The sequence below is a fragment of the Squalius cephalus genome (assembly GCF_949319135.1).
Source record: "Squalius cephalus genome assembly, chromosome: 16".
Classification (NCBI taxonomy): domain Eukaryota; kingdom Metazoa; phylum Chordata; class Actinopteri; order Cypriniformes; family Leuciscidae; genus Squalius; species Squalius cephalus.
In genome coordinates this window covers 16,806,974-16,870,012 of record NC_137137.1, presented here as the reverse complement: position 1 = coordinate 16,870,012, position 63,039 = coordinate 16,806,974, and the positions used below count along the sequence as shown (strand labels likewise).

The following is a 63,039-nucleotide window of genomic DNA, read 5'->3' as shown; positions in this document are numbered from 1 at the left end:
GATATGGATGTTTTATTCTTGTTATGCTGTCCAAAGCACACAGAACGATGTTTAATTCAGCCAAGTCAAAGTCTTTCTGGGTTATAACAAGTCTGATTGATATGATAGGGCCTAATTGAGTCTTTCAATTAATAACAAATAAGGTTGAATATAAAGTAGAAAACCTAAAACTCTTTAAAACATTACATTTTATTTTTCAACAAATAGCCACTGAAAAGAGGGTTAAAAAGTTTGGGGTCAGTAGGATTTTTACAATAAATGGTAGTAACACTTTAGAATATAAGGTTCATTAGTTAACAACCTAAGTTAACTACCTTAGTTAAAGGGGTCATAGACTGAGAATTCAAATGTTCCTTGATCCTTTGACAGTTAAGAGTTCGTTATAAAAATACCCTGTAAATTTTAAAACTTAAAAAACTGTTTTTATTGAAACCAAGGCCAGCAAATGACAGGATCTAAAAAGTGGAGACTTGTGACGTCACATGGCAGCTTTGGCCCGCCCACTGGAGCGATAGTGAACAGTGACACGAGTATGGCAAGCCGTTTTATCTTAAATTGTACCCAGTGTTACTCGTCGTAATTGCATTTTTACTAGTAATAATTCAATTTGAGAGCTCTACAATTCAATTCCTACTAGTAGTAATTACAATTAGAGAGCTCTCTAATTAAATTATTACTAGTAAAAATTACAATTAGAGAGCTCTCTAATTCAATTATTACTAGTAAGAATTACATTTACAGAGCTCTCTAATTCAATTATTACTAGTAAGAATTACATTTACAGAGCTCTCTAATTCAACTCTTACTAGTAACAATTCCAATTAGAGAGCTCTACAAATGATTTTTTACCAGTCATATGTCTCCATTGACTTCCATTCATTTTTAATTACGGAGCTCTACAATTGAATTGTTACTAGTAAGAATTCCAATTAGAGAGCTCTCTAATTCAATTATTATTAGAAACAATTCCAATTTGAGAGCTCTACAATTCAATTATTACTAACAATTACAATTAGAGAGCTCTACAGTTAAATTCTTACTATAAGAATGCAATTACAGAGCTCTCTAATTGAATTTTTACTAGTAAAAAAACTAATTAAAGATATTTATAATTGCAGAGCTCTGTAATTGAATTGAAGAGCTCTGCAATTGCATTCTTACTAGTAACAACTGAATTAGAGAGCTCTCTAATTGGAATTGTTACTAGTAATAATTGGATTAGAGAGCTCTGTAAATGTACATCAAGATGTTAGGTCTGGCAACTCACCATAGACACGTCTCAATCCGAGGGGCGGGATAAACGGTGGTCTTTCAAATTCCCTCTGCACGCAATAGGACAGCGCTTCAACCAACCAGAGCGTTTTCCCAACAGCGGAGCTAACGTTAGATGATAGATTCAACTTTTGAATCTGGCCGGCAAAACTACGAACACATCTTCCTTTTTTAAGAATGACTTAAGTGCCGTTCTTTGCTCTTTTCTCAAAGAAAAACTTAACTCCAAGTCCTCCAGAGTCGCGGCCAAAGCCGATTCGAAAGACTGTTCTCCAGCAGCAGCCGCCATTCTTTGTTTTCAAGTAACGTTAGCAGCAGGGACCGTCGCAACTCTGTCGTCATTATGTTAAGCCCGCCCCGCCTACTCTATACACGATGTGATTGGCCTGACCCAATTTAGGTTTTTGTAGCTCGAAAGTCAATGGAGAGTTGCTAGACTGCCCTGGCTGCAAAATAATTTTTGCTGCCGCTAGGGTGCGTCTAGATTTCCAGGCTACTGTAAATGTAATTCTTACTAGTAATAATTGGATTAGAGAGCTCTCTAATTGTAATTTTTACTAGTAATAATTAAATTAGCTCTTTAATTGTAATTGCTACTAGTAATAATTGAATTGTAGAGCTCTCAAATTTAATTCTTACTAGTAAAAATGCAAATACGACGAGTAACGCTGGGTACAATTTAAGCTGAAACGGCTTGCCATACTAGAGTGCATTAATTGTTTGTATTCGGTGTATTTCATTGTGGATTATTTGGTCAATTTTGGCGCAGGCTTTGCAAACAGACTTGATATGGATTTGCCAGCAACACCACAAACATGTAAGTAGTCATGTTTATTCTAATGCCTGATCTGTGATTTCTGATGTAATTATTCAAGTTCAGACAGATGAAAATCTCAAAATATCGTTCAATACTGTTTATGCATCAGTAAATCAAGCCAGTGATTAAACAATCAACTTCACGTCGTTTCTCTTAGTAGGATGAAAATAATCTTATTTAAACTGTGATTAAATTATATAAAGAAAGCGATCAAAGAACGCTCCCTTTCCAATTGCCTAAGCTGTCAATCAAACAGCGCAAGTTTATCTGGACACTTGCCAAAACTTGTTGAAATCAATCATCACAAAATCATGACGCTGTTAATTACAATGTACAGTACAACGAAGCTCTTACTGTATTTACATTGTGTTTGCATTGTTATTTGGTGAAAGCCAGAAGTGTAAAGTCCAGGTTCAGAAAGTAAAAGTACTCCTCAGTAGCTATTGTTCCCGATTGTTCCAATCACCTGGATTTGCTATTAGCACAGTTTTTCAGCCAGGAGATGGAACTTATTAGTGAAATCAGCTGGCTGAGTTCATGGGTGGAATAAATATATGGCAGGATTTTTACTTTCTGACCTCTGGACTTTACACCTCTGGTGATAGCATTCGTAAGAGTTCCGAAATTGCATTGCAATGACAAGATCTTTTCATACGCGATCAACAGACTGTCTGTCATCTGCTCAATGCTCATCACTGCAACCTTTCATGTGATGGGAATAGATCATTATGATCAATACTTTTCACGATTCCTTAATCTCGATAGCTGTGATAGTAAAAACGTAGTAAACGTTTTAGAGAGAGTTCCACATGTAATACTAGCTATTTCATATGCAAACATTTCAGCCAATCACAGCAGTGGGCGTTTACAGTGAAGTCTCACAGCAGACACGCCCCTTAAAACAGAGCGTTCAAATCAGAGGCTAAAATCAGACTTGGAAAAATGCCTTTTATTTATCAATTATGACAATTTTTGATGTTAAAATCATAATAGCATTATAAGGGCACCCCAGGAAACATTATAAAATAATAAAATAATCCAGTCCATGACCCCTTTAACATGAACTAAGAATGAACAATGCTTATTCAGCATTTATTAATCTTAGTTAATATTAATTTAAACATTTTCTAATACGTTATTAAAATCAAAAGTTGTATTTGTTAACATTAGTTAATGAACTAACATGAACAAAAAAAATGAACAGTTGTATTTTTATTAACTAACATTAACAAAGATTAATAAATACTGTAACAAATGTATTGTTCATGGTTAGTTCATGTTAGTTAATACATTAACTAATGAACCTTATTGTGAAGTGTTACCCAATAAATTAATTATTAAAATAAACTTATTTAAATAAATTCATACTTTTATTCAGCAAGGGTGCATTAAAAGTGACAGTAAAGACATTTATAATTTCTATTTCAAATAAATGCTGTTCTTTTGACTTTTCAATTCATCAAAGAATCCTGAAAAGTTATGTTTTTTTTTAACAAAAATATTAAGCAGCACAACTGTTTTCAATATTTACAATAATAATTAATGTTTTATGAGCCCCAAATCAGCATATCAGAATAATTTCTGATCATGTGACACTGAAGACCGTGTTTACAACTATCTATTATTCTAGGTAAATTTTACGTCAGTTCATTGTTTATAAAACATCAACAAAAACATGGGATTTGCAATTATCTTTTCAACCAACATCATGTTTATTATTCATCTACTTTGTACAGAATCACATTATGACCACACTTAAACAGATCTGCCGTACAAGTGTAGCATTGTGCAGTTTGAGTATTGTCCAGTATAAACAATAAACGAAGACTATCGTTTCACAATAGAGCTTCAGAAGAGGAAGGAATGCTGAACGCAAACCGCGGTGTCCTAACGTCTTCTGGGGAGTAATGCTATCTCTTTTTGAGGAACGTTTAATGTACTTGGCCATCGGTCAGATAAACACACAGAACAGTCAACGGCTCCGAGGAAACAAGAGGATGAAGGAGTTTATTGTGATTCATCTCCTTAATCCACACTGTGCAATACTTATCCATATACAGAACATTTCCTCATCATGGAGACTGGGTTGTAAAATGGCAGCCAGGAATATCTTCATCAGTACAGTGTGTAATGGACCAAATAAAGGAGAAAAAGCGAGGAATGGCTATAGTTGTAATTCCAGTAGGACTTTGATAAAGGAAGTGCGGATTCTGGAACATACAATGGAATAAGAACAGAGAAAGGCAATGATCTTCAACACAATTACAGGAATGTCTCGGTTTTCCTTACTCTAAAGGAAATACGCAAGCGTAAAGACTCTTTGTCGTACAATAACTAAAGGTAATCTCTAAAGGAACATAAGTCATAAACAAATCAACATGCCTGCATGTTACATGACATCCTAACAATACACAACCTCTCCTTTGTACTGAACAACATATTACAGATATATGCACATTAGCCATTAAAAACTAAACAATTTACATACACACTTAACAGGGCAAGGTATTGGCACTGTTCAGGATCGCAAAGTGCTTGCAAGTTTTGTGAACAGCAAAAAAAAAAAAAAGAGAGAAAAAAAGATCCCAAACCATTAAACAAGAAAGATTTACAGTGTTTGAATTAAGTTAATTTTTGCTCAATAATAGGAGTGTAGTAGCAGTGATATTATTCTGATGGAGAACTCCTATATTCATTTTAATATACAGTATTAAGTCCATCAGTTACGGTTAAGGATGTATGCATAACATGCAATGCCTTATATGATATAAAGATCTAAAACTAGTTTTACTGTTTGTTTTCTAAGTTATGTGAGGTTTCCATTTAGAAAAGCACTGATAGATTCAGTGTTCTAGTCCTATAATGTCTTGTGATATTACCCATGTGTACTGTATTGTTTTAATATAGGCTCAGTAATCCAATATTAAGTGGATTTATGTAGCATAAAACAGGGAAATGTTTTCATAAATCGAACAATTTTTTTTCTTGGGAATCTTGGGAGTGGTAGAAACTATAATTGTGCCACTGTATAGTTTCTTTTTGGTCATGAACCATTAAGACCGCTACTATGTTGACCATAGTAAAACACTGGTTAAAGAATCTCACATCTGAATTCTCTGCGCTGTGTTTTATCCATCAGAAAAGGGCCATATAAATGTGTTCCTCGTGATTTGAGTGTTCAGATGTTCCGTAGCCCTCGCCACGGGAAGACATAAATCATAGGTGAGCAAAATGTCAGATCAAATAAAACGGTCATGGAAAACTGGAATTTGTAATTCTTTATAAACCCACAGTGCTGAAAGGAACAAGACAAAACGCAAGAATAACATTCACCATCCAATGACCTACGAGAAAGCTTGGCACTCACCATTCAGTCAGAAAAGTTACAATGGATGACAGTGAAAATAAACAACATCACCTGAATGTTGAATGTAACTTTAAGTGCTTGTAACAGTGAGTCCATGAGAAGATTTCAGACTGGCTTGTCATTCTTCACTGTGAATTTCTCCAGAAATATCAACAGAATGCTACTGATGCAGTTGGGAATTCACTCCGCTTGGTAGATTTCAGTAGGTTTTTGATGCCCTCTATTGGTCACATGCTGAATCACTTCATTCCCAGGGCATTTCACACGATAATGCACCTGGAGCTTCTCTTCAAACCTCTGTGGAGAAGAGCATACTCTGACGTTTACTATCTGGAGTAGGGATCGTCTCCAGCTGCAGGAAGTATAGTAATACCTGGACCTATAGAGATGAAGAGGAACAATCTGACCAACAGATCCAACCAATACATCAACAAGAACCATTATTTTGTTCATGACTCATTTCGGACAGTTAAAAACCAGAACTCTAGTATTCTAGAACTTACCTGAGACATGACCTCAAAAGACCAGCTGTCACTCATAGAGATGGGCTGTGTGGGATTGGCTGGAATTTTACTGTCCTTCTCAGAGGGGCGAAGGAGGGTTGGGCCGAACACTGTGGCGAGATTGTGGAAGGACATCTTGTTGAAGCTCTCATTCTCAGCCACCCTGAGGGAAACAATGAAGAGCGTTTCAGTCGTAGTGTAGGTCTAAAACAAATCTGACTCTTGGAAATTATTCAAAGAACACAAGTAATAATAGATCTGAAGAAAATGTGAATGGTGCTTGCTTGCACAAAAAAAAACAAAAAAAACTATGAATCCTAAAAGATTCCTCTGATCCTAGGCCAAAACCTAAAGTCCTTGACTGCTAGTTTGACATGTTCACCGACAGCTTATTAACGAAAATTGCGTTAAATTTTTCTTCAAATTCTGGCATTGTCAGAATTTTTTAGGCGCAATTCTGCAGTGTGGCTTCTCCTACGTCAACCGTCAAATCAAAAACCAATAGGAGCGCAGAAAACGATGACGCAATTAGTGAGGCAACAACAAAAAAATGACCACTTCCTCCACAGACAAATCTTCGTTTTTTTTTTTTTTTTTTTAAGTAAAGTCATGATAAAATTAACGCTAAAGATTGTTTTTGTTTGCTAGTCACCATTTCTACCCCACATGTAAATGCAGCTCACAGTCACCAAATGTGATTGATGATGTAAAACCCCGGACGAGTCTTCTTGTGCGCGTCCGTTTTTAACACCCCTTACTTGACTGACATTAATGACAACTGAGATCCTACAGTGTGACTTGGCTTACAGTGGGGATCATGTTCATACAGTCTGACAAGCAAGAGTCATAAAGGACTATTAGAAATCGTATAGTTTGCACCCGGCATGAAGACAAAAATACACATATTTAATTTATTCACTCAGTTTAATATGTCTTTCTGCTTATTAAAGACTGGTAACATTTATGAGATCAATTGTGATTATTCAATTCTGTTGACAGCCCTAATTTACATTACATAAAAAAAACAGTGCACTGCTATGCAGTAGATAGGGTGTTTTAGGTGGTTACTATGATATTATGGTTCCTAGATTGGGATCGGTATTTTACAAGCATTCACTTAGGAATCACATTATTGAAATTGACTGATGAGACAATCTTCACCTCTTCAGATGGTCCAGCAGAAACAGGAAGGTCAGCAGGTTTGGTTCGGGTAGTGAGAGCAACAAGTTCAGCATACAGCTTTCCTTTGCAACACTGTCCGACAACGCTGAAGGAAATGGGGGGGGGGGGGGGGGGGACAATATATTATTAATGTGAACTGTTTAATATAAACAATTATTTATCATAACTTGAAAAACTCTCAACTAACCAATGCCTTCAGAGAAATTTGCATAGAGTTCATCGGTGAAGAGGGGCTCAGGAAGCTCTCTGAAGTAAAGCTTCAGTGTTCCAGCAATGGCATTCACGTCCATCTCACTCATCATGACTGAAACGTCTTTATTGTCTGTTGAGTCACAAACATTCTCATTTTTAGCCATATCAAAAATGATATTAGATATATAATATATTTTAATCATTTTATTTAGGTCATCCCTGCAAGAAGTGCTACAGTACTCACTGGCATCGAAGGCAGCTTTCAGGGCCTGGATGTCTGTGGCCACACCAGAGACGCGATAGATGCCCACTTCTTCCATCCCTCTGCGCTCAATCTCCTCCACACACTGTCTCACAATGAGAGGCACTTTGGAGTGCTCCCGTCTGAGAGGAACAAACACGCACAAGTCAACAACGAGCATCTGGAAAATATATTTCAGTTGATATGCGCTGTTTTTGGTTGTCGGCAGTATTTAAAGCTGTAAATTCTATGACCACAGAAAATTATGGGAAATCTTTTGGCCCATTTCTGGGATGTAAAATAACCCCTAGCATATTCAAAGAGCTTGTTTATTTGATCACTATGAAAGGAAAAATGACTTTGTGGTATCCACGTTCTCACAGCCTATATTTAAACCTACATCTGCATTATCCTGACAGAGCATTCCAATATCAACATCATAATGAGGCCACCAGGGAAAATGAACATTTTGTCCAGCATAAATCCCTCCCAAAACTGTCATGTTTTTTTTTAAAACAACTATTAGTACAGAGCAATACTTCACCCTTATGCATTGCTGTTAAAGTATGAAAAATGCATATCTGAGAGTCTAATTCCTAAATCCACAGTCCTGTTTTTATTGCAGTCCTCTGAGGGAAGCCCTTGGCAAGCCCTTGCCTTTAATAATAATTTCTTCCTGTTTCTCAGGAAGTCCATAATGGGGTTGCTTTCTGTTTTCCTTTCTGCTTTTAAAAACCCTTCTGACGAAGACCACCTTTCCTCAGCTTTATTAAAAGGAAGTGTTCCCCCTCCTTATTCTTATGAAACCTCATTTGAGTCAGGTGGGTCTGTGAAAACACTCTAAGAAGGGTCCCTGTGTCTTCTAAATTATGGGAAACATGGCTGATATCTGTCTGTTGTTGCTCTTGGAGTGAGAGATGTGTGAGTGGAATGTGACTCCTTTTATGATTGAATCATGATTGACTTTTACAATACAATATAACTTTATTAATTTATAAATAATAGCACATTCGCTAGCCTTTTTGGCTTAAACTGACATCTAGTGGTGTGAATGCAGTATTACTCAAAAATAAAAGTTTCCAGTTATAAATAAGGGGGATACAAAGTAAAAATAAGCAGTGTTTGGCTGGTCATGTGATCACAACATGGAAGCCCCCATGAGGAGACCAGCTCCATGTAAAGAAAAACAGCTTTTATTAGGCTACTGATATGACTGGAATAGTCTAATGTGATTGGACAATTCAAACACTATTAATTTAATAACTTTTTGTAAATTGGTAAAAAACAATATTATATCCATTATATTAATACTGTGCTTTATGTAATGTATTTATATCAGTCATACACTGGATAGATTGATCTGTAGGTTGACTCACTTAATGACGGCCCCGATTTTGACCCCAAACACGCCGGACTGTTTCCTGGAGGGCATCCTCTTCAGACTGAACTCTCTGCTGGTAAACCGCATAGACAGCTTGACCTCAATCTGGAGAGAGTGATGAATGTGCACAACTTTTTTATAAAAACATCTCACTGATGAGAACAAAAGAGCTCTGTGCTCAATCTCACCTATCATATAATCAAGAATTAAATCACTGTAAGCTGTGGCCATCAGCTTAAAATCAAGCCACATGACCAAGATAATCCATCATTGCTTCATACTGCTAAAACTTTATAGAAGACAAATGATTGTTAACTATTGATTGGAGGATGTAAGTAGATATAACAAGTAGTGTGTGTGTGTGTCTATGTATATATAGTTGTGGTCATAATTATTGGCACCCCTGGTAAATATGATGGAGAAAAGCATTTATTTCATAATGTGATTTACCTCCCACTTTAAAAAAAGGTCAAATGTATGTGAATTTTTTGAATGAAAGATCATAAGGATAAACAATGCACATTTATTTTTACAGCCATCTTTGATCATATTTACCAGGGGTGCCAAAAATTCTGCCCACAACTGTCTACACACACACATACACACACACACACACACACACACACACACGTTCAAAATCTTAAGAAATGAATACTTTTATTCAGCAAGGATGTATTAAATTGATCAAAAGTGACTGAGATTTCTATGTCAAATAGATGCTGTGCATTTGTATTTATCAAAGAAACTTGAAAAAATGTATCACTGTTTACACAAAAATATTGAAAAGCACAACTGTTTTCAAAATTAATTATAATAAGAAATGTTTCTTGAGCATCAAATCAGCATATTAGTATGATTTCTGAAGGATCATGTGACACTGAAGACTGGAGTAATGATGCTGAAAATTCAGCTTTGCTGTCACAAAATAATTCTGAAACATATTCAAATTTATCTTTTAAATTGTAATAATATTTCACAATACTTTTTTGTCTTCAGTATTTTTTATAAAATAAATGCAGCCTTAAACATGCAAGATTACTTTCAAAAACATTTTTAAAAACTTGCTGACCAAACTATTGAACAGTAGTGTATTTATATATAGAGTTGAAACTGTAATTTTAGCAATTTTAGTTATTATTCTGACAAATGAAATCTACCTGAAATGTATCTGTTATCCAACATTAGGGAATAATAAATACAAAAACAATTTCTACACAATCTAGTTTAAATGTCTTACAAAATCTGTAAAATATACAAGTAATCAGCACCTACATATGGTTATATCATCATATATTTCACAGTTCTCTGCTATGACACAGCAAAATCAATTATATTTACTTCCCAGATACACAGATGATCTCAATCAAAGTGTGCTGGCCTATTTAAATGTAAATGGACTTTTGAACATTTAATAAAGTGATTGCTCCTATTATTAGTAAGTTGTTATTATTGTGCAGGATGAGCCACACTGACCCCATTCATGCTGATTACTGTCCTCTGCCAGTCTTTACCCTGCAGCGATTGAGGATCCAGCTGTGAAAATAGGGACAAATGTCAATCAAGAGGATAATCCTTATCTGAGTGCGACCCAAACACACAGTCACCTGCTAAAAATGGCAACTCCATGAACACGCTGCTGGAAAGTATCTATATTTCGCAAAATAAATAAACAAATGAGCTGAGCCAGGACAAGTGACGATGGCTGTCCAAACACAAAGTATGCATATCGTACAGATCAATGCACAATACTCTTTTAATTTACACTTACAGGCACAATCACTTAAAATAACAGAAATGCACAACCAAAAGAATATTATGATCCAAACCGTATCCCTTCTTTATGATATGTCCATCTTCCTTAGTCTTATGCCCAGTATTACATAACGTCCACATAATCAGTTGTCAGTATCAATCCAGTGTCTCTAATACCAGATGTCAGTTTGCATTTATTGTGATCTGCTATGGTTGATGTGACAACATAATTTACCAGCTTGCTGCCAAAGGAAAGACTTGTATTGATTGGTTGGTTTTACTCATGCCAACAAATCTGATTTATCTAATTTGAGAGGCAACTGGTGCACTAGAACATGGTGAAATGACAGAAACAATCAATGTCATATTCTGTACACAGATGTCCAGACAGCATTTTTCATCATCATACAAGAGTACATACTGATATCAATATTGATAATAATAAGAAATGATTCTTGAGCAACAAATCAGCATATTAGAATGATTTCTGAAGGAAATGTGACACTGATGCTGAAAATTCAGCTTTGCCATCATAGTATCACCATCACATATATTCAAACAGAAAACAGTTATTTTCAATTGTAATAATATTTCACAATATAACTGTTTTTTCCTGGTCTAGCATAAGAGGACGATACCCTCATGTCACGATTCAATACATATAACGATACTGAATTCACAATACAATATTATTGCGATACTCCGATATGGTAAACGTTAACAAAAATGTACTGTTGATTAAAATGTTCAATTTTATATTACATTGGAGGTGAAAATGAACACTGTAAGCTTGGACTTGGTGCTGTAAACCCAATGCACAGGACAATGGTGACACCAGAATAAGAATATTCATGATTCTGAAGCTGAAAATACAGGATTATTTTAGATGAATATGCTTGCACTTTGTCAGTGACTAGATATATTTAAAATAATGTAGGCCACTTATTTTACTTAACTGGTAACATAAGACATTTTGCATTATCAGGACCCACAAATAATATTAATAACTGAGTATTTCTGAGTCTTGAACTGTGAACTCTCAAGTTTTGGCTTTCTAAATATATGTTGGTTACTGTATGTGTCTATTCAGAATGACTTATGAGCAGCAACATTTTTATTTTGAGTATGTCATGTATGCCCCACTTGCCAAAATGGGGGGTCTGGTAAGAGGTTAATGTAGTGCTGACACTAAAACTCTGTAAAACTGATTTTTTTCTCACAGAAATTTTCATTTAGGGTGAACTATACACAATTCAGATTTACGATCCAGTATCCACGATACATATTGTTGCATTTTTGTATTGTGATTGTGATATATTGTTACACCCCTTGATGTTGATCTTGAGCTGTGTTTATTCATAATAAAGCACGGTTATGTTTTTGATGATTTCTGAAGGATCATGTGACACTGAAGACTAAAAATGTTACTGAAAATTCAGCTTTGCATCACAGGAATAAATTACATTTTAAAATATATTACAACAGACACCAGTTAATTTATATTGTAATAATACTTCACTATATTATTTTTTTTAATTGATCAAATAAATGCAGCCTTGGTGAGATTAAGAGATTTCGTTCAAAAACATAAAAAGATCCTTAATGTTTCCAAACTTTTGACCGATCCAAATGTATCTTGACCTCAGTAGCCCCTTGCTGCCCCCTGGAGGTATGAAAGCCCTGCTGTACACCAGGGTGTCTTATGTACTCATTCTCAAGCCTTAATAGTTTTCAAATCAAAATTTATTTTTACCAAAACAATGCACACCCTACTGTTTTACCGATGCCACAAAATACAGATCAAAGAAACATTTTCTTGCAATGACTGATGGTAAAATCCACATCAAACACTTTCCTATCTCAATTCCTAACCAGCCTGCTTAATAATGTATCTCAAAGCAAATTTCTCATTTCCAGAATTCCTCACACGAGGAGGTGAGGCTCCCGTTACCTTCTGCCTAAGGAGCGTGCTGCGAACTCTCCCCCAGAGACGAGCCCCGGTGCTGGGACCTCTCCTGAGGCCAATATCCACCTCCTCTTCCTCCTCCTGTTTCTCCTCTTCCTCCACTTCACAGCTGCTAATGAGTTCTTCCTTCATCAGTTTACTGCTCACAGCCTTCATTCTACCATAATGCTCTTCACCATTCTGGATCTGGTCTTTATTGCCCATCTTACTCAGGTTCCTCAGAGGAAGCTACTGTTATTGACAAGAAGCAGCAGGATACAGGAACAAGAATCCCTCCACGTTCACAGAAGCACAGTCAAATTCAGATCTCCTATCAGAATTGCAGGCTTGCGTTCCATGTGATCCTGAAGCAGTGCGTGTTTTGGTATAACCGTTCTCATGCTGGTCTGGATGAACCTGTTGTTGTGAATCTTGTCTGCTATAGTCTTGAGTACACACACACACACACAGATCCCCCCTGACAGAGCTGTTCCACAGATGGAGCCCTGGGATTAACTACTGAATCTCCACCCACCCTGATGATTACGGCCCAGTGTGGCAGCTGAGCTTCCAACAAATGTATTCAAGATAATTTCAAGTGTTTTGCTTGGTGTTTTTCTGCTAATAGCACTGAAATGTGGCACTTCCAAAGTTTAGGGACAATATTATGTTCTTCCAATCGCTATTTATCCTGTTGTAACAATCGTACGAGAAGAAACTGAAGCTTTTAACCCTATACAAACAGGTATAAAGGATCTCGCTTGGAGTGTTTGAAGTAAACAACTACACAGTTTGTTGCCACAAAGGAAATGCTTATGGTTGCCATGGCAACAAATGGTCACGTGATTAAGACAAAAGCTTTCATTTGCTGATACAGACCCTCACTCCTCCCATCCGTAATGTCACACCTTCCCCTTTGGGACTCTGTCAGCGTGTCATGTCCCACTTTCTCTCTGGAGTGCTTCCAACTCTGACGACAATCCATAGTACATTCCCTCTAATCCTTCTCCAGCACAACACCTAAGCAATTCCCCAAGGCCTTCCCTCTGCTGTTTTCTCTGGTGACATGACCACACCACTGCATATGGCAGGATTATCTACCTGAACAACTTACCGGCTTTGTTTGGTTCATTGCATTAGGCATTAAAAATGTAAATGCTTAGTCACTAGCAGATTATATGTACACCGCCTTGTTTTATCCTGGGATGCATGACTAATCTATCAAATCAGTAATAAAAATAATCAACAATTTCATTGCAGATTGCTTGGATTTGTGCACAGAGAAACAGTTACATCAGTTACATCACTTTAAAGAAGTTAAAACGCAGTTCTATGGAGGAAAAAAACCCTTATGAGGCCACAAAGCTTTCATGTTGGCAGGACCTTAATTTTTTGTCATTTAATTTAACGGAGTGTCTATTTACACTAAGTGCAAATAGCCGTCTTGTTGGCAGAGGCTATTTACACTAACTCCAACCACTGAGGTCTGGTTGGGTCAGACAAAATTATGGATGATGCTGCATGGACATCAGGAGCAATAGTGTAGGGGTAAGGTGAGTGGCAGAAAGTTTTGACGCAAATCGATCCGTGTTTGAATCCGCCTTTTGCCGAACTCACTCTACTCATCACATATCAGATCGGAAAGGCATCTATTTTCAATAAAAATGAAGAAAATATTTGAAAAGTGGAAATAAAGTGTCTAACGTGTGTTTAATATTAAAGGGTTAGGGGTAGGTAGGGAGGGCTTTATTGTCCCAATAACGCGGCATCCATTTAATAATTTTAATAAATATAATAATTTACACTATGTTATTATTGCATAGCGTTTAATGTACAATAATGTTAAAACAAATAGTATCTACCACTATTTATAAGTATATAGCATCTAACTACTATTTACACTTATTGCAAAGAAAATACTGCTATTTTTACATAGTGTAAATAGAATCTTTTGCTATTTAAACAGTGCAAATAGCATTTATCACTATTTGCACTTAGTGTAAATAGCCGGTGCCTTAATTTAATTACTTAATTTAATTTAATACATAATTAAACTTAATATTTAATATTTTGTTTACTTTGTTCTTAAAAGGTCCTTGTGCTTTAAACTTGGACATTAAATACACTTTTATCTGATTAAATAAATAATCAAAGATATAATCAACAGATTAATCAATTAATAAACATTTTTTAGTTGCAGACCTACTAAAATGTACTACTATTACAAAAAAGTACTGTGAAAGAAAACCTGAGAAATTCCAAAAATCTCATCAACGACTTACAATAAAACTGCAGTGTTCAAAACAATAAGCTGTTAACTGTCTGGTGTTTGTTGGTGAGATCAACCCTGGGCTCTGTGATCACTGCGAGGAACCACTGCTGAAATGATATGTGCAGTTCACCATCTCAAAGCTCCGTAAAATATTCAAGCATCATATAAAGCATGTGATGAGTGGACATAATATGCAAACATACTTGAATCTGTCCCTTAGCCATGATGCGATCCATGTTCTCCCCATCATCCATGAACTGTTTGACCTTACTGTAACACAGCAGTCTGAGGGTCTGAGAGCCCTCCAGCTCAATCTCAAACTCCTGTGAAAAGAGAGTCAGCTTGCATTATAATGTCTTTTTCATATTTAAAGCTGCAAGGTGTAATTTCTTCTCAAATAAAAGTAACTGTAACATAATTACTAATATAATTATTATATCTGTCTTTCTAACACTATATAGATTTCATGTTTTTGCAGGTAAGTGTGTGCTGCAGTTCTGACCTCATTCCAGTTTGGCTCTGTGGTGTCTCTGTACACACGAGTCTTTGCTTTGTTCACAAAGTAGCCGAAAGAGTCCACCTCTAGTGTACAGTACAGATCTGAGGTGAGGGAGAGAACAGACAACAAGCTGGTTACATATAAAACCATTTTCACACACACACACATACATATACATATACAAAGTACAAAATCACAATATTTATAGCTTAGATATCAAGTATATTCCATGATAGTTATTTTCTAAGTTGTTTTTTCTTATGTTATTTTTATTATAATTTACTAAATAAAAGGCTTTATAAATAAAATGAGAAAAAAGACAAGATTTTTTTCAAAAATAAGATCAGATTATGTATTTATTTAAACTACTGGAATCGGTATGATTTTTATGTGACCTCTGGAAGTCTCTTATGCTCACCAACACTGCATTTGTTTGATAAAAAATACAGTAAAAACAGTAATAGTGAAATAAAATAAAAACATTTTAATGTAATGTCATTCCTGTGACAGCAAAGCTGAATTTTCTTACATGCTGATTTGGTGCTCAAGAAAATTGTCGTATTATCACAGTTGTGCTGCTTAATATTTTTGTGAAAACCATGATATATATTTTCAGGATTCATTGAGGAATAGAAACCTCAAAAGAATAGTGTTTATTTGAAACATAAATCTTTAATAGAAATTTGCTTTGTCGGTCTTGTATTTTGTTTTGTCACTTTTGATCAATCTACTTTTCATTATAATTATTAATACACTAGATTATTTAATAAACACTGGCTTCAAATCGTGCCTAAGAACAGCCTTAACAGTTGACCACTGTATGTGAAGAGCTTTTGGTTCATACATTCATCCCGTTCAACCCTACTCTACATTAAGGAAGATTCTATAGGGGACAAAGGCTATAAGAAACCAGTAACAATAAATGAGCGAGTTTCTTAAGCCAGGCAGCTTCACAAAGAGAGACGGAAATTAACGATGGAAAGTCCGATTTAAGAAGGAACGCAGTGTTCCCTGTTAATCCCCCCGTTCCACAGCTGCTCATAGAGAACTCTGCCCAACAACAGCAGGGAGCATGTCAGGTGTTTTCATGCATGTGCGCACATATTAGGGAGGCATTCAATAATTTAATGATTACTGCGAGCCGGATTTCACTCCATCTAATTGCAACCACCAAAAAAACACACCGCTCCAGTCTCATAAACTAGGTGAGACATTGCGTGCCAGACAACTTACTCGAGCTCTGTTTCAGCCCTGTCGCAGAATGGACAATCACATTCAGAAAGCCATACAGCCCTGTGGATTCATCATCTATTAGGGGAAAAAGCAATGAAAGTCAAGTTTCAGATACACTAGAAAGAAAGAAATGCAAATAGTTCTTAATGAACCAAATAAAAAGGCACTCACCTTCTTTATTGATTGTCAGAGGAACACTGTGAACCGTCTGTAGCTTCACGCAGGAGTTGGTGAGCATCTGCAACTCCAGCGAAGTCAATGAAAAACTCTTGAAACCTGGGAGAAGACATTCAGAAATCAAGAGAGGCTTGGTCAGTGAAGCCACCAACATCTGAATTGAACTAAGTCACTCTCTCTGAAGGAAAAGAGCAGTTTACGGATTTATTGGAAGGTAGGAAGGTTTCTGTGAGGAATAGCAGCGCTTACACTTTTTCTGCTGCTCCCGAATGATCTCCCTCCATTCTTCTCGCTCGTAATCAGACGAGATAAGGAATGTATAGCCCTGAAATAAAGAAATAAAACACAAGAAATAAGAACTTTTGCGGATGGCTTGTTTGAATTGTCAGTTTTAAACTTGGTGTGTTTGTGTTTTCTTTTTAGATACATATATTATAGAATTCCAATCTTTGTTATTTTTTGGCTATCTTCCATAACATGCAAATAGAAACAATATTAGTGCGAGCAATTGATGTCAGAATTTACAAATTTTGGGTAAACTATCTTTTAAGTTTTCAAAAGTCTTTAAGAACTTTAAAGCAAATGCAAACACAGACTGCAGATTTTTGGTATTGATTCACCTTGCCATTCCTGTTACTGACTCTGAAGGCCATGCATGGAGACATGAGCAGCAGCAGCGATTCCTGTTCGCACAGTTTCTTCCTAAGGCGATCAAGGGCTTTACCTCCTTTACACACTCTCTGAACACGAGATGGGACACAATTAACACAAAGCTGACAGTTTGCTGAAGAAAAGCATTTCTAATGAATGCCTTCATCTACCTTTTCTCTCTGGATCTCGTTCTTGATCTGGGAGATCTTGACCTTTATGGAATCTATCTCTTCCTCTGGTATCTGGGGGACCGGGGAGGACTCGGATTCATCAATGGTCTGAAAGGTGACATCAGCTAGTGGGATATACCACTTACAGTCGTACTGCTGCCCCTTCCTAAACATTGGGAGACATAGAAACCAGGGTGTCACATATGTAACAATGAAAATGAGGAGAAGAAAATCAAGTTTAAAAAAGATTGACTTGCCCTCCGGTTTGTTTCTTCAATTTGGTGCAAAGCAGCAGGTCGGTAAAGAGGAAGACATGCCGAAGTTTTCGTGCCCCTTCTACTAACTCCACCATAAACTGGTCTCTGAGAAGCTGTCGATTCTTTAAAGACATTAGGATGACTTTAATATGCATGACAATACTTTTAAAACAATAACTGTTATATTTCTATAAAATTGCAGATATCATCAAATAATAACAACAACACAAGTACTAGACCCTTTTCGTAGACTGTGATGACGTGCTTCCATATCGTAAAGCTACTTTTTACAGTTTTGAGAGTGACGACAGATTTGACATTTTTTTCCTCTTCTGAACAATGTTATCAATCTCTCTATTTTTCCCCTCTTTTGTAAAGTCTCAGAAATGCTATTGTGGAATTCTTCTATTTGTTGAAGTTTCTGTTCACCACTATAAAAGTTTACCCAATGACGACTTCTGCTTCTGAACTCTGGAAATGTGAAAAGGGTCTTCAAAATTTTTTGCAAACCAAAAATAACATTGACACACTTAGTTTCAACTGTTCAACAATAGGAGGCGCTCATGTATTGTTTACTGCCCCAATGAAATCAGTGGCAGTCATTATTTTTTCCTGAGGCAGAAGGTCATTTAAAGTAGGTGAGGAGGAAAAGCAGCCAATGAGAGGCTCAGACTCATTCACTCAAATGGAGGCATGACACACTTAAGAAATTGAGCTATTGTGGGTGAGTCACGGGAGCTATTTTCATGATAATGATGGCAGCCTGAGGGGGTTTCAACCTCGGACAAGCATGGCTTGATGTGATTTAAAAAAGTGTGCTTGATGAGATGATTCACAAAAGGCAGATATGATGGTAATTACCTACTGTAAATCACATTAGAGAAAAAAGCATCCAAATTTAACTTTCAACGAAATCTAAACAACAACAACAAAAAACACAAGTAGCTCATTTTGTCCTTAAAATTTAAAAAGTTCTTTACGAAATAGTCCCAGAAATGTCCATCTCAGGTCAGTCTTTATAACTGGGTGTGTATTTGCATTCTTGAGTGACTGAACTTTCCGTAATTGAAGGGTGTGTGACATATGTGAAAGACATCTGCTCTTTTCATGGCCTTAAACGTCTGTGTGTGCGTAGATGCATTCAAAACATTGGCTCTGACCTGTGACCCTGGCTTCAGTGAGTGTGTGTTTATCCCTTATGTTTAAACTTGCATTTTTTTTACATCAAGATTTGGTCCAAATGATATACGGGTACAGAATTGACTTTAGTCGCATTCAGAGACATCTGCTGAAACAGCCTAAGAGGAGATGCAAAACATGGCCATGAACTGGAAATCCATCATCTCACAGACAATAATTACACAGGACATGGACCAAGATGTCCTGTCACAAAGAAACGATAATGCTGGAAAATACAATATTTTCTTTCTGAACAGGCATTATCAGAGCACTGAATGAAAATGTACACATGCAATTACATTTATCATATGTTTTTGGTAATGTTTTACCACTAAATCAATTCAATTGGACTTAGAATATAGTGCACAAAAGATATAAGCTACGTTTATGGCACTTTTGTGCATTTGAGTCAGTGTTGAAGCTTGAAAGCTTCAGTTATAATACACTGGTTTTGTAAAATGGATCTTTAAAGTTTCTCCTTTTGTGTTTTACGAAAGAAAAAAAATTATATTCCTTTAATACAAAATTGTTAGTTGGATCCCAATGGAGAAACAAATAGATATTTTGGGTCTCTGGCAATGAGTCACAGTAATGATTAATGTTGAAAAATAATATTTTATGATGAATACTTTCTCGTAAGATTGAATAATGAAGTTTTTATTATAGATTTCTTGCAAAGTGATACAAATTTCTTCATTTTAGTACAAATCTTTACTGGAAGAATGATTAATTGAGCTGTTTTGTTCTCCAGTTCGGACAGTCAGACATTCTTTTAATCATTTAAATAATAAATAATCTCTATCTTTGAATTGAATCTCTGTATTTTCTGTAATAAAATGCCTGGCATGTCCACAAGCCTACAATCAGAGAGTCACTTCCCACACAGTTTTCCAGTAATCTGTAAGGAAGTCTAGTACAAAGTCAGCTGATTCACAGTACAGAGGGGTCGGGGCATTATGCAAGAGTGTGTTTGTGTTCATTCTGAAGCTGGGAAGGGTGTTGAGACACTTCTCGTTTCCTAAAATGACCTTTGATAAATGAGGAAGGGGAACAGGAAGGCGGGAGATGATTATACTGTTGACGGGACCCTTGTAGCGCTATGCAACCGGAGAGTACTAATGCATTTTTGTACACTGATGGTAATCCTAAGAATTACAGAAAAAGAGAATTACAGTAAGGATTTTCCTTCTGACCTGGTCACCTTGAAAACATGAGAGTATACAGATCTTTTAACTTACTTTTCAAGGTAAAAAGGTAAAAAAACTTTCTTTTTTTTTACAAATATCATATTACTGATGATATTATCATTTAATAAGTTTTTGAGGAGTTGCATCACATAACTTTTCAAACCTCGCCTTGTCCAAAAAAGGCCTTACATGCCTGATTTTATCTGTTTATCTTATATTTATCTGATTTTTATCAGACTTAATGACCTTGACACAGTCATTAGGGTCAATATGTATTTTATAATATAAATAAATCAGTTTTCGATAAAATATTATTTAATTAATTTATTAAATAGCTAAGCTATTAAAAAGTGTATTATGATTTCAGGACAGTTTTATCACCCTAACACCCCCCCACCCCCATAAGATAAAAACATCATCATAAAAGTGCTGTATTCATGTCATAATTATGTATTCACTTTTTTAAAAAATTGATAGATGCAGACAAAAAAAAAAAGTGTCACATCATTGACCCATATTACAGTTGGGCAGCACTGACCTCTCCTTTCTTCACTGTCATAGACTGACGACGGGGTGTGATCTCCTCATTAATGCTGGACAAGAAGTTCTGGGAAATACGGAGGGCGTCCTGCAGGAGAGGGCGATCAGGATGACTGGATGGGGTGTGCTTCAGCAGGTCCTATATTAAAGAAACACAGGCTAATTTAAGGCCTTGTTTACTCCTGGTATTAAAGGATTACTTCACCTAAAAATTAAATTTCTGTCATTAATTACTCACCCTCATGGCGTTCCAAACCCATAAGACCTTCATTCATCTTCAGAACACAAATTAAGATATTTTTAATGAAATCCGGGAGCTTTCTGACACCCCCATAGACAAACGTAATTGCCACTTTCAAGGCCCAGAAAGGTAGTAAATACATCGTTAAAATAGTCCATGTGACTAAAGTGGTTCAACCTTAATTTTACGAAGTGTTCGTGTTCCGAAGATAAATGAAGGTCTTACGGGTTTGGAACGACATGAGGGTGAGTAAATAATAACAGAAATTTCATTTTTGGGTGAAACTAACCACTTTGGTTGATCGGATCACAAGTGGACGACATTAAAATCTGGTGTAAACGGGATCTAAAATCTTTTAAGCTTGTTCACTTTTAACCACTTCCCGAGGTAGTCGAAAATTGTATTGTACCGGCTAGAATGCGTTTAAACAGTCACAAAAGGCCACCACCAGGCGTAAATGGGAATGTGTCTCCCTCATCTACTTGTGATCTGATTGACCAAAATGCATCTTAACACTAAGTGTAGATAGGGCCTAATAGTGCAAAACACTTGATTAAATGTGTAAATTAATATAGTCCATGCACTTCCAAATAAAACATGTTGCGTCACTAAGCATAAACACTTTCACTTGAGTCATGATTAGGTGTATGCTCTTTCAGTTTCACTCACATGGAGGACTAGGGTGCTGCGAGTGACGCGATCCACCGGTTTATACAGCAGGGCTGAGAATGAGAACGGCAAAGAAGTGATCAGAATACTAAGCAGTGAAAAAAGAGAGTAAATTTGGAAGAATTAGTGAATGAATCATGATCTCTTACTTTCTAACGAGTTTTTGGCATTCTGATCTTTACCCTCTTTAGCACTCTTGACTTTCAGATTCTGAAGGTAAAAAGGGAAACAAATACATAAAATATCCAAAGAGGCAAAGATATCAGCTCTTGCTTTGACAGTATAATGTAAGCGCCCTTAAAACTGACCTCTGAAATCTCGGCAAACTGAGAATTGGCTTGACAACACTTTTCGGCAGTTTCCACGGCAACCTTATAGTTGTCCACAAAAGCCCTGTACACGCCGAGCTGGCTGGCCTGTGTGGGAAGATAAAACGACAGGAGAGAGTGAGGGAGAAGGTGGTTTAAAGATAAAAGTCAGAGCTAGAGGCAGATTACTCATGCATGTTACATCGGCTTAATTCTGCTTACAAAGGTAGAGCAGGCAGTTTTACGTGGCCTGGTATTAATACCAGCCTAACCCAACATAAAGACAACAGCACTCAACACAACAGACACATTATGACAATGACGTAATTGGTTGAACTATATATATATATAGTTGAAAACTATTATTATCTAAAAAGATCAAACACACAATAAAGTGTGTCTAAAAAGGACATATTAACAGAGTGAACACACACTGAAACAAAGGAGAAGTGACTTGGGGCAAACAAAGCCAAAATGTTCTGGTGAATGAGCATTTGTGTCGTGAAGAAAAAACACCATTCAAAAGACAACAACTGTGAAATGGACACGTAACAAGCATTTTCCATGGCAACATCTCGAGTGCTGCCAACACTGGGGTAAATAAGAGAAGGACTTGTGATGGGGCTTGTCATGAGACAGAGAGGTTAAGCACTTCCTTCAACAAAGCCATTATACTGCAACTGGGGAAACTTGTGAGCGATCCAGAATATGAGCATCATTACCCAGAGATCAGAAAAAAGACGGATTACATCGTGCTGTTAACTCCGCTCGCTGATAAAAGATGAATACTCATTAAAAGAGTGAAAAGAACCATTAATGAAAAGAAGCACTTTCTAAAGACTCTCCTCTAGTGAAGTGTTCTGAGGACACATCTTCAGTGGCATGGCAAAAAGTGTTATATTTTATTTGAGCTGTGAATGGGAGTTCTCAGTTCATATTGAATGTGATAAACACTTGAAATAATGTAATATCATGGAATAATGTCAGGAAATTTCTACTGGTGTTTACCAGTTCACAAACAAATATGAGCCGGTTCATTTTAGTGAGTCAAAAACATACAGTTTGACCAGTGTATCTTGAGTCACAAACAAATTACTTTTATGAACCGGTTTATTTTAGTGAGTCAAAAACTTGCAGCTTGACCAGTGTATCTTGATTCACGAACAAATGACTCTTATGAGCCGGTTCATTTTAGTGAGTCATAAAACATGACCAGTGTTTTCTGATTTTTTTTAAAACTCTTAAAAGCTGTTCTTATTTATGAATTGTTTAAAAAGATGTGTTTGAATCAGTCTGACAAATCCTTCACTGAACAGAGCGGTTACTTTATCGACATCCGACTCACTTAATGCAAGTTATTAGTATAAGTATATAAATGTAGTGAAGGGTGGACTAATTTCTGTAGGAAACACTGGCCTGAACCTATTCATTACAGTATGAAAACAACATCTGAGACAATTTTTGGACTAAACTTGTGTAAGGAGTCAGGGGAGTAAATCCCATGGCATGAGAGTTGGCGGTCCACAGGGAGAGGGAGAGGGCAAGGGAATGCCCAGCAGTGAGTGGGTTTCCAGGGCAGACACATGCACTCCTGCACCATGACATCATGCATTCTGGGAAACAGAGCAGACACTGGACTCACTGTCCACTGAAAGCTCTGTGTGACCATGTCTCCCAGTGGGATTTCCTGTTTATTTACCCCTCGCTGTGTAAAACACACACCCTGGAAGAGAACTGTCATTTCAAACACAAACACACACATACATACGGTAAGGAACATGGCATATTCCCCCAAATATTTGTGCGTTATAAATATTCCCTCCATGCAAACATATCTAAATGCACAAAGATAAAGGAACAAGCCACAAAAATGCTCCGTTTTACATGTCACTAATGCCTCAAATAATAACAAAAGGTATTTGCAGCTAAAAAAAATAATCATTGTGGGATTAACAATTAATTCAGCCTTCGGCCACACTTCCTCAACCCCAGTGCCTTTATATTTCAAAGAAGAGATGAACGTCAAACAACACCTAAATTCCCAGCTACAACCATGGCCGTGGATCCCAGAGGGGATGGTGATAAGTTTCTAACCCAAACCCCAACCGTGGAAACGTCAGAATTTATCCGGAGTGGAGCAGATCGACACCATGCAACAGTTCACTACATAGTTTTAATTTACGGCTTTCAAAACTGTACGTTTTGTTTTATAATATCATGTCTGGGCACAAGATGTAGTGTTTTCACTACATCTAAATTTCACTTTATTTTCACTTTTTCATACAATTGCAAAGGTGATGTATGGAAGCACAATTTTGAGAGCTGCAGCATAAAACATAAAAACTCGTTTTTTATAGGAGTCTATTATGCTCACCAAGGCTGCGTTTATTTGTTAAACAATAGAGTAATATTATTACAATTTTCTATTTTAATATATTTTAAAAATGTAATTTATTCCTGTAATGGCAAAGCTGAATTTTCAGCATCATTACTCCAGTCTTCAGAGTCACATGATCCTCCAGAAATCATTCTAATATGCCGATTTGATGCTCAAGAAATATTTCTTATTAATATCAATGTTGAAAGAAGTTGTGCTGCTTAATATATTGTGGAAACCATGATACTTTTTTGTTCAGAATTCATAAAGTTCAAAAGAACAATGTTTATTTTACACATAAATATTTTGTTACATTACAAATGTCTAATAACATTACATTATAATGCATCCTTTGGGAATCCTTTCTTTAAAAAAAAATCTTACTGACTCTAAACTTTTGAACGGTAGTGTATAAAGTGGTAAAATACAAGAAACAAAGTCACAATTCAGAGATATAATGTGAAAGGCAAAAAGACGGTGAAAAACACAGATTATTATTTTATCTTTAATGCTCCTTGTTCCAGGCAAAAACATGTAAGAGGTCTTCAATCAAAACATCCATCCAGTGAAAAAAGTTTCATAGCTTAAAATAGATCGTTTTGATATTTTGTCGGATCTGCAAAGTTACAAGGAAAAATAGATTTGCATATGACTGTCTACAGAGCAAGAAATTGACGAATAGTTATATATCATCATTTAATAGCTGACATTTTTCTACACTGGATGTAAGCGTTGCGTCGAAAGTAAGAACCCATTATAATCACTGACGCTGTCTACACTGGATATACAGATGCGCGCTCAGTTTATGACATACTCCACGCACTTGAGTCTGTCGACAACAGGACAAATGGAAGAGAGAAAGAACGTTCGCTTTTATGCATCGGAAACAAGAGGATGGTTTATTTTAATGGCGTCCCGGATCGTGTCGGAGGATTATATGTTTGTCCAGAGCATTTTGTTTTGTAAACGAGGCACAGTGTAATGGAGAGTTCGCAAAGAAACTTTTGTTGAAGGATGATCTGACAGCAGCTGCATCTCCAAACCGTAAGTAAATGATTTTATAATGCTCTGTCTGTAAATGACAGTTTTACATGAATAATGTTTTCAAAACACTTATTACTCACATGCAATAGCAAGTGGGCGGTGATACTGTTTCCTATGCAATGACTTTAGCCATCATGGCCGTTTACTGACAAGCCTTAAAGGAGCCGCCCCATAAAAACTGATCATTTCAGACAGAGGGTCAGAAAATAAGAATTTTTCTACATATAAATAAAAAAATTTTGCAAAAAATGATATTAAAATTATAAGTGAACCTCAAAGAACATGTTAAAATAATAAAAATATCTGCAAAGAAACTTTCTAGTTTGTCGTGAGATCCGGCTACAACACCTTAATACCTTTCAACCCCAGCATTTTTGACCGCAGCCCCACCGTTCTAAGAGCAAGACCCCCTATCTGTTTTACATGCAGTCGTGTGGCTCTGAAAAGCTTTCATCTGCACAAGCGTCAAGTCCTGCGGGCGTCTATAAAGATGGGGGTAAAGTTTCAGTTTCCACAGCTAATTGTGCCGAGTGGAATGATGTGGCTGTTGCTCGTGAAGCTCACTAAACCAGTTATCAAAGGAAATTTTCCTTTGGGAGGACCGGAGAGACATGCTTTGATGATGACTGCGTCTCTAAAAATCTCTCTAGGGTGGTCTGACAGAAACATCATGTATGGATTACCTAAATTAGACACGTGCATGTGGCAGCATCAAGTTACACCACAATTCAGTTGAATAACAGTAACACTGGCATATTATTAGATGATAGTGCATTATGATCCAGTGATTTCAATAATAGTGCATCTGGTGGGTGGTTTGGCCAAAATCTTGTAATATGATACAATTTCATAAAATATAACAGCTTTGCTGGAAACACAAATGAATAGAAAATGCATTTTTTACAGAAAACATGTATCGGTGTCAAATGGGGTATCGGTTGCTATTAGAGATTTCTTAATTTATTATTATTTAATTGTGCATGCTCTTTTCTTCCATTTTTACTTTTATATTATCATCTAATGTTCAGTATGTTAATCTTAAATAACATTAATAATTTAGGAACATTGTTATCTTTAGCAACTCTCATAATAAATAATCCATTTTCATACTTCAAGTTTTCATGCTGTAAAATATTGTGATGCCTAAGTTAATACACTTGTAACATTTAAAATGATCAATTTTAGGTTTTAATGTTTTCTTTTCATTTAATTAGACAAAATAGTAGTGTTTTAATACCGGTCATTTATCGGTTGTCTGTCATTACATGAAAATAATTACTGCATGAAATGCTGAATTGTTGCATAATAAAATCCCCTAATAACTTAAAAATGAAAGGCTTTTCTAATTTTAATATCTTCTAATCTTCTAAATCTTGTATTTTTTTCTTTTTGTTTTAAACCAAAAGATCCAGCATGAATGTTGTATGTTTTATAATACAGTACTGCTCACCAGTTTCTGGAAGAGGTCACCCACGCATTGATGGTGACTCCACTGTTGCACTCTGGGTAACAGGCCATCATAAAAGTCTTTGTGGATCTCATGGAGCTCAGGCACTTTGAAGAAAATTGTTTCTATCTGCTGGAGGGTTAACATGGGCTGTGAAGTGGTGGCAGCAGCTTTCAGGGGCTTCATAGGCTGTGATAAAAAAAAACAGGGGGTCAAAAGGTGATCCATGTGCTCCCATTTGTAACCATCTGGGTGCAGTGCAATGTGCAAAGCTCAACACCACTCTCTGACGGTGATCTCTGACCCTCTTTAGTGAGTAAGCATGCAGTATATCAGTCCTGTATTACTCACCAGTAAGAGCGCCTCCAAGTGGCTGAGATAGGCTTCCTCACTGGCCAGAATCCCTGATAAAACCCATTTCCTCATCTCCAGCCCTTTTTCAACATCCAGCTCCGACTGGGAATGTCCAGGGTGAGAGTGGAAAGAATGAAGAAAGTGCCCATTACAAAAGCCTTTAGGGTTCAGCCAAAAACACACATTCCAGTCTAAAGGCCCTAGGAATTCCTTAGCAGGGTAATCAAATATAGACTACATAATCCCATATATTGATAGGAACCATCCCAAAGAATAAAGATAAAGGATGCAGAGGACAAAAGTTCAGCGCATACACACATTTGCATAACCACGGATGTTAAAAGACCCTTAAACCTGAAGCAAAAATTTAGGCTGATAATTATTTTCATGTTTTTTTAATGTAATAAAACGGAATTAATTGCCTTTGTTTAAATATGATCATCAAAACATTATAATACAGTATGAAAAATAAATATTCATTTTGAGATTTAATTATGATGACATTAACATTAATTATACATTGATCATGTATATTTAAACATCCAATATAGCCTATTTGAAAAAAAAAAAAAAAATATTGGCCAATAACCTATACGGTAACAATATTTCATGCAACCCTAATGATAAAAAAAATCATACAAAAAAAGCAACTTTTTAAATGACAAAAACATTTGAGAGAGGTGTTTAAACACCATGATATCATGAAAGCAAATGCTACATGTAGTTCTCTGTATATCAATGTCCCTTACTGATTTAGCGGACTCCAGGGACCCTGAGGTCTCTCTAATGCTTCGACCCTTTAGGTGAAGGCGAGGAGAGGAGAGGGAGTCATCCGTGTAGGATGCAACGTCAGGCTGCATACGCTGGTCCTCCCCTCGAACGCCATCATAAACGTATGCTGGAGGCGGGGTCCCGCTAAACGGGATGTCTGCAAATAGAGACAAGAGAAGTCAGGGTGTCATACTTGACTTAGAAGTGTAACATATGATTTTATTCACTTTGAAATCATATCAATAATTCAAAATAGAGTTAATATACAGTATAACAACAATAAAATATTAGTACATAATATAATCTCCATTGTCAATAAGTGGCAAGCACCCAAACATGGGTGATATCTTAATAAATCTTAATTCTGAGTGCCTGAAATAATCAATACATCCTTCATCAGGCAGAGAGTCTCATACATCTCTTATCTCTTAATGTAATCCACACAGAGGACTGAAACCTTAGCCAAAAAGACTTACCACTTGAGCTTTTTCCTCTTAGCAATAAAGACCTTGACATATAATTGAAAGCAACAGATAATGTCTGCCAAGCGAAGACAACCAAAGCCGTTAGGAATTCATCACCCATTTCGCACTTATTCTTGGAAACATTATCTACCATCTCTCTAAATCACAGCCTCAATTAAGCCCCCTGTTCATTATTAATGCATGATGCTGCAACTGAATTATTAAAAATGTGTGTAGTAAAAAGCAACGATTGAATTGTAATGGTTTCCTCTGACAATATAAGGATTTTTTTTTTATTCTTATTTTTATTATTCTACTAAAAGTCCGCCATGATGCACTGTTTAATGTAATACAACGGTATTAATTGCCTTTGTTTAAACAGACTCTGGGAAAAAGAAAGGACTTTTTTTCAATAAGCTTGAGCTAACATTTTCTTCATATGATCTGGTTGCTGCCGTGATAGACTGAGTATTTGTTCCATACCTCCAGGGAATACCACTGATACTAACCAAAAGAATGAGTTTAAGAGCGAGTCAGTCAAGTAAGTCGAGTCAGTTCTTTGTTATTCCTCGAGCCTGACACAACTAATGAACAATGGAAGACTAGAGGACTTCATGCATGCCTCTGTCCTGACGGAGACCCTTTTACTGCCACTGAAAAGATGATCTGCAAGTTAGAAACACGCCAACTCACTGGCGGAAATGTGAAACTGAAGTCAAAGCAGTCCATTTAGGAGAAGACTGACACAACCCCATTGAGCAGAAACTAAAACCTCTTAATCACTCAAATAGCAATGAATAATTCAACACCATTGTTCTTGTTTTAATTACCATTGATGAGGATTAAGGGCTACATGGATGAATAGCTGCATTAGTGATGCCATTTTAATATACTGGGCATGTTTAGATTTTAAAATGAGGAGTTGCTGAGCTGAAACCAAACAAATGCACTTCATACTGCCTAAATATACAACACAACTGTTCTCATAGGAACAGTTCACCCAAAAATGAAATCGCTTTTCCATACAAGAAACGCATAGCTAAATTAACCAGGAAAAATTACAATATCATGTGTATCATATACGGCGGCTATCATTCACATCAGCTGTGATTCATAGACTGCAGTGATTTGAGACATGATGAATCCTCATAGACTGTCCTGACAATTGTGAGTTATCCCTCTGTCTGTATTTGTAAAGTAAGTTGTCTAAAAGCAGTCATTCATTTCCTGCAGTCTGTGAACAGCTCAGCACCAGTGAGATGTCCAGACGCAAGCATATCGACTATGTGTCTGTCTTATCTGGTGTCCTGATCAGCTCAAATAAGGCAAAGTCTGAAGCTACAGTCAAGAGCTCTGTAGATGTACACAAAACACGTACACACACGTACACACACACACACACACACTGGAAATCAATACTGAAATCCACTCTCATTGATCCCTCACAGCTCTTGCTCTGTACATAGTATGTTTAAACTAGAGTTGTCACGATACGATAGCTTCAGTAGCCAGAAGCAATACCACTGAGATTTCAATACCACAGCAAAACAAATATGTCATTGAGCAGTCCTTAGTTTAAATGTTAGCCTTTAAAGGGGCCATTTTATGCCCCTTTTTACAAGATGCAGTATAAGTTTCAGGTGTCCCCAGAGTGTGTCTGTGAAGTTTCAGCTCAAAATACCCCACAGATAATTTATTATACCATGTTGTAAATAACCATTTTTCAGTGGAAGGAAAAACATGCCGTTTTCGTGCATGTATCTTTAAATGCAAATGAGCTGCTGATCCCCACCCAGCTTTCCAGAAGAGGGCGGAGCCTTTACAGCTTGTGCCTCAGATACTCAACCAAAAACTAGGCTAAAACTTCTGTTTGATTATCATCTCTATTGCAGTCAGGCTCATGTGACATTGCAGTTCTTCTTAATCATGAAACTTTAGTATCTGCATTCGTTCTAAAGCTATATCAGTCTCAACTTCTGATATATAGTTTTCTGAGCGCACGCAGGGCAGTCCTGCTGAGTGGCCTGGCATGTAGCCTGCTTAAAAGAGAGAATAATAGACAGAGCATGAACAAATAGAGAACAGGAGAAAAGAGGTTGAGGTCGAGATTAGAGAGATAGCGAGAGAGAGGTCTTTGCTGTCTGAATGAAAAAAGGAAGAGCCATGCCAAAGGGCAGCGAGTGTTACTATGTGATTAGCGACTAGCATTGAGCTTATGAGCAAAACAATTCCTGTGGCTAACACCAAGGCCGCATGGACTGTGAAAATGGATGTGCTTCATATGCATACAAACCATACAAACATCCTGATGTCATTTTAAATAAATGCTATTCTTTTGAACCTTCCATTTATCATAGAATCCTGATAAAAGTGCATCAGAGTTTTCACACAACATAGATAAAATGTTTCTTGAGTGCCAAATCAGAATAATTTCTGAAGGATCGTGTGACACTGGAGCACTGGAGACTGGAGTAATGGATCACAGGAATAAATTACATTTTTAAAATATATTCAAATAGAAAACAGTTATTTTAAATTGTAATAATATTTCACAATACTACTGTTTTTACCATATTTTTTTATCAAATAAATGCAGCCTTGTTGAGTATGTCTTTCAAAAGTATTGGACATTGTACATAATGAAATGTAATGTAATGTAATATAAGTAATGGATTATCCACAGCTAATCTACACCTAGCCATGTATTATCCTGCTTTTAAGGTTTGCAGCAAAAAATGTGACTGGAATGGTTAAAATGACGATTATTTTCAATAAGAAACTTGAGACAGCCAGGTATCCCAGAATGCATCTCCCACCAAGCCAGTGTCAACAGCACAGAAGAAAACCTGCATCATTTTAAAATGATGAAAAGGCACTTGGATTAGCTAGCTCAGGAGTGTTTGATTAGAGTTGGAGCAAAACTCTGTTGGAAAGTGGACCTTGAGGTCAAAGTTGAGAACCCCTTGTTTAAACAATCGCTGCAAAAATACAAAGGCCTGATTTCACAGACAGGGCTTAGATTAAACCAGGATTAGGCTAGGCCTTAGTTCAAATAGGACATTTAAGTAGTTTTTATAAACATGGCTTAGAAAAAAACATTACTGGTGTGCATCTTGAGACAAAACAATGGCACTGACATATTTTAAGATATGAAAGTGCAAGTTGCTTTCGGTTAAGAAAACTCAAACATGCATTTTAGTCTGGGACTGGTCTAACTGTGAAACCGGGGGATTGTCGTAAAATTGGACGTCCAAAAACGGCAATCTTCCGATGGAATTAGTGTGTGTGGAACAGACCCACTGGTCACTGTGACTGTGAATCAGCCATTAAGGAAGTGTGCAGGGATGTCTGACCATGACACTCAACTTTCCACAGGAAACATACGTTTGAAGCAAGGTCATCTTTCCAACAAAAACACACATCCACACAAACATCCAAACACGCTAAAACACCTAGACTAAGAGGAAAGTGAAAATTATAATAAAATGACAAAAGCTGTTCAATATTTGTGTCAAGAATGTCAAGGTGAAATTAAGGAACTGTGTGAAATATTGAAAAACTTGATTGCAAAATGGAATATATGTGATTATGCGAAATACCATTAATGAAGAAACCTAAATCAACTGTCAACATAATAAAGGCACAGTTCGCCAGTCAAAAGCTTAGAAAGTAAAGAATTCCTTGGAGCCATTTCATGTCTGCACTTGTCCATCTACAGCAGTGTCAGTGTCGAACAGCCCCACATACTCAACCAGGAAGTCTTAAAAAGGTCTTCGGTGGAACAAAGTAGGAAATAACGACCTACATTTCCTTGGAAGGAAACATTAATAACTGAGAATTTGTTTCTGAAATGACAAACACTCAAAGCTATTATATAATTCTGTTTAAATCCACAAATTAGAGGGCAAAGATACTAACAGAGTGCTTTGACTCCTGAACTTAAAATCACGAGCGCAGCTGGTTCGGTCCGCTGGCAGGGGATACAAACGCGTCACACAGTTCAATGCGAGGCAGATTAAACTCATGACGCAATATCAGCATTTCCATCCTGCGATAATACCAACAACCACCCAAAAAAAAAGAGTCGCCCCACTCTTAGTCTTTTATCTTGCACCAATATGTGCATACACACACTCACAAAACCACACACAGATCATCCTAATCCGTATGTTTGAATATGATCCCAAAGGGGGTGGAAAGCACCAGATGTGTAAGGCCAGGAACAATCCATCTCAGGATCAGATTCACTGATCTACTCTAACACAACCAGCTGCTCATAACTGTCTTTTTAAACTCGAGGATCAAAGTTTTTCAAAGGCCGCATTAGATGATCTGAAAAATCTATAGTGAAAATGTTGTGGTAGGTCATGTGTAATCTGTCATAAATGAAGGCAAAAATAAATAATTATATAGCTGGGGCCAAGCACAAAGAAGGCACGATATATCAAATGGCTGATATGTATACTGTAGTTGTTTTGTATATTTTTTATTGCATATAGGCTAATATACATTTTTAACATTTGGAATATTTAAATTATTACTCATATTTTTTATTTTATTTATATATTGTACATATACACATTAAAGTACAATAACTATAAATACAAATAGTTTATAAATATAAAAAAAAGAAATAATAAAAAATTATAATAATTATATAGCTTTATGCAACAAATGGTCTAACTGCTTTCTAATCAGTTCCTTTATTTAAAACATTAATATACACACCCCACTGTTTTGTATTCATCATGCGATGGAATTAAATCAACGGTGCTCCAAACAACTAAACATTTATAAGTATTAAACATCTTGGTAATGTTTTATTTTTTTTCCCAAAAAAATCCCCTAATCATTTCACAGATAAAGATTTCACAATTATGATGTCAGCAGTGTGACGAACATGAAGATGGACACAGATAAAAAGATCATGCTGTAAATAATGTACCTCTATATGTGTGCATATGGGCCCCTTAGAGGAAACAGAAGGTCAACAGGACATTTATGTTGTGTGAAAATATCATTTTTGGCAGGTTAACATGTAAATTCACCTCATGAAACAGGATGTTGCCAATGTATGTGTATTAAAAGCCTGCCGGTACTACGGTTGTTTTATCTGGAGCATGTGGTTATTGTGTCTCATATTTCCGTAACACCTCAAAGACAAACTGATGGGCTGTTTTCCCCTCAGAAGGGAGACGAAGTAAATATAGCAGGCAGGAAAAAGCTCTTCAGTGCACTGACAGCCATTCAACTGTTACTATTTTGGATAAAGCAACTTCCTGTTTATGACACACCATCTACAACGTCACATCAACACCAAAGCAACATTACAGATAAGATATCACTAGGTAAAGTCAAGTACTTTTTCAAGTCTAAATTTAGTTTTTACCATTTTATTAATTCTAGGGTTCCTGAAGTCGATAAAACGCTTTGACATCCTGCAAAAGAAACAAAAGAAAAGGAACAAGATGTATACAAAAGGAAGCAGGTAAAATATCCGTCATACATGTATGTTACTCTTCTTCCTCCTTAGTTTGAATCCGAAACATCAGAGGGAACCTATAAAAAAAGTTCCCCTACAAACTGAAAAATGATCCCCAATTTAGGTTAGTGGCAATTATCCACAGTCAATAGAAAACAAACTTCTCTAAGCTCAGGGAGATGTTTGTTTAGTTTTGACCTATTTGAACCAACAGTATTAAGTTACATTTACTGGAACTACAGTATACTCAGTTCAGCACACCATCATTTTTCATTTCAATGTGTCCAGCCTCCCCTCGACAAACACAGAACTGGTACAAAGGGAAGTGAAGGAGTCAATGACAGAAACAGGTATTTCTTAAAATATTTCACAAGGTCTATTTAAAGGCTTGTAGGAATGAAGACAGCCAATTTATTTTCAATATGACCTTCACATTGGACACTCTCAATCTTAATTTTTCACATTACGATATAAAAAAGCTAACAGCGGTGCCAGGTAAATGTGGGAGGACAGAATGCATTTATTCGGATGGCTTTAACCCCTCAGTCAGATTCCATGATGACAGGCCTCAGGGAACGGCCCCCCTTCATGTCTTTCTTTGTAATCTGGAATTGTAAACATCTCCAGACTTCACTCTCTGACTCAGACTAAAAGTCTGGACTTGCTCAATGTAGCTGTTTTCATAACTGGAAGAAGAACTTAATGACAATGGTGGAAGGTAGCACATGGTCACAGTGCTGGAATGAAACAATACGTATATTTCGAAGATGGATGATGGGAAATGTTTTAGAATAAAAACATGTTTCCAGTCATTGTACAACAAAAGATAGATAACTATCAAAAGCCAGCTCATAAAACTTGTCAATGCAAGAAAACAATTCTGAAATTCTGAAATCAGATCATGAACAGACTCATTGCATTTACTGCATACAACGCTTAAAATGAAGTAAAGGTGTTTACGTGCAAAGTGAAATTAAGGTTATAAAAAGTGAAGGTGTGCCAGTCGGGTATTGCTTAAACTGCTTATGACTTTTACCCATTAAAAGAATAAAGTTTAAGGCATTTACATGACCTTTGTCAGGTTATTAGACATAATCAGTATAAGATTGTATATGTGAATACACTCACTTTTATGTTTAAGTACTTTTAATTGGAGTGTACTGTTATAGCAGAGATCTTTTTTTGAAAAACTTGTTTGATGCTTTGAAATTGGATTTTGAAAAATCCAATTTCTTTCCATCCATCCATCCATACATCTATACATCTATCTTGGCCTGATGAAGACCTGAGTTAGAGATATTTTAAAGATATTTATTAACAAATCAAAGCATGAACCAATCTGGTACTCTCACTTTTTATGAACTCACCTTGATAAAACAGTTAAAACAAACAGAGCTCATCTTCCCTTTTACTGCCATTTCAAAATATATTTGGTCCCCGTTTCCTTGCGGCACAAACACTTCCCAGGCAGATAAAGCAAGTGTGACATCTACATTCAAACATACAGCACCTGTTTGGTACGGGTTAATGATGAATACTGGCCTTCACTCCACACACACACACATCGATTTCAGGAGATGCCTCTGAGAGTAAGGAGAAAAGTGGCATGGTGTTAAAAGGATTTGCTTCTTCAGTAAATCAATGAAGCTCTCGACAGCAAGGTCACTGGGGAGGCGGGCGGTCATGCGGGTGAGAGTGGAAATGGATTTTACCAGAAAGTCACGCAGACACATTTGCATGGCTACAAGAGGCAACTAAAAAAATAGCCTCCGTCAAAGGCAATTCACTTAGGGCAGCCAGTTGAGGAGTCAATACAAGATTTGTTTAGATCTATTCTGGAGGAAAAATAGCGGCAAGTCGATTAATGGGATGCCTTATGCACTGTATAAAGGATCAACATAGGACAATGTCCAATCCTGTTTGCTTTTTCCTAACATAAAAAGCTATTAGTAATTGTGTGTCACCCTAATGTCTGGCTTGAGACAATTTGGGGAGTGGAAAAGCATAGCTGGGCCTAATATTCATAAAAAGGAATTAAAATAGCAATGGCTTTCTACAACACTATTAATACGCTCTATCTCTTTCTCCCTTTAGAAGCACATACACTGAACAAAAAATGGTCTAGAAACAAATTTTCACTCAGAAATTGCTAGTACATATCACAAATAGTTAGAAAGACACAGCAAGTAACACATTAAGTGAAAGACTGAAATAGTATTTTCTTGTAAAACATACTTGTAAACACAATACTTTTTTTTATTTACAACTTCGAAAAAATATTTTTTTACAGTTGTAGTCCTAACAAACGCAGCCTGTTGGCAACGTTTAACTCTTCAACACATCTTGTAGTTACTTCAAAACGTTTTTCAGTGCAATGATGTCATCACAATAGGAGAAAACAATTAGTCTGACCAACATTTTAATATCTAAACCGACCATCTAAGCAATTAAGCATTGGTAAGAACATAAAACCAGGGGTTGGCATGGCAACTAAAGACTCTGCGGTATTCAAGCTTAAGCCTTCAATAAATCAGCAGTGAAACGTTTCTGCTTATTTCGCACTGTGGAAAGGGATAGTGCACAGGCCAAATTTACTCAATTGTTCGGAGATCCCAAACAGACTTTATAAGCAAATCCCATCCACATACTGAATCCAAATAAAAACCTCAGGGCCTGGGAAAGGGTGGCTCTACTGCTGGACCGGAGTAGTGCATGTGTTTAACCACACACTGGTTTGCTGGTTTGGCTGATGGCCAGTTCCCTCATGCTTCATCAAAACACTTCCATCGTCCATCGTCTGCTTTCATTACGAAGGAGGATGAATCAAAGTGACCACACCACAGTCATTAAATCCTCTTTATTTATCAGATAGGTTGAGAAGAGCTAATGAGAATCAGGGTGGGACTACCAAACATGCTCATTAAAGATGTTTAAATAGATCCGAGTGGGAACAGGGTATATCAAAGCTTAATAAAATGCTCAAGTCACTTGAGTAACACAAACACAGCCAACACCACACGTCAGGTCTACAGATTGTGACTAAAACGATCAAGATATTATATATGTGACCATTTAAAATCCAGTTAGGAAAACCTTATGTGTGTCCACTAAAAGTGCATGACAGTTTTTCCATAACACAACAATGAACACCACGGTGAACTGTTATTGTGATCATATACTTTAGTGAGAGTCCATTTACCGACAGGTTGTCACATATGTACAAGAAACATTTTTCAAGCAGATTTGTTGAAATAAATGAATAATGGTATTTTAGAAATGTAAAAATATTTAAATACATTTAAATATTTGACAAAAAAATATTATTGGTTATTATTTAAAATAATAATCCATCTTAATCCAGTTTCAATCGACTGTATTTGAACCTTTGTTTCCATGACATTTTGGAACCATAAATCAACACCGTTTTACTTTTATTCCCAAAACAAGCAGAAATACTCTGAAACTCAAAAAACTCTGATTCAATTTCGCTGTTAGGGTGCGTTTACACTTGTAGTTTGATTCGCTTGGTTTGTTTGGTCCAGGCCAAAAAAAAAAAATTTTTTTTTTTAGTCCAGGTCCGCCTAGCGTTCACATTGTGATTTTAAACAGTGAACCTAAAGGCACAGGGATATGTTCACAACCTGATTGGTTGGCTTTTATGACTTATTTTTCGCAACAGAACTTACCGAACAACCAAAACAATGCTGTGTGCTGGGATAAATGTGCTCGTTGTATGTGCGTAGCCTACATATGATGCTATTTTGACCAGCTGAGGACTTGTGAAGAGCTTATAAAATGTGTAAAGGATTAAAAACAGCGGCCCTCCGTCACACACACAAATGAAGATCTGCTACGAGGAGACACGGTTCTGATGCATGTACCAAATTGTGATGGGCAACATCGCGACTATGACGGGAAAAAAAAAACAGGTATATGTGAGCGTTCTGTCCTTTTAAGGGTCTCAACGAACCAACAGGAAGTTGAGACCCTGAAAAGGACAGAACGCTCACATATACCTGTTTTTTTTTCCCGTCATAGTCACTTCCATCGTCCATCATCGTCTATTATTGGTCTGTGTTGCGTTCATATTTCCATCGAATCGCAACAGAGTTTGTTTATGTTTACTACACCAGCGTTTACTACAGTAAAGTTGAGCGAGTGGATCTGGTATTCTGAGCTGGTGTGAGTGAGTGGAGGCGGGGCTAATTTACTAAATGAAGTAAGGGCGTACATTCAAGCTATTTTAAGACATCAATACATTTTTGCACAGGAAAAAAACTTTTAAATATGTCATTTTAATGATAGATGATTCGTTTTAGAGGGTTAAAAGTATTGACTACAGGAGGGCTTTAAGTAAGAAGCTATGCATGCACTCCATGAACTGAAGTGCTGTTGAACAACCAGCTTTATCAAGTGATATGGTAATTTGTCATTTAAAAAGTATGTTTTTTTTTTGTCTTGTCTGAAGCCCTGCACACCTCCAGGCTGCACTTTACACCAATCACTTTCCACACACATGACTACGCAACAGCCCCCAAGGGTCAGTGCCTGTGCTCGTGGGCCACTTTACTTTTCATTAGCCGTGTATTTACCGCACTTCTCAAGCAGCTGAGACATTCCATAAACACTTTAGAGAACGAGCACAGAAGGTCCTTTCAGTCCCACCAGGGAAGCTGGGTAAGCCCCTGAGGGGTTCAGGGCACAAAGCTGAGGAACAGTTGAAAAAGAAGTTAAACTTTGTCTTTTATATTATCACTGGTTGTAAAGTTCATGTGTTGTTGTTTTTTTTTAATAATAAAAAATAATAATAATTTGCACTTTCATTTTTTTATTCTTTCAGTTTGCTTGTTTTATTAAACTTACAAGAAAGTCTCATTAGTAGTGCTAAACAAAAGCTGTAGCCTAGTCCAAAGATTATAATGTATTTTAACACAAAATATTATTATAAAAATATATTTTACAAAGTTTGCATATGATACATCAGGCTTTTATGGCTCATATAGTATGATATAGGAGAATTAATACATGAGGAGAAGAGAAAAAAACAAAAAACACCAGTTGCTAATATTTATATGGCCAAAAATTTAAAATGAAATTATGAGCTTTTAATGCAATTCAATTAGATCTTTATAACAGTATAGCAGACTATATAAGGGGCAAAACATACAATGCAACAAAATACATGAGGATTGAGAGATAAACGTTCCTCAAAGCCTGTTGCATCGTATTTGATACACATATTTTAACATGATTTTACTATAAAGTTTATGGATAGTCAAGCAACCCCAAGTTGCTGATGCTGTAAGTGTTCATCTTAAAATATCACTAACGGTAAAAGTTGTTCTGACATTTAATTTATAAAAGAATTTTTTTAATTATACAAAAAGGCCTTTTAGTTGCTAAAACAAGTATAAACTATCAATCAGACGACAGAAAGCATGTACTGTAGATAGTGTACAACAGATTTTCATGTTGATAATTTAGAGGCCTCAGAAATGTGCGTATCAAATATGATACAGCAGGCTTTATGGGTTAACATCGATTGGGCAGATCTGAAGATAGGCAAAAGGACAAACCCTTTGTGGTAGTACAGAGAGGGTTATGATGTTACAGTGAATCACAGGGGATCAGACAGAACAGAAAAATGAGGTCGGATATAGGTTACGCTGCTAGGGGAAATGTAGGGGAGGGGGTGGTCCTGTGGCAGACGAGAGGGACTGGTGCAGAATTAGGACGGGAGGTGACATGGCTGAGCAAGAGGAGAACCACACAATGTACAGCACGTTAAAATAACAAGACTGCACTGTTTCGAAGATCTCAAAGAAAGCACACAACACTGTCACGATTCTTTGATTGTGCTAAATGTCATGAATAAAATGAAGGAATGGAAAATGCACGATATATCAACTAATAAAATTAGTTATTGTCTGATTTTTTTTTTTTTATCAGTAGTTATGTTTACACCCAAAGCTGCGAATTTAACTTATGTGCAAAATCTCAACATTGCATAAAACATTTGCGAAAAAAAAGCACAGTTTCCATCCCATGTGTTCAAAAGAACAAAATCATCACTTCCTGGGGAATTGGCACAAACTATCTATAATAAAAATGGAAGTTGCTGCAATTGGGGAAGCCACAGTGGCTCTTTTTTCCTACATCATAAATGACTTGCGTCTCAGAGCGTGCAGACGAAACGCAATAAACTGTCATGTTTTCTTGAGTTCGGATGCCGGTGTTCGGGAACGTAATCGTGTGAGGCGGTTCTGGGAGGGAATTAAACCAAATCATTTTGATGACAGATCAAAATGCTCAGGCATTTCAGAATGACCAAAAGCAACATTTGAGATGCTGTGCAATGAAACTGGCCCACTGGTTAGTCCAGTTTATTCAATCACATCCTCTGTTGAGGTAGTCACGTGAGTTTTTTGTTGAGCCTCGAGGGATTTATTCGGTAAATGCGTTTCCATCATAGCTTTTCTTATCGGAATTTTTTTTTCTCGCCTCAATTGAGCGCAGGTGCTTTTTATGCACTTTTTTTTTTAATTTATGTGCATCTTGGTGTTTCATCCAGCGATTTTTATGCAGTATCCCAAAATGTGGAAACAGCAATACTTTTTTTTAGGATTCTTTGATTAATATAAAGCTCAAAAGAACAGCCCTTATTTGAAACAGAAATATTTTGTATTTTTATAGGTAAATGTCTGTCACTTTTTATCAATTTAATGCATCCTTGCTGAATAAAAGTATAAATTTCTTTTAGTAAAAAAAAAACATACTGACCCCAAATTCTTGACCAGTAGTTTATTTTCTTGTTGAATATCCTGTTTCCTCTGAAATATCTGACATTATGAAATTGGAAAGGGTAGGGAACGACTTTAAAACCAATTAAAACGTCAACATAATCCACAGGAAACCAGAAAAACACTGACTGCAAACCCCAGAAAAGCCAGTTCTTCAGTGTCCATTTGAAATAACAACACCACTGGAATAGTTTCACGATGCTGCAGTTTACTCTTGCCAACAGGGCCCCATTGAAACTATTTCCGTCATTGACATCGTCCTCTGTAATCAAGAGACTATTCTGCCTTTGTGACATAAGCAAACACATTGTGTAAAAAGGAAGAGGCATTTTTGGTACACCGACTGCAATTTACAGACTTGTGCCTGTCACATCTGTTTGTTGAGAATCGTTGAGATTCATCTATCTATTTCCTTTTGTCAGGTGTTCCTCTTAACTGTACATATTGTCGTTGTAAAGTTACACTCAAAATAAAATAAATACAGGACAAGCTTCAATATTTCCTTCCCAAACATTCAGTATCTCCCTATATATGCATTTACATCTGTGCTATGTAAAATAACACACCATTGTGTTTGTGATTCTGTGAGGAAAAGCTCCTCCCATCAAATGACAGTGAAAAAGATCCGCTCTTTCCCCTGCAGCTGGTGATGGTGGTGCCAGCTGGACCCACGCCAGCCGGGTCTCAGCCCTGCCCCCGTTTACACAGTCCAACCCCCAGGACAACAGGTGACACGCAAACAGTCACACTTACAAAAAGGACCAGTTAGTGTGTCTTAGGGCATCGGTAGTGCAAAATTACAGCTGACCACATAAGTAGACTGTTAGAAAAGAAGCAAATTACATGCAGCGGTCGCTACTGCTGTCAGGTTTTATGCGCACATGGTGCACGTTTGATGTTGTATGAGCGGTATTTCTGATGTTGAGGCTTTCGTTGGATTTATGGGCTCTGGCAGACGATAAAACGGAAAAACAACAAGAGGGATGAGAGCCATCAAATACCTCTCGCCATTCCCAAAGCCTCACTGAAAGCAGACCACAGATTCTGATTGCAAAGTTGAAATGTTTTCAAAATAATAAAGAACTTTTCTTAAAATAATGTTAAACCAAAGATAAAATGCACTACCACCTGTTACCCTTTCCATGCAGAACGATGGTGCACCATTTAGAATTGAATTGAGAATGCCTTTTAAATATCAACTTAATTTCTGAAAATGAATTGAGGTAACAAAGAGGATACAGAATTTCAACTTGAATTTGAATGCAAGGAAGTAAAATTGCAATTTACTTAAATTTGAGACAGACAGACAGACAGACAGACAGACAGGCAGACAGATAGACAGATAGATAGATAGATAGATTCTTTTAACACCCAGTTGACGGAAGGGAAACCTGCCAGATTTAGCTTCCCAGGAAAAATGGCACACAGTAAAACTGTAAGAACCACCTGATCTCATTCACTGGCTGGTTCTGTCAGCATAATCCCCACAAAGTCAAACTCAATCCATTCCGAGCCCACAAAGCACAACACTTTTGACTGTAAAACGAGGCAGATTTATAAAACGTGATTGAAAAGTAACTGTTTTACCACAGAAGAGGTCTGAGGAAACATTTTTATTATTGGTGTTTCCTCAATGGATTTCCATGAAGATATATTTTCCTTGTTTGCGAAATAACCTCTGGCATGCAACCGTTAGTTTCTTGACTATATACAATGCATGACGCTTCAAAAATGTCAGGGCAGTCACCACAGTGTGGCACAGCATGTGCTTGTTTGACAAACGCACGTGGCCGCACTGTCCGCTGCTGTTTACTCGAGGGAGGGGCACTAGGTGAGCGTGACTGAGGTTTACGAGGACTAAAATCTGTGTATCATGCTCTCTGATCTCTCTCTCAGAGTAACGGATCTAACAGAGGCAGTTTAAACAATCTTGCAAGACTCGACAGTGCGGTTTGTGAACGGCTCGAGGGCATTCGATTAAGATTGCAGAAAAGAATTTGGAGAAAGTGTAGAGACAGACTGAAGAATGGCTACACTTCCCACTGGTGTAAATCACGATCCTGCTGTTAAAACGCAACATAACACTGATCATTTGCAATTTGTTTGTGGCGTGCTGAGTTCGCAGCTCTGCGCTCTGTCTGCCTGCTTACATAACTACAGCTTGGACTGAGCTGATGAGCTCTTTTCTGCTTGATAGGAGAGAAATAGGCTCTTAGCTCTGTAGTCTTTTATCGGTTTCTGTCATTTTTGTCAAATTTGCAAATGTGCAATTTTACTTAAAGAGTTACTGTCTTATCTATATTATAGATCTTCATTATCATCACATATTATAAGACAATAAGTCTCCAACTGTAGGCAAAGTGGGGAAGTAAAGACATTCTAAAACAAAAGATGTGAACCATGAACAATGAAACGACGTATTATACATGATCTAGATTTTATCATTATTGTGCTCTTGCTTAATCATTTAACTCTAATGTTATGTTTAAGGTATGAGAGTCTAAGGCTCAGCAGTTAATATGTCTTGCTATGACATATCTACATGACTTTTAATAATTTAATGAGAACACATGCTTCAAATGTTCTCTATGAGAATATATCCTATGCTCACCAAGGCTGCATTTATTTGAAATAGTTTATTTTTTTGTTTTGTTTTTTGAACATCATTTTTTTGACATATTACAATTTTAAGGGTTAGTTCACCCAAAAATGAAAATTCTGTCAGTAATTACTCACCCTCATGTTGTTCCAACCGCGTAAGACCTTCGTTCATCTTCGGAACATAAATTAAGATATTTTTGATGAAATCTGAGAGCTGGATCACTTCTCCATAGGCTGCTAGGTGACTCTAGTTGGTTCACGTAGTGTTTTTGCGTAGCGCGTCTGTGTTGCACGTCACCACGTAGGCTCACAATTGGCCGAAGCTGGTCATGTGTGTGATGCGTGTTGACGTGCAACACAGACGCGCAGCGCAAAAACACTACGAGGCCCAGAGAAAAGGAAATGAATAGTGGAATAAAGTCGTTATTTTTGTTTGTTTTTGCGCACAAAAAGTATTCTCGTCGCTTGATATACTTAAGATTAAGCCACTGTAGTCACTTGGACTATATTAACGATCTCTTTAATAACTTTTCTGGGCCAGCAAGTTTCGGTCACCTAGAAGCCTATGGAGAAGTGATCCAGCTCTCAGATTTCATCAAAAATATCTTAATTTATGTTCCGAAGATGAACGAAGGTCTTACGCGGTTGGAACAACATGAGGGTGAGTAATTACTGACAGAATTTTCATTTTTGGGTGAACTAACCCTTTAAAATAACTGTTTTCTATTTGATTTTGAATATATTTTAAAATGTAATTTATTCCTGTGATGCAAAGCTGATTTTTCAGTAGCAATTATTCATTTTCACATGATCCTTCATAAATCATTCTACTATGCTTATTTATTGCTTATTATTGTTATCAATGTTAGAAACATTTGAGCTGCTTAATATTTTTGTGGACACTGCGATAAACATTTTAAGGATATCTTGATGAATAAAATAAAAAAGAACAGAAATCTTTTGTAACAATGTAAGGTATTTGCTGTCACTTTTGATCCATTTAATACATCCTTGCTGACCCAAAATGTTTAAAAAGGTTGCTTAAAATGTAAATTAAGTACAATCAATTGGATGTTTAAGTCATTTCAACTTAAATTACATTAAACTGACTTTAAAAAAAATGAGTTGAATCTTGTATAACTTTAAAAAAAGTGGAAAACTTATTTTGATGAGTTAAAGCAATGTAAAAACATATGTTGTCACAACTTATTAATCATATAATTTTTTACAGTGTTATATCACTGAGGTCTCGGACCCTAAACATAAATACAGTCTGAACAGAACATGAGTGTTAACGTTTGCTTCAACAGTTGTTGCACGTACAACAAAAGAGTGCAAACGAATGTGAAAATGAAATGATTAAAAGCAAAACTATTTCTAAACGCAAGATTGCTTCACACTGACACTTTGCTTCAAATAACCTCCTCTTTGCATTGCAGTGACCCTCAATTCATGAGGAAAACAAGACTGAATATTAGCTAACGTAAAGCTACATGTCATTCGCATGGTGACCATTCAAATGCATTACAGCTCACATTCAAAATGAAGAACCATTCCTTGTGTGTTTCCATTCAAACCAATAAAACCACAGATGTCTGCTCAATTGACATTCTGTATCTTCAGTCCTTCTCTTAATTTCTTTCTTGTCTTTCACCCCTCCCCCAACAAAAAGCCTTGCTAAATTCACCATAGTAGACGACCCCTTTGGGTTAATTAGCCCTCGGCAGGACAACAACATTAATGTGAAGTGATGCATAAACACTCTGGGTGGACAGAGAGCGAGTGACTGCACTGCCTCAGGCCATTCTTGGCCTCAAACACTGCAGATCAGACCAGTCGTATCATGACAGCGAGATAAGGAAAGGGAGAAACCACATGGAGAGCTAACACAAAGAAGAAATATAGTGGAGGATTGGTACTGTTCTTAAAAAACGACAAACACAACACGGATTTGCCTCATTATCTGCCTAAAAGTCCAGGGGGTTTCAAAGAGGACAGTGGGGAAATTTGAGAGAGAGAGAGAGAAAAAATGCATTTTTGTGCATTTTTAGGTCATAATTTCATAACTGAAGATATTAACTAAATATTTTTAAATGTAATAAATGTTATAAATCAAAAATTTATAACACATTTACCAAATCTGATGATATTACGGTTTCATTATGTTTTCTACAGGCTGGCCAAAACCAAAAGAATATTTTTTTCAGCAAAAATATTTTTTAAATATTTTATATATAATATGTAAAATATTTTTAAATACGCATCCAATTAAAGCAAAATACATATTTTCTAAATAATATTTTAATCATTTGCTTTAGATTTAGTACAGTGACAACATAAAAGCCAAATCTTCAAACAATTCTTTAATAGTTTTCCTCAAACAATAATACGCCTTTATGAATGAAAATGTGTAGGCCTATGCCATTATATTTTTGGAAGGGATTGCTTCACAAGGGGGTCATCATAACTGGCATCAAAAAGTTTGAAACCCCTGTAATACTCAACACATGACGACAAAATCAGATACATGTTAGAAGGGTTGCACAACAGCGAGTAATGACCTCTTAAAAGACCAATATCAAGCATAAAATGTCATTATAATGGATCTTGGAGCCTTTTCTTCTTAATATGTTCCCAATGTGGGAATGTGAAATCCTACGAAAGGCCCATCAAACAGACCCTACAGGACATACAAAAGTAAACACTGCATGAATGTTGTCTTACCTAAATCTCCATGGAAACTGTTGCTGAAGTTGTTGGAGCTTCCGTCAGTGGGCCAGTTCTTGCGGACACCAACAACATTAGCCTCGGAGAGCGCTAGCTGTTGCTTGAGACGCTTTTGGGACTGTGGGGTAGGAGGGCTGCCGCTCTCAAACGACTGCTGGGAGTGCTGGGATGGAGAGCGACTCTTCTCTCGGTACATTCGGTAGGCGGTGGGGCTCGGGGACACGTGGCTGGACTGCCCTGAGGAGAAGTCTTCTTCACTGGATGTCAGGTTTTCATTGGAGCTGCAATCTGGCGTGTATCCATCCTCAAAACTCCCAGGTGAGTAAGACCGCCTGGGCCACGTCAAGTGCAGTTCCTCTCCATCTCCCATAATGCCCCCCACATAAACGGTCGTATAGGGCTGACAGTCCGACTGGTGCCAGTTCTGCTGAGTTGCTCTTCTTCCATTAAGTCTAATTAAATTGTCCTTGAGGAACCCAGCGTTCAGGTCAGCCTCATCGTACTCACAGTTGTAGCCACTCTCTGTTGCTCTTTCATGTGACCGCTCTGGCTTATGGACATCCCCGAAAGCAGTGGACAGATTACCCGGGACAGAATGCAAAGACCTCTTGCGCTCCATCTGCATAGCTTGATTGCCCAAACTACTTATCTTCTCCGAGACTTCTCTATCATTGACCCGGACAAGACCCTTTTCTTGGTGGTATTCCATATTGACGTAGTAAGGCCTCTCGCTTTTCCCCTCGCTAGATGTTTGGGAATTGGCTCGCCTGATGCGTTCAAAGTTTGACCGAAGTGCAGCGACACCCAACCCTGTGGTGGCTTTTTCCTTCGGTGGAGACTCTGGAACGCCATCCGCCTCATGATGTGCAGGTCCACGTGAAGCAATGGGTCTGAGTGGAGCTTCAACACTCCTTTTTTTGTATGGAGACATCCAGTCAGTCTCACCATCTCTGTTTTTCTGCCTGTCCAGGTCTGAGATATCACATCCCCCCACCTCAACACACGGCTGAGACTCACGACTCTCCTCTGCTGCGGTCGTGTGCTTCAGTTTGGCTGGGAGACACCTGGTCTCATCAGCTTTCTGAGGATGGACGTCCGTGGATGCCGGCTTACGCTCACATTGCGACACCCTACTGAAGCCCCAACGCTGAGAGTCATGGCTTCTCCGCTCTTTGGCCAGAAGTGTTTGCAGGTAGATCATTCGAAAACGCTCCTTGTTAACTTCCATCTCCAGTCGCCTAATAGAGTTTCGGCATTTCTCCAACTCCTGCTCAATGTCTCCAACAGAGTTCAAAGACATCTCAGGAGGATCTGAGTCAGGAAACTGAGCTTTCCACGCTTCCACAAAGCCAACAGGTTCTACCATGATTGCTTACTGCTGGTTTACTTTTTTAGTGGGGGAAAAATTACACATTAAAATCCACTTTTTTGTAAGAATACACCCAAAGCCATGGTGAATAACTTCATATCCTACAGCTGAGTTATAACTTGTCCTGTGTACATGCATAGCATAATCTCAACATCTGATAAACACTTACTCAGCTGATCTTGGACAGACGCACAATTTTCTCCATAAACACAACAAGCAGAGTCGTAACATCCATGTGCACTTCAAACGTCTATTGACATCCGCGTTTCATGCCATTTATTTGGCAAACGATGACTGAAAATCCTTTATAAACAGTTTCGCGTACAAAATTCACTTCTCAGTCATGGTAGAGGCTGAAATGTAATTTCAGTGACGTATCCAAAGAAGTTACCAGAAAATTGTGCTGTTATTCTCTCAAACGTCGATATTTCTCAGAGATGCGCTGTACTCTTGCAGGGTTACCGCTGGCATCGCTGTCCGTCACTACATTATGATCAGGCTGTATCTGCGCTCGCTCTCGCTCTCTCTCTCTCTCTCTCTCTCTCTCTCTCTCTCTCTCTCTCTCTCTCTCTCTCTCTCTCTCTGTGCTGCTGCAGGAAGAGGTGGGACTAGACGAGTACATGGTTAATACTGACTGCACAGACAATCTCAGTTTAAAGACACAGATTCGGTTATTCAGCAACAAAGACAAAGAAAACGTGCAAAAACTGTTTGCGACGCTTAACTAGCGAGCTGTTTTTCCACTTACTTCGTTGCTGCAACCGCCAAAATGAATTTACAGAAACACTCGATATCGTGTAGGATTTATCGCATATGATCTTTTTAGTTGTATGCAGATATTATACTTAACATTATCAAGACACGATCAATATATTTATTTAAAAAAAAGAAAAAAAAAAGTCGCTTCTGTGAAATGTTTAAACTTATTCTAATACACCTGACAGACAGTTGATTGTAAACTGCTGTGGCATTTTCGGATGTCATGCATGATGTCTTGTGAACTTGTCTCCATCTTGCGTCTCTGTATGAAACAGCAGTTGTTGAACCTTTTGATCGTTTTATTGTATACAAGTTTCCTTCGTCTTGGTCCAATTTCCCCATCTCGCTTTTTCCCCATCTCGAAGTTATATTGTGTGTCTGTCAGTGTTTTATTAGATGGAACTAGACTGAAGTTTCTATTTCACATCTGAATCCTGTTTGACTTTCTATTTTGTCTATTTATCCTGTTAACATTTTAAGGCTGACGAATGAATTCAAACATTGACACTATGATTTAGAAATAGAAAATGCTTTTTTTCTAAAGATAAACTAAACATAAACCAAGGCAAGGCAAGTTTATTTATATAGCACATTTCATACACAATGGCAATTCAAAGTGCTTTACATAGAAGAAATTAAAATAATAAAAATAAATAAGAATAATTAAAACAGTTTAGAAAAATAAAAAATAAAATACAGTACAGTACAGATAGTCGGACGAGCATTGGCACAGTGCTCATTCATTAAATGCATAGTTAAACAGATGTGTTTTGAGTCTGGATTTGAATGTGACTACTGCAGGAGCACGTCTGATCTCCTCTGGAAGCTGGTTCCAGCTGCGGCTGGCATAATAGCTAAAAGCGGACTCGCCATGCTTAGAGTGAACATTGGTATTTCTAGCTGATATGATCCTAGTGATCTGAGTGATCTGTTGGGTTTATATTCAGTGAGCATATCTGCAATGTATTGAGGTCCTAGGCCATTGAATGATTTATATACCAGTAATAATACTTTAAAATCAATCCTAAATGTAACTGGGAGCCAGTGTAAAGACCTGAGGACTGGTGTGATATGTTCATATTTTCTGGTTCTGCTCAGAATCCTGGCGGCAGCGTTCTGTATGAGCTGCAACTGTCTTATGGTCTTTTTGGGAAGGCCAGTGAGGAGTCCATTACAATAATCCACCCTGCTGGTGATGAAAGCATGCACAAGTTTCTCTAAGTCTTGTCTGGAAACAAAGCATCTAATTCTTGCAATATTTTTCAGATGATAGTATGCTGATTTAGTTATTGCTTTGACATGACTACTGAAACTAAGGTCTGACTCTAGTGTCACACCAAGATTCCTGACTTGATTTTTAGTTGTTTGACCCCTAGAGTGAAGGTATGCGTTCACCTTGAGAACATCATCTTTGTTTCCAAACGCAATGACTTCAGTTTTGTCTTTGTTTAACTGAAGAAAGTTTTGACACATCCAACTGTTGACTTCATCAATGCATTGGCACAGGGAGTCAATGGGGCTGTAATCGTTAGGCGATAGGGCTAAGTAGAGCTGTGTGTCGTCTGCATAGCTGTGGTAAGCAATTTGGTTCTTTCTCATTATTTGGCTCATTGGGAGCATATACAGGTTGAACAGGAGTGGCGCAAGAATTGAGCCTTGAGGGACTCCGCATGTCATGGATGTCCACTCAGACTTATGATCTCCTATACTCACATAATAACCTCTGGCATTTTAGGACTATCCCAGAAAGCCCCACCCAGTTTTCCAGCCTGTCAAGAAGTATGTTATGATCAACAGTGTCAAATGCAGCACTGAGGTCGAGTAGTACCAGCACTGATAATTTGCCTGAATCAGTATTTAAGCGAATATCGTTTATTATCTTTATGAGCGCTGTCTCTGTGCTGTGGTGCGGTCGGAAACCAGATTGAAAATTGTCAAAGTATCCATTCGAGCATAAGAATTTGTTCAGCTGATTGAAGACAACTTTTTCAATGATCTTGCTTATGAAAGGAAGATTTGAGATCGGCCTATAGTTGCTTAATATGGTCTTATCCAGATTGCTCTTTTTCAGGAGGGGCTTGACAGCTGCAGTTTTCAGGGAGTTTGGAAAACTCCCAGAGAGAAGTGAGGCATTTACCACTTCTAGGAGATCTGCTTCTAAACTGTTTAACAGACACATATGCCTACACATGAGCTCTTTCAGACGAATACAATCAGAGTCCTGGCTCTTCCAAGCTTTATAATGGCAGTGAATGGCTGTTTCTGTTTTGAAGTCCACAAAAGTGCATCCATCCATCATAAAAGTAATCCACACGGCTCTGGGGGGTTAATAAAGGCCTTCTGAAGTGAAGCGATGGCTTTGTGTAAGGAAAATATTAATATTTAACACGTTACAAAGTAAAATTTCATAGCTTCCATCCAAATGGCCATACGCAGTCTACTTGCACCTTATGCGCAACTTACGCAACTTGTGACGTCGGAAGTAGCATAGTGCGTCATGGCGTAGGGTAAATATCAGCTGTACGTCACATTACTCGCGCTTTAGACTTAAGAGGAATCCGTATGTTTGTTTGGCCGGAAGCTGGTAATTTTACTTTATAAAGTTTTAAATATGGATATTTTTCTTACACAAACACATTGCTTCGCTTCAGAAGGCCTTTATTAACCCCCCGGAGCCGTGTGGAGCACTTTTATGATGGATAGATGCCCTTTTATGGACTTCAAAACAGAAACGACCATTCACTGTTAACTTATAAAGCTTGGAAGAGCCAGGACATTTTTTTATTTAACAATAACTATAATATAACGATTGTATTTGTCTGAAAGAAGAATGTCATATACACCTAGGATGATTTGAGGGTGAGTAAAACATGGGCTAATTTTCATTTTTGGGTGAACTATCCCTTTAAAGCAGTTGGTGGCCAAACCCGATACTAGGAAGTCTGGTTCTTTTACGCGAGCAGTTCGTTTCAATGAACAGGTTAAAAAAAAAACAAAAAAACGGTTCACCTGACTTACTTTTGCTATTGACCCAAAACATATATGCATATTTTTTTGGGGGAAAAAACAACAACTTTAAAAGTTGAAATGGACCCCTATTGCTTAATCCTTCACTAACCTTAACTAATAGGCATTCTTTGTAATCATAAATTTGTTCATGTGCAACTCACCAGGCATGTCGAAGTCCCCTCCAGCTAATAGTTGAGATGTGAATTGCAATCTTCAGCAGATTTTTCTTCAGCTTGCATCTGAGTTGAGCCCATGTAAATTCGCCATGAACAAAAACAAACACTGTTTGCAGTCCGTCTGATTCTGATTCTGCCCTTGCTTTGTTTTGCTTTTATTTGTGCAGGAGTCTACATCAATTTCGCTCTCTTTTCACTTTCAGGGTTATTTTATTTTTTCTTGTTTGTTTGTAAAATATAAGAATTATACTTGTCTTAAGCATAAACCTCACTTGATTAAAAATATTTTTTCTATCCATCCATTCATTCTTAAAATTGCTTGTCCTACACTCAAAAACCCCATGAGGAACCCTTAGCTTCCTTCGAACCTTTCTATTAAACTGTAATAATATTTCACAATATTACTGTTTTCACAGCATTTTTAATCAAATAAAACAAAAAAACAAAACTTAAAAACTTTTGACTGGTAATGTATATAGTATTTCTTTATATATCTAAATAAAGAAGAACAAGAAAAGTATGACACATTTATGCCTATAGAGACTAATTTGTTTCAAGTTGTTTTAAGCCAGCATAATTACATTTGGTAAATCTAATTATTAATATTAATTATTATACTTGACTGAATATTCTGAAGTGAAATGAATAAGACAGAAGATGGACAGCAATAACATGTATGAGTTTTTGACCTCACTGATTGTATGACAATAACAAGAAGCCAGGACACACAAAAGATGAAGTTTATTTATGCACGTTTTAGGATACAAAATTAATTACAGCTAATGCCATTGTAGTTATTAACTTTTTTTCTATCCTCCATCAAAATAGCATTTAAAAGGGAGCATTTGTTTTCACCTTGGAGTAATTTGTAAAGGGTTTAAGGGACTTGCACTTTTAGGATCAACAACATTTTTAAATCCTCACAAATATCTTAAACACTGATAAATGTTCTGGCTCAAAAAAAAAAAAAAAATTTGAAATGTTATGTAATAATAACAATACAAATAATAATAAACTTAGAGGCATGTTTCTCATCACACAATGGAATGCACATAATCCATCTGACACTAAACACAAACTGATTCATGCAGGATTTTAAAAATGAAAGCTCAACAAAATAACTACTAAGCATAATTTAAGCGGACCAAATCATAGCCAAACGTTCCTTTAAAACATTTCTTACTTTGATTCACGCCACAAAGTTAATCTGGCGGACATTTCGGAAAGTGGTCAGAAAATTGCAAACCAAAACCAGTGTTAGCAGATTACAAGATTGAACGTAAAATTATAGCACGACCGTTCTTCAAGACAATCTTTATGTTTATTATTTTAGTGGTTCATTGTTGGACATAAAGGGCCTCATTTATAAAACGTGCAAAAATCCACTGCAATGTTCAGATTTATAAAAATTGTCTTGTGGCGAAGTCAGAGTACTGCAAATATTTGGAAATCTAAGCAATTCTTGCAGTTTACCGTTCTCAAGTAAAGGATTTGGACACAGACTGTTGCAAATAACATTAATTAGGGGGCATTTTCTAGATTTTTCTAGATTTCACATCTGGAACAGAGGCGTACGTTCTCTGAATCACACGTAGGATACTCACATTTTAGAAATGAACTTGATCAAATGTAACATTTTATAAATGAGGTCCCTCTAGCTGTTGAACAGATTATGATGTTGTGTTTCTAACGTGAATTCCATAGAAATAAGTACTGAACAGCATTGCTCCCTCGTTTCATCGATTGCATTGAATAGGCCTACTTTTCTTTGTAACAGCTACATTGTAAACAAAGGCATACAGGCAAACAGGTTTTAAGTTTTAGACCCCATGCAGCTGATTCAAAACACAAAGTGGTCTATATATGTTCTGTTTCTAACCTCATTCTTGTTGAATTAAACAGTAAAGGAGTCTTTGCGTGAGCATGAAGAAAACGCTTTGCTCCCTTTGGATATTTTTTTTTTTTTTGTGTGTGTGTGTGTGTGGTTTGCATGAGTTTATAAATGTGCAAAAGAAGAGAAAACCTCACAGGGGCCCTTGTAAAGACAAACGAGAGAGGAGAAAGGAAAAGGTGAGAAATGGTAAAAGAGCAGCAAAACGAAGAGTTGGCACATTCTTTGTGGTGTTTAGGGTAAAAGGCACAAATGAAGACGGATCAGACGTGAGTGAGGAAAGTGAATTTGGCCCCTGGTGTGTGTGCTGCTGGATTGGTCTCAGGTGATCACACTGGGGCCTCGGCTTCCAGTTCGTTCGTGGATGTTGGAGATTTTTAGAGCAATGGCAATGAGAGGACCCAGCACAACCTACAACGGTCAAAGGAAGGGCTTGTTAGACTGCCAGTATCATGAGACACATTTAATGCAGTGGCTGCATTAAACTGCATTAAAGGGATAGTTCACCCAAAAATAAAAATTGTTATCATTTACTCACCCTCATGTTGTTCCAGTGTTTTTTTTTTCTGTTGATCACAATATAAGATATTTTAAAGAATTTTGGTAACCAAACAGTTGATGGGCCCCATTGACTTCCATAGTATTTTACTATGAAAGTCAATGGGTGCCTTAAATTTTCAGGTTACCAACATTTTTTTAAACATCTTCTTTTGTGTTCAACAGAAGAAAGAAACGCATACAGGTTTGGAACAACATGAGGCTGAGTAAGTAATGACAAAAATAATTTTGTTTTTCTTAATAAAAGCAAAAAATTGCTTTATTGCTTTGTTGACTTAATAAACGTCACCTTAAATGACGCAGCCAGAAGACTTGAACATTATGCATGTTAACATGATTTTAGTGTGAAAGAGATTCTTAATAACTTTTTCTCTGTAAAGTTACATTCAATTTTACAACTTTACTGCCATGACAACATAACACCTAAACCTCTAAAACTACTGTAAAAATGGTTTATATAGATTTACAGCTCAAACAATACACAAGTTTAACAGAAAAATACATGAGTACTTTTATAAAAGTATAAGCTTCACTTTTATGCTTTTAAAACGTACACAATTTGGACCCATTCACTTCCATTGTAAGTGCGTCACTGTAACCTTGATTTCTGCTTTAAGAAAACGAGGGATGAGTCAAAATCATTTTTATGCCAAAAATGCTGTCGACTGAACTGAACTGAACTTGGAATGTTTCTTTAAAGTGCCCTATTATGCTATTTTAAAGGTTCCTAATTTTGTTTGGGAGGTAACCTACAGGTTTACATGCATTCAATGTAAAAAAAAAAACAATTTAATATTCTCATAATATACATTGGAGCATCACATCTTTTCTCACAGTGTCTGAAACAGTTCGATAAATAGCCTCTTTTCCGCTGTCGGGCCAAACCGCTCTATTTGCTTAACCGCTCCATATATGGATTCGATCTCTCTAACCCCTTCTTTCTGGTCAAATGAGGATAATAAATGACCTGTTTCCACATACAGTAGATGACATATCACTTGTATACAAGCAAAACAAAACAAATTTTAACTTATCAATAACTGATATGTGGCAAAAAAATTCAATAACAGATTTGTATGATGTTATGGCAGCAATGAAGCACATTATGATTAATAAATATTGCACATGGAAGGTTTCTCATAAACTTACCTATTAAGTGTTATGTTTGTTTAGGCTTTTGTTATCATTGCATAACTAAACTGTAACTAAGCTTTTTTTATTTCTTCCGAAGCACTTTGGCAGTGCACAGGTTCATAAGCACAAATCACTCCTGCTGAGCTTTCACACCAGTGATGCTGTGTTAAACTCGAGTGAAGTCTTCACCTGAGTCTCTCTGCTGTGTCTCTCTGGGTCTCTCTCGTAGCTCTCAGCGTAGATGCGGATGGTGACCCCTGTTCCGGCCCCAGAACCACTGAGCCGGAAGATGATTCGGGACGAGTCTGTGAAGGTGATCCTTAGGCCCTGCAGGACAAGTGCAGAAATAGAAATGCATATTAGTGCTAACAATTCTGATTAATCATAAAGTTGCTTTTTTTTTCATTAACTAGTAGTGTCGGGTGTAATGCATTACTAAGTGATTCATTACTGTAATTGAATTAATTTTCCTTGAAAAGTAAAGGGATTACTCTTAATTTTGTCTTCTGATGTACGTAACTGCATTAAATACTGTATAGACTAAAACAATTCTATATTGGATTTAATCAGTATTTACCGTCTAATGTTAAAATGTATGTTTCTAATGTAACCTTCTCCTTTTAAATACTTTGGTCAGTTCAAGAATAATTTATGCAATTTTACGTTAGTTATTTGATAGAATTAAAAAGAGCAGTTTCATGTCTACCCTTTTTTTTGTTCAACTGGTCGAGGTTGATTTAGAAAGTAATTAGTAATAAGTAATTCAGTACATTTGAGAGAGTAGTTATCTAATTCAACCAATTACACTGTTGAAGATGTCATTAATAACTAGAAATTAATTACATTTTTAGAGTGACTTACCCAACACTGACAAGTACGCTATACCACAATGTCATTTCAAAAAGCATTGTGAAGCACAAATAAAACTGTATGTGAAAATATGTCAAACATTCAACATTGCACATTCACATTCCTTAGCAACTCTTATAAAATGTAATTTTATGAAAGTATAAACTCTACTATTTGGATTTCCCAAACAGCAACACTTGTAGTTCATAATAATGTCCACTAGATGACAGGAAAAACTATTTTCCGAGCAAGATCCAATTGGACAACTGCTCAGCAGTGGATGAGTGACATGTAACAATAACTAAAAAAAAAATAACAATAACTACACAGTTCTTGTTAGGTGAAAAGTAAAAACAAAAAAACAAGTGTGGCTTGTACAAAGTTTCTCCCTTGACCACAATAGAGCTCTTTAAATAAAAAGAAGAGAAAAAAACATATTTTTTGTTAATGTCAAATGCTGTTCATCCAGTCACACAGTATTTTGCAGAAAATAATCTGCCATTTGAAAGCAGTAAGCAACCAAATTAGAAAGAGGCAGAGGCGGACAGAGTACACAGCTTCATTACTTGAGTAAAAGTACAGATACCCCTTGCTAAATTTTACTCAAGTACAAGTAAAAGTACTACAGTCAGATGTCTACTTAAGTAAAAGTACTAAAGTACTTGTTTTTAAAAGTACTTGAGTATCAAGAGTACAAGAGTACATTTTCTAAATATTGCATTACTACTGCCACAGTGCTTACATTGGTAAACACAGCAAACACTTGAAGTGAAAACTATCATTAACTTGTTCAGAAAATTGAAATAGTCTGGCGAGGTGGGGCCACGGCTTGGCACACTCCCGGGATGCGATATTTTTTTTCCCAGGATGGTAGGGGAAGACTCATGAATATTCATTAGGCAAGTCATCCCTGATTGGTCTGATGACCCTACCCCTAACCCCACCCCTAAACCTACCCGTCACTGGGGTTAAGACCAATCAGGGATGACTTCCCTAATGAAAATTCATGAGTCTTTCTCTACCATCCTGGGAAAAAAAATATTCGCTCCCAGGATGGACCTGCTGCGTCTTCATCCATTGTTTCGTCCGTGGTTTCGTCTCTTATCTAAATCTGACCTTGGAGTTGACTTTGGCGGAAAGCTGAATGTGATTGCTGATAGGCTGTCCCAATCAGTGGCGCCTGCACAATCCAATCACATTTGAGAGGGTTTCGGAGATGTTTATTTTTTCTTTTCTTTTTTCTTTTCTTTTTTTTAGAAGAAGTAACGGGTACTCACAGTTATGGATAGAAATGTAGTGGAGTAAAGAGTACAATATTTGCCTCTCAAATGTACTTGAGTAAAGTCATGAGTACTCCCCAAAAATGATACTCGAGTAAAGTACAGATCCCTCAAAATTGTACTTAAGTACTGTACTCAAGTAAATGTACTCAGTTACTGTCCGGCTCTGGAAAGAGGCGACAGATATGCACTCAGCCTCAAAAATCATGTAAGACAGACAGACAGACAGACAGACAGTCAGGCAGACAGACAGACAGACAGACAGACAGACAGACAGACAGACAGACAGACAGAGAGTCAGTCAGACAGACAGACAGACAGACAGACAGACAGACAGACAGAGAGTCAGTCAGACATACAGACAGACAGTCAGACAGACAGACAGACAGTCAGTCAGACAGACAGACAGACAGTCAGTCAGACAGACAGACAGTCAGTCAGACAGACAGACAGAGAGACAGACAGACAGACAGTCAGACAGACAGACAGACAGACAGACAGGCAGACAGACAGACAGACAGACAGAGAGTCAGTCAGACATACAGACAGACAGACAGACAGACAGACAGAGAGTCAGTCAGACATACAGACAGAGAATCAGACAGTCAGACAGACAGACAGACAGAGAGTCAGTCAGACATACAGACAGAGTCAGACAGACAGACAGACAGACAGAGAGTCAGTCAGACATACAGACAGACAGAGAGTCAGTCAGACAGACAGACAGACAGACAGAGAGTCAGTCAGACAGACAGACAGACAGACAGACAGACAGACAGACAGAGTCAGTCAGACATACAGACAGAGAGTCAGACAGACAGACAGACAGTCAGACAGACAGACAGACAGACAGACAGAGAGTCAGTCAGACAGACAGACAGACAGACAGAGAGTCAGTCAGACATACAGACAGACAGACAGACAGACAGACAGTCAGACAGACAGTCAGTCAGACAGACAGTCAGACAGACAGTCAGACAGACAGACAGACAGAGAGTCAGTCAGACATACAGACAGAGTGCCAGACAGACAGACAGACAGACAGACAGACAGACAGAGAGTCAGACAGACAGACAGACAGATAGATAGATAGATAGATAGATAGATAGATAGATAGATAGATAGATAGATTTTTTTATTATTAAAAATTAATACATTTTCATTTTAAGTACGTCCAATGCTGATGTCCAATATAAAATCCTAAAGCGAAACCAGAACCACTGTTATAGATGTAATATCTATGTTGGTGTGTGTATCTGCGTATGTCATGGTCTCCGACAGCTGAGTTTCTCTTTGGTGGCCCCCCCACTGACCAGGAGAGAAGAGGACCGGGACAGCTGACACAATCCGGCACTGGGAGGAATGTCTGTTGTAATAATACACACTCAGCTGTAGAGACGCCGGGCGGATGACTGGAGTGACTGTGCCGCCTCGGTCAACGGGAGACCACTGAATGAACGACAGGCCGTGACCCCATGTCACCAGTGTGAAATCACACCAATTCATGAGGTATGACTGTATTCTTTGAATATCTTTTAAAATGTCATTTATTCCTATGATGGCAAAGCTGAATTATCATTACTCCAGTCTTCAGTGTCACATGATCATTCAGAAATCATTCTAATATGCTGATTTGCAAGGATATAAATGAGATGAGAAGCGGATGAGGTGTCGAAATGCAAAGGGTGAATGCTAATGTCAAGAGGTCAAGGTTTGGCATCCAGTAAGCCCCTGCTAGTAGATGCTGTGACTACATCCTTTTTTTGTGATATGAGAGGTTGTTTTGGAGAGGGAGAAGGTGGTTTCCACACATTCCTGGTCAGAACAGTGTGAGTCAGCTGGGTAAACTTCAAACACAAGGCTACGCAAGTATTTACACGTGTGTGTGTGTGACACAGACCACTCAAGGGCTCTGCATCTTAGTACAGCAAATCCAGGCCAGATAAAGATAAAGCATCCATCGAAACATCCTTCTCCTGTTACTATCAAGCACATGTGCGCCTCCGTGTGCTTTAGCACATCCTCCAAAAAAGGAGTGAGAGAGAGAGCAGCTGAATTAAAATATGAACAGAGTCTCTGCGGCACGTGTGTATTGTTCATTTCAACCAGGCCGCGTACACCGTACACACATAAGAAGCTAAGTGTGAATGTGGATGCCCAAACAAGGAATCCCACTTGAGCCCACGTTCATTGGGTGGTCGGTGCGCGTGCCGCACTAAATAGCATATAATTGCTGAACATAAAACCTTAATGCTCAACAACTCCCTGGCAGCTCTGTATACGAGCGACTAAGCTGCAAAATCTCAGACACTTCCCCATTATCTCAGATGAATAAGGTGCGCTATGGGACCGATGCGCACATTTGTTTTTATGATGGTTGACTTCAAATTAATTAAAGACACATGTTGTAAAGATTCATATACTTTTGTTCAGTCAGTTTAAAGCATGATCGTGTTTGCAGTTTGGATCTCATCACTGTAATACATTTTATCTTATTTTTTTTTATTTAGATGTACTTAGCCATCATCAAATACTCATTTAAAGTTAATTTTGCAAAAACATTCATAATTTAATAACACTGTTAAATGTAAATCTCAAAATTGACATCCATTTCTCATACCGTAAATTATAAAGTTGTGATGTGTCAATTCACTTAGTTGCAACATTTAAAACCATAGATTTGTGTGTGTGTGTGTGTGTGCGCGTGTGTGTGCGTGTGTGTGTACTTGAACATCTATCTTTGTGAGGACCAGTTTGAGTTTTAGACCATTGGAGTGAGGACAAAGAGAGTAAAGTGAGGACATTTTGGCTGGTCCTCACTCTCTGAGAGCCTTTAAAGGCCTGTTTGAGGGTCAAGGGTCTTGGTTTTAGGGATAAGGTTATAATTAGGTTAAGGGTAGGTTTAGGGTAAGGGTTCGAGCTAGGCACTTAGTTCTGATTGGTAAGGTTAGGGTAAGCGGCTGATTGCATTGTGTCAATGAATGTCCTCATAAAGATAGATGTACAAGAATGTGTGTGTGTGTGTGTATGTGCGTGCTTTATTTTTTTATTTACATTACCGTTCAAAGGTTTGGGGTCGGAAAGATTTTTTACTAATACTTATTACTTTTATTTAGCAATGATGCATGAAATTGATTAAAATTGACAGTAAAGACATTTATAATGTTACAAAGATTTCTATTTTATATGAATGTTGTTCTTTTGAACTTTCCATCAAAAAATCCTGTAAAAAAGTATTGCGGCTTTCACAAAATATTCAGAAGCACAACTGTTTTCAACATTGATAATAAGAAGACATTTTTCTTGAGCACCAAATCAGCATATTGATTTCTGAAGGATCATGTGAAGACTGGAGTAATGATGCTGAAAGTTCAGCTTTGGCATCACAGGAATAAATTACATTTAAAATATATTAAAATAGAAAACAATTATATTTACATTGTAATAATATTTCACAATATTTCTGTTTTTACTGTACAGTATTTGTATCAAATAAATGCAGCCTTGGTAAGTATGAGACGTCTTTCAAGGATATATTCAACTCGCATTGAAAATGCACTGTACACCTATTTAGCAACACAGTATTTTGCCAAATAAACAACATAAAATAAAGAAGTGATTCATATCTTTCATGTATGAATGGAAGTAAATAAAGCTCAAAGTTTAGTGTGACTATAACTTGACAGGCCATCTCTCATGTTATCTCAAGGTGTTGAACTGACCTGTTTCCTTGACACACTGCCATCCACTGGGTCAATGTACTCAAAATTATCAGCCTTCTCCACACTGTAGACATTATTGCCCACAGAAAACTTCTGAGTGGTAAAAGCTTTATCAGTGATAACAGCCTCCAAATCTCTCATGAGGTAATACGCTGCCCTGCCGTCCACTCCTTCATAGTCAAACCTGGCAGATATAAAGAAATAAATCCAACAAACACTATAGTACATCAATGTAAAAGATGGGTGTTACCCTACAGTAATAAACACTTGTTTCATGACCATTTGGAGAGCTCCCAGGATTTTCACATGACATCTACAAGTAGAGCTAAATATGGTGAATGTGGGAAACATGTATGGGAAAGGGAAAAACAATCCAGGCACACAATAAAGAGATACTGCCTACTCAGTCTCAAAGGAAAAGCCATTGAGCGGGTGGGTACTACTGTATGTATACACAAAGAAATATCCTGAAATGTCCCGAGAGACCTGAAGATTGATGTCAGAAATGAAGCTTGGGAAGGAACTGTCGCTTGGGAAGATGCTTATTTGGGTTCAGCTCACCTGCAGAAGTAGTTGCGTCCCATTTTGGCCCAGTGATCTCTCACTATTCCCTCCACTCCCAGGTTACGCACTGCCATTATGGACAACCATACCAGAACTGACCACAGGCCGTCTTTATCTCGGATGTGGTCTGAACCTGAAAGAAACAGATAAAGAGATACATATTTTGATATTCCATCTACACTACCGTTCAAAAGGTTGCATTTACTTGATAAAAATGCAGTAAATAGTAATCTTGTGAGATATTATTGCAATTTAAAATAACTGTTGCATATTTTAATATATTTAATAGGTAATATATTCCAGTGATGCAAAGCTGAATTCTAAAGCTATCACAATCACATCAGTATTCAATGTCAAATGATCCTTCAGAAATCATTCTAATATGCTGATTTTGTGCTCAAAAAACATTTATTATTATTATTATCAATGTTGAAAAGAGTTGCTTAATATTTGTGTGGCGCACTAGAGACTGACATAAGTGGCTGCGGTCTTTAGCCTCCTTGTTAGGGAACCCGCCTCCCATGGAAGAAACGGCAGTTCGATTCCTGCTCGGAGTGGTGTGAGTAGAACTGGAGGGGTTACGTTGGTGCCGTGACCCAAATGGGAGTGAGGTTTAGGGGGGTGAGTGTAATGGTGGTAAACATCACTCCTGCAGGTAAACCTCACTCCCCTGGCCTCAAGAGTCGCATTAGTGACTGACGCAAGTGGCTATGGTCTTTAGCGTCCTTGTTACTGTCACACTTGCTGTGTATATAATCCAAAAGACAAGCGGAAATGGAAACAAAAGGAGTAACACACTAGTATAACAATATCAACATCAACGCAAGACAAAGGACTGAAGAAAATGAAGGCTTAAATACACATTGATGGCAATCAACAGAACAATGAACAGGTGAGGACTTAGCAGGAACCATAGTAACAAACAAGTGGCAGGAAAACAGATCAAAGAAAACTAGAGCTGTGTTCTAAATCGTCCCCTATACCCTCATTCACTATTCCCCACATTAGTCCACAAGTATAGGCCTAGTCCACTTGAAAAGTGAATAAAAATGAGTGAGTGAATTCGGACACTGAGTGTGCCAGTGCTGTGCTGAATTTCGTCTCCCTGCCAAATTAGTACCCCCTTATTGCCTAATTCTAACCCCACACCTAATCTTAACAACACCCTCACACCTAATCCTAAACCTAACTATACTAGGGGGTTATAATCAGGCAGGGGTCAGAATTCGGCACAAAGTGTCATTTTTGCACAGTTGGCAGCTATGGAAACTAGCATGTATAAACCTTAATTAAACAATTTAATAATCAATTAAAAAGGAATTTATACCATTATGCTGGACCCACATTGAACCAGCAGTTTGTAAAATGGATGGATGATTATGTTGCAGGAATTCATTTGGCGCAACGCATTATTGGTATTCTCTAGCTGTTGAGTGTACATCGGTTATACATTCGTAATTGCAGTGCATTGTGGGATTGAATGAGTATGAGTGCACTCGATAACAACCACTATGGTTTCGGACACCACTACAAATGCCAGTCCCCTCAAATAGTGACTTACTTAAGGGAATGGGGGGTGATTTCCAACACAGCCTAGGTCAAATCAAAACACCGGGACAAGAACTA

The 63,039-nt window shown here is 37.3% G+C and overlaps 2 protein-coding genes across 3 annotated transcripts in view; both read right to left on the bottom strand.

The window, feature by feature from the left end:
• Positions 1–3,443: 3,443 nt before the first annotated feature.
• On the bottom strand, positions 3,444–48,020 carry LOC307174156 (breakpoint cluster region protein-like). Of its 2 annotated transcripts, none has more exons than XM_079897865.1 (23): positions 46,100–48,020; positions 28,007–28,185; positions 27,255–27,359; positions 26,907–27,092; positions 22,036–22,143; positions 21,877–21,937; positions 21,728–21,780; positions 20,816–20,956; positions 17,908–18,033; positions 17,655–17,816; positions 17,454–17,573; positions 17,083–17,158; positions 16,828–16,932; positions 16,657–16,731; positions 15,427–15,524; positions 15,128–15,247; positions 10,429–10,488; positions 8,951–9,060; positions 7,578–7,717; positions 7,329–7,463; positions 7,121–7,226; positions 5,960–6,122; positions 3,444–5,835 (listed from the first exon to the last, which is right to left on the bottom strand). In XM_079897865.1, the coding sequence occupies exons 1-23, from the start codon at positions 47,466–47,468 to the stop codon at positions 5,746–5,748; spliced, it is 3,888 nt and encodes a 1,295-aa protein (XP_079753991.1). In that variant the 5' UTR covers positions 47,469–48,020; the 3' UTR covers positions 3,444–5,745. The 2 variants fall into 2 exon arrangements, with proteins under 2 accessions (XP_079753991.1, XP_079753992.1); XM_079897866.1 differs by having other exon boundaries at positions 17,655–17,820; positions 17,912–18,033.
• A 4,117-nt stretch (positions 48,021–52,137) lies between these two features.
• Positions 52,138–63,039, bottom strand: part of LOC307174157 (phosphoglucomutase-like protein 5) — a 27,563-nt gene continuing 16,661 nt past the window's right edge. Inside the window, exons 8-11 of the mRNA XM_079897867.1 lie at positions 61,411–61,546; positions 60,850–61,033; positions 55,188–55,325; positions 52,138–53,717 (exon numbers count right to left, since the gene is read on the bottom strand). Of these exons, the coding sequence (XP_079753993.1) occupies positions 53,628–53,717; positions 55,188–55,325; positions 60,850–61,033; positions 61,411–61,546 (548 nt within the window). The 3' untranslated portion in view covers positions 52,138–53,627. The remainder of the gene's footprint in view (positions 53,718–55,187; positions 55,326–60,849; positions 61,034–61,410; positions 61,547–63,039) is intronic.

Excerpts from the sequence above, each read along its gene's own strand:
- LOC307174156 (XM_079897865.1), bottom strand. The coding sequence starts at position 47,468 with ATGGTAGAACCTGTTGGCTTTGTGGAAGCGTGGAAAGCTCAGTTTCCT. Across the intron at positions 15,525-16,656 it reads AGGGCTGAAACAGAGCTCGA|ATCTGTACTGTACACTAGAG; the intron begins GTAAGTTGTCTG and ends CCCTCACCTCAG. Across the intron at positions 6,123-7,120 it reads CTGCTGGACCATCTGAAGAG|GGTGGCTGAGAATGAGAGCT; the intron begins GTGAAGATTGTC and ends TGTTTCCCTCAG.